We start from the raw sequence: 62,448 nt of genomic DNA, 5'->3' as shown, positions 1-62,448 counted from the left end.
CTGTTGTGCTCTAGACTTCATTATGGGGATGGGAACCAAGGCTTGTTATATACACTACCCACTACTCTCAAAATATTATTCAAAAATTTAAGCCATGTTTACATATAAGGGAAATATGTGGCATAATCAAGATGCTGGACCTCACCCCCATTCCACCCTATATTATTAATTCTGTAACAGCCCTTAGCGGTGTACTTACACTGTCTCTCTGTTGGTGCTGATACGAAGCAAGGAAGTCTAAGTTTTGGATCGGATGGATTACTAGCCATGTCATCTAGGCAGGTGATGGTAAAAAAGTACTGCCTAATGTTAAACACTTTTGCGAAATAAGATTTAAAATGCGTGGGATTCATTCATTCATTCATTCATTCATTCATAACGTTCGTAAAACTAGGTAGTGTTAGCGATGAGATACGAAATGTGTTTACATTACATTTCAATATCATCATCCTTGTATTTGGCCGAGTTATTCTTCAATCTACTGACCCCCAATAATGGAACAATTTCTGGTTTGTTCATCAACCAGCATTTTGACAGCCGCCAGACTTTCATCATGTTCAAACTGGCTACAACGAAGAAAGGCGTTTAACTTGTGCAATAGATAATGAATGCCAACCATACGCTTGTGAATTCAAGTAGCATTTTCATCTTCCTTGCATTTTATTTCCACTTATTTTCGTGCTTATATCCAATTAAGGTTCAAGCACGTTGTCTTGGCTGTCTGTCCAGGACAGTGGGTTAGTTGCTATTTGGTTAGTGATTAATGAGAAAGAACAAGATGTAGTAGTCTTACACCTACCCATTGAGCCCATGAGCTCGCTCTGAGTTGGAGCCGGTACCGGGCTGCGAACCCTGTACCTACCAGCCTGTAGTCCGATGGCTTAACCACAACGCCACAGAGGCCGGTTCTTCCTTGGAGAGAAACTTGAATGCGGCTAACATTAACGGTTCTAGGAGGGTAGGTAACTGCTATGCAATAAGAAGAATCGTGTTATTGCTAAGACAGATTTTAAGAATAAGCTTTTAGAAAAACTCAAACATATGAACTACGAACGTTTTACTGCTCCTCGCATGACTTCTTATATCATTATTATTTTCATTGTATATACTTGTATTTTTAACTATACTGTCTCATAATTTTATAATGAATGGATTATGTGTTACGCAAGTATTTTTCGCAAACAATATAATTAAAAATGATGCTGAAACAGATAACTTATTGTGTTTTATGAATTATACATACATGGTACATCATGTACATGCATATAAGATATTGTACATCGATAATGACAATTAAGGATACAAAAGCAATCCGCTATGTTAATATCACATATGTTTGGCATTACAGTTAATATTACATCTAATTTGACATTATCGTGAGTGGACCCAAGAGGCTTTTCCCACGTGGTCAGTGAATCGTCAGAACTCGACACAGTCCTACTTCAACGGGTTATAGGTTCACGAGTGACACGAAATTGATTCTTCGAGTCGTAAATTACCCCCCGAACTTATTACAGCTGGCATTTGAAAGACGTATCGTCATTGTCTTAGATACGTCTGAGGGTATACATATCTACAAATAGGACTATTTATTGTCTTATCAACTGTTGAACGCTGCCAGAATTACAGATATTACTCCCATTTCCGGTGTTAATATTTTCAATAAAACTGATTGGTGTGGTCAATTATGGTCGTTGATTCGATATCACCCGTGAAATAACACTTTCACAATCAAACCACCCGTTCGCGGAGAGATAACGGCGCACGTGGTGCACTATATTGCTCAAACATGTCGTGATGTGTCTGTCTGATGACGCCAGAGGGTGGTTTAATAGCAAGATCAGGTGCGATCTATTTGTTTTGATTTTGAAACCGTTATAATGAGAGCTTTTTATTGTGCATAAATTTCGAATGTCGTATATTCCCAACTACAAATAACATTTTGTGTATTATAGGATTTTAAAAAATTAATATTAAATGAAGTGAAAATGTATTATTGAAGGCTGCTTTGTTGCGAACACAAGTTGTTAAAAGTGTTATAATTTATAAATGCGCACCACTGCACGAGAAAGAACTATTCAAGAACGGTTGGGGCATAGCCTACATTGCTTGGCAACAATCCCATCTCCAATATATATATATTTAATTGTTGTCGTTGTTCTTCTTCTTGTCTTAATAAACTTTTCAATCGGCCTTAAACCATTGTTAATTAATGTGTACCACACTTCATCAAATATTAACCGAGACAAACTAAGAGTCTCAAATTTCTCTCATTTGCTATGCACTCACACTGGGACACGTGCCCAGCAGCTAGCGGTGATAGATCTACCATTTGATAGCTTAACCACTGTTCAATGGAGAATTTCTTTCAACAAACACATAGTTTTCATCAGTCATTCATCAAAAACAAAACACATGTTCATTCGTTAGTACCTTGACTACTAAGATAATTGAAATGGGTATCGGGAAACAAATTAAGGTCCCAATATCTCTCAGAGTGTTCGAAGACTACAGTAAAGGTCCACTTAAGTCAATATTCCAGTAACAAGAACATAATGGACGGTTTGTGGTGTTTGAACAGAACACAGCTCTTGTAAAACAGCTGCAACACGCCTAGAGATTGCACTCGATGTTGAAACAAATGAAACTGTCAACATTGGCATCGTTAACACTAAAAAAACTGCGTTGTTTTGTTGTGGGCGTTTTCAGGGGTGATGGTGTCTGTTTCATTATATTCTGACTAAATATTTAAGGATTGTCTGTTATTTGTTTATGTTAATCGGGGTATGAACAAAAACAGAATCATCCGTAAACTGTGTGAATCGGCGAAGCCGTTCCCACATACGTTTGAGGATGATTTTTGTTTTCATACCAGATGAACGTAAAAAGAAATTACAGACAATACTTATTATTAAATCTGAAACACACTTACTAATAATAACATTAAAATTTTATATTTTATTTTGAATTATTTGTTTTGGTTTGGTTTAAGGCCACTGCAGACCTTTTCTCGTTGCATTGACACTGTCTGCCACAGCACCACTAATTCATCTTCTTCTTCTGTAGGCCACATGCTGCTGGAGGCTGCCATTTTGTGTCATGTGATCAATATCTATCCGTTCATTGGTAGTTTAAATTATTGTGTCAACGTTTTGTTGCATTGAAGGCGCATACGTTTGCGACGGCGTGCAATTAGATGCATGAATGAATGAATGAATGAAATGAATGAATGAATGTTTAACGACACCCCAGCACGAAAAATACATCGGCTATTGGGTGTCAAACTATGGTAATTCAAACAAATAAAGTGATGATCAACATCAATATAAGAATTCAAGATTTAAATAAAAACAGTGTAAAGAACTGTGCAAAAATACAAATATCACAGATAGATACTGACTTTTACTCAAAATTTAAATTTTGTGCTGTATTGGCCATTCTCAAAGAGAATGTTACACCCCTGCACCACGGTGAAGTTACAGCATACGATGCAATTACATGCAATAAAATCAAACATGTTTGATCGGAGCAATTTCAGTTGCATGCAACAAAAATTGCACCTTGTGTCGCAAAGGTCTGCGGTGGCCTTAAAACAATAACGCTCAGTAAGACAAATTACCATTATAAAATGACGTCATCAGGTATAACGTTCCCTGACAACGTCATGTTTATATTCATCGAATTAACAAACTCCCGTTGCTACGGCTGGGCCAATGAGATGACGTTATATTGTAATGAATGTAGCGGAAATTTAATTATTTATTTGTCTACTTCTTTCCGCCAATTTCATATCTAAGTCCTTAAAATGGCAGTCAGTTGTCTATGTTACTTGTTTGTCAACTTAAAATTCCGCAGATGTTTGCTATAGTCTGTTTGCGTCAAAGGGGAACAGATGAATTGTTATACAATTCCATAATGAATCAAATTAAAACTTATAGAAAACAGATTACGTTTTAAATCTATACCAACTCGCATAACAAATCGCAGTTTAAATATTTTTGAAACGTTTTTTAACCAATTTACATTAAAAGGTTAAATCTCCCTTTTTGATACAGCGATTAAGGCAACTGATAAAGCCTGATAAAGCACATGCAACTCTATCTTTTGTATCTGTATATTGCATTACTGATTACTAGTAGTAACAATTTTACCTACCTTCGCGGTTTCAGCACTTTGTCTTCAACCCAGAGCCGGTTTAAGGATCCGCGGGGCCTGTAGCACAAATAACAGCGGGGCCCACTTCCCAGGATATATATTTTTCAACCCCCTCTGGGAGAAGGGAAAAATGACCAGGGGGGAATAAATGTATACACTACCGCGGGGCCTCCTGAATCGCGTGGACCGTAGCACGTGTTACATGTGCTACTTGGATAAGCCGGCTCTGCTTCAACCCTATATTAAGGTAAGGTACAGTAAGGGCAAGGCGAGGCGAGGCGAGGCGAGGCGAGGCGAGGCGAGGCAAACCAAAGCAAGGCACGGAAAGGCAAAGGCAAGGTAAAGTAAGGCAAGGCAAAGCAAAGTAAAATAAAGCAAGGCAAAGGCAAGGCAAAGGCAAGGGAAGGTAAATGCATGGAAAGGCAAGGCAAAGGCAAGGTAAAGTAAGACAAAGGCAAGGTAAAGCAAGGCAAGGCAAAGCAAAGTAAAATAAGGCAAGGCAAAGCAATGCAAAGGCAAGGCAAAGGAAAGGCAAGGCAAAGGCAAGGGAAGGTAAATGCATGGAAAGGCAAGGCAAAGGCAAGGTAAAGTAAAGCAAGGTAAAGTAAGACAAAGGCAAGGTAAAGTAAGACAAAGCAAAGTAAAGTAAAATAAAATAAGGCAAGGCAAAGCAATGCAAAGGCAAGGCAAAGGAAAGGCAAGGCAAAGGCAAGGGAAGGTAAATGCATGGAGAGGCAAGGCAAAGACAAATGCAAAGCAAAACAAGGGCAAAGCAAAGGCGAAAGCAGCAAGGTAAACGCAATCGCAAGGCAGGGCAAAGGCAAAGACAACTCGGGGCAAGACAAGGCAAAGGCAGCTCGCGCAACGCAAGGAAAGGCAACACTAGGTAAGGGCAGGGCAAGGCACTGGCAATGGAATGGCAAGGCATAGGCAAGGGCAGGGCAAGGCATAGGCAATGGCGGGGCAGAGCAGGGAAGGGAAGGGAAGGGCAGGGCAATGTAAAACAATATATTATTATGAATGAGTAAGTACATGTGTATTGACATTTTGAGTACAGATTTTGACAGAAGACGTTAGCTGGTTGTCGACGCAGTGAGTTATGCAGGTCAGATTTTAGAGTGGTTCTACATAACTTATGGCTTATTGTTATAAAAACTGCTCTACAGCCCGGGAGATATGCTCTCTCACGTTCACTTACACTGAATACACCTGGCTGTGTGAAATATGTATGTGCTTCAGGCGGGCTGCCGTTTCAAGTGTTAGGTAATGACTGGCTTGAGAGTATGTATTAATTATAATATAGTGTGTCCTCTGACAACAATATTACAGGATTGCGAGGTTCGAGTACCATAAATGCAGGTAGAGCTTTCTTCTAAGTAGACCGAATAAAGCTATATTTCAGATTTTATATTTATATATATTTGTATTATTTGTTTATTTTATAACATTTTTGAACATAGGACATACATACAAAATAGATAAATAATTACAAAAGAAATATTCCTTAGCACAGTCAGAGATATTTGGTCTACTAGTATCCTCGAACATGCGTGTTACTGACCCCACTACAGCCACCACTGCCACTTCCACCACAAACACCACAAGCACAATTATTATAACCACAATGACAACTACTACAACCAGAACCACAACAACAAGTCATTACCAAAACAATGAGAACCACAAGCATCATCACTTGCAACACCATCACATCCATCAACAGGACTACTTAATGCAGAGCTATCTGCTTTCAGCAATCTAATTAAAATTACCTCCACTATTACATGTGGATCTAAAGACAGCCAGTTGGAGCTCATGTCCACCAATCAAAACCTTACTTGCAGAATCCTGCCAGTGATTTAAAACTAACAACACTGCGTAGTCCCCAATGTCCAGGTAACATTTCGTCTGTAAATAATAATTTAAATATTGACCAATCACACTTCGCCTTTTATAACGTTATTTGGGAGTATACAAATTCTAAAAATATCGGGCGAGTCTATTTTAGTGGCCGCAGTACAGCGAACCATACCAATACGTACGGGGTGGGTTATCAGTCTTCAATTTTACATTAAAAATTATTTATTTATTTATAAAATAAAACAAAACTAAATCAGTCTTCAGTTTTACATTACAAATTATTTATTTTATAAAATAAAACATGTTTTAAGGCATTCGTAATTCACCACACGAAACATGTCGTATACCCTCAGGATAATTCGGAATGTTTTCAAATTATTTTTAAATCACTGGCAGGATTCTGCAAGTAAGGTTTTGATTGGTGGACATGAGCTCCAACTGGCTGTCTTTATATCCACATGTAATAGTGGAGCTAATTTTAATTAGATTGCTGCTTTCACATACTGCAGACTGTTAAAGGTAACAAATGTAGGAGTTTGGAAAAGTGTGGTCTGAAATCTGATGATGATGGTGATGATGATGGTGGTGCTGATGATGATAATGGTGGTGGTGGTGGTGATGATGATGATGATGATGATGATGATGGTGGTGGTGGTGATGATGATGATAATGATGATGATGATGATGACAATGATGATGATCATGATGATCATGATGATCTGTTCTGCGTAAGTGTAAATAAAATAGTGTGTCGCTTTTCACTAGAAGTAGCCTCTTTGTGTCTTTTAGTCACTCGTTGAAATAAAAAATTTAATCGAAAAAAACACCATGAAAATTAATGGTCTATTTATTATATACATCTTTCCTAATTTTTGACAATATCTTTCGCTTTTTTAAAATGTATTTCGCTGATCCTATCGAAAACACGTAATGCCATGATATATTTCTTCCGGTTGAACTTTTGTTGAAAATTTACTTGACCATGGTATTTTTAAAAGAAATACGAATAAAAAGTATCTTTCTTTAATTAATAATTACTTAATAATACTGCTGTGCAAACATACCTGACAAAATTATCCTCCCAAAAAATCCACAAAAACAAAACAAATCGAACAGCAAGTTTAAAAACTTACACTCAACGACAGGACATTCTGTCATCGTTATTTAGCTTCGTATTCAATCAGTTTTAGATATATTTTTTTCGTAATTGAATTTCATATCCATTTTTTTACGGAATTTTTTTTTTAATTACATGGGGGGTGGGGGGGGGGGGGTGTTTCAAATCCAACCAGATGCATTGGTAATCATTCAACTTAAATTCGTAATAATCTACAAGGAAGATAAATGATTCATTAATGTGTTTACAAAAATATAAATATGATTTCTATATTTTCACTGTAGCTAAAATACAGTGAAAATAAAAAATTTCACCGAATATCACTTTTATGGTTTCTGTATATCTATACATTTCATTGCTATGTATATAATATATAACAATACTTACGGATTACTTTTTGACCTACCCATGTCATATGATAGGGATGTAATAAAACACTCCAGCTAATTGCAATTTTCACTTAATAATCATGTCGTTAGACGTATTAATAACTTACTGGTCATGCAGGTCCATTTTGACACTTTTATAGACCCGTATGATGGCGTTCAAATTAAAATATTAGGTAATAACTGTCACTGAACTACGAACAGTTGACGTAACATTGTAAAGAAATTTGTGCTGTATTCTGAAGGACGAGCGTTAACAGTCGCTCGCTTGACTGGTTTTTGAACCTTCCATTGAAAAAATGGGATATGATAGATGATATGTATAGTTAAAGTTAGTTTTGTTCAACGACACCACTAGAGTACATCGGCTTTTGGATATCATACATTAGTCTTAGAGAGGAAACTCGCTATATATTTTTTTCAATTAGTAGCAAGAGATCTTTTATACGAACCATCCCACAGACAGGATACTAGTAGTAGATACCAATGCATTAGATATAGCAGTCGAGGTACATTGGCTGGAACGAGAAACGGCCCAATGGGATCGATTCTAGACAGACCCGCATCAAGCAAACACTTTACCACTGGGCCATTTACCGACCCTCGCTGTACAGGTAGCGCGTTTTCTATATAGGTATTATTAGAATTATTGGTACCCAATTTGAACTATACCACGCATGTTGATAGAGTAGAGCAAGCTTGGGAGTGGGGTGCAGGTTATGTAAGCTTGGGAGTGGGGTGCAGGTAGTGTAAGCTTGGGAGTGGGGTGCAGGTTGTGTAAGCTTGGGAGTGGGGTGCAGGTTGTGTAAGCTTGGGAGTGGGTGCAGGCTGTGTAAGCTTGGGAGTGGGTGCAGGTAGTGTAAGCTTGGGAGTGGGGTGCAGGTTGTGTAAGCTTGGGAGTGGGGTGCAGGTAGTGTAAGCTTGGGAGTGGGGTGCAGGTAGTGTAAGCTTGGGAGTGGGTGCAGGTAGTGTAAGCTTGGGAGTGGGGTGCAGGTAGTGTAAGCTTGGGAGTGGGGTGCAGGTTGTGTAAGCTTGGGAGTGGGTGCAGGTAGTGTAAGCTTGGGAGTGGGGTGCAGGTAGTGTAAGCTTGGGAGTGGGGTGCAGGTTATGTAAGCTTGGGAGTGGGTGCAGGCTGTGTAAGCTTGGGAGTGGGTGCAGGTAGTGTAAGCTTGGGAGTGGGGTGCAGGTTGTGTAAGCTTGGGAGTGGGGTGCAGGTAGTGTAAGCTTGGGAGTGGGGTGCAGGTAGTGTAAGCTTGGGAGTGGGTGCAGGTAGTGTAAGCTTGGGAGTGGGGTGCAGGTTGTGTAAGCTTGGGAGTGGAGTGCAGGTTGTGTAAGCTTGGGAGTGGGGTGCAGGTTATGTAAGCTTGGGAGTGGGTGCAGGTAGTGTAAGCTTGGGAGTGGGTGCAGGTAGTGTAAGCTTGGGAGTGGGGTGCAGGTTGTGTAAGCTTGGGAGTGGAGTGCAGGTTGTGTAATCTTGGGAGTGGGGTGCAGGTTGTGTAAGCTTGGGAGTGGGGTGCAGGTTGTGTAATCTTACAAATAAACATATATAAATAAATCAGTAAGTAAATAAAAATATATAAATTAATAAAACACAAAATAATGTTATTAATAATATATATCTTGAAGCGTGTAACGTAAGCCAACCTGTGATTTAGTAATCGATAGCAATTAGTATAATTGGTCGCGGAATGACAGACTACGTGAAATAACCAATATATATGACATTTTAGCCGTCCATATAACAATGTAATACATACATGTTTACCAAAAAACATACTTGGTAGCAATGGAGTAAATATGTGAATAATTGTATACTACCGACAATAATGTGGCGGGGTATGGCATATAGAAACGAGTATAATCATTAGGGTAATATAATTTTATTAAATGTTAATGGGTGATTAAACGTGAAAATTTGTCAGCAGTATCCACAATGAATTTCATGTTAAGCAGTGTGCATGGTTACCAGGTGTTGTACGTGTGTGTGTATATAAAAACCTAGCCTAACCTTAATCCTGAAGAGTTCGCTAAGCAGTATTTACATATTTATAATACGCATATGTCAATTTACATAATGTATGCATATGGTAATTTACAAACAAAAACAAAATGCATTCATACGACCTCCCGACTTTACTCCTTGTGTAAAGATACAATTTAATAAATCTGATACTAGTCTTAAGGGAAATCCGCGACATTTTTGCACAGATAGCAATCTTTTATATACACAATCACGCAGACAGGAGGCTATATGATCATAACAAATGCCATGTATTACAATGTCGTACATACATACCATGTATGTATGTATGTATGTATGTATGTAGGACTGTAATTTTGATATTCACATTCAATACTGCATAGATATTTGCCACCTTCAGTGTATATTTTAGGCCCATAGGTCAAATGTTGTTAAAATAGCAACAGATTCAAAATCGTCAGTCAAAAATGCGACGGCAAAAACTAAAGCGAAATGTTGTCTACTATTGTTTACTTGAAAATTTTGTCAATATTTTCACCGTTCATTAGGAAATCGATTTTCTTATTTCTTCTAACAAGCTTTCTTCCCATTTTTCTGTTATTTTGTCCATTAGTTCATTCTCCATGAATACTGCTGTGCCGTAAGATAGATAATTTCACTTAGCTTTTGGCGTCGCATTTTTTACTTACAATTTTGAATCTGTTGCTATTGTAACAATGCTTGACCTATGGGCCTACAATTTTCACTGAATGTCGCAAATATCATTATAGTAATGAATGTGAAATAATAAAATATCATTATAGTAATGAATGTGAAATATTAAAATTAGTCCCCATACTTTTTAGACAATTCCATATTTAGTAGGGTTATATATTTTTCTTTTTAAACTTTCGTAATTTTTACCTTTTCTGACATTTTTTGAGAATACGGATTTGACATTTTAGGAACTTTTTAAATATTTGATTTTACATATATTTTACATTCCTTTTATTAATTCAATGAGAAATAAAACTTTATGAATAATATAGAATACATTCACTCAATGCAGTGAGGTTACAATCCCACAGCTTAGTGATGGAATTACGAGTAAAACAGGTTATTAAAAATACATTGCAGTTATGGGTTACAATTTAACGAACTATGGTGTCCATAACATCGGAACAATAGCATTAATGGAGGAACATGGCTGGTTAATGATGTAATAAAATATGATTCCATTAGAAACACCAGCATGGCATTTTAAATTATGGATTTAAAAGAAAACAGACATTAAAAGATACATACATTCTCATATCAAATATTTAAAATAACAATTCCGAGACATACGCTTCTATTTTTTGTTTTAAAGTATTTTATTGTACCCAGAGATTCTAGACAGAGTCGGGGTTGATTAGCCCAGAGCTCACTGATTTATAATTATTACAATTATTAATATATATAATGTATCTCTCTCTCTCTCTCTCTCTCTCTCTCTCTCTCTCTCTCTCTCTCTCTCTCTCTCTCTCTCTCTCTCTTTAACAAGCATATTAATAGTAAAATGTTTACATACATATAATTATATATAATATCATGTGTACACACCCACATGATGTACATCAATAGTAAAGTATTTTACATATACATGTATATCATTATATATCATATGTATACACACTCACACGTATGTACACACACACACACAAAGAAACAAGAAGAGAAAAAGATTTAAATAAAAAATACAACTGTAGAAATGTGATGTAAATATGATATCTATTTGTAAGCCACATATAAAAAACCCACCATAGTGTAGTTATATATAAAAGAAGAGTTGTCAGTGAAATAAATTATACCACTTTATCTAATATTGTTTATTTAAACGATTCATATTTACAATTTTTAAGCAGAATACATTTTTCAATTTCTAATTTGTTTTTAAATACCCTTTGTAATGCTTTTAAGTTTAGCTTCTGTTTTTGCAGTTTTTTAGAATATATATAATATTTTATATTAATAATCAACTATTGGTTTGATTAAGAAATCCCAAAATATCTTTACTGGAAATAAATAAGTTGTTCGCCATTAGATTCGTATATCCAGTTTGCAACATCTTGTCATAGCGTTTTAACATAGACGCAATCATGAAATAAGTGTTCCAGTGTTTCTGGTAACAGGTTACAAAAAAGTGCACTTTTTGGAGACTAAGTAATGGATTTTATATAGAAAACTATTTGTTTCAAGAATTCGATGCAATACTGTGTATTGAAACCACCGTACACTTGAGCCTCTTACACATTTAAAAGGTATACTATAATGTAGTTTCCATTCTCTTGGCGAACATTTAAAACCTTTTGTCTCAAATTTTAATTGCGATTTTGGAACTATGGATGTATGACAATATTTTGTACTGTTCTTTGCAACCCTGTATGCCTTTTAAAAACGTTTTTCTCGTTTGAGGAAAGACTGGTGCAAGATTAGGCGTAAAGGTTTGAGTGTGGCAATTTTGCTCTCCATACTACGCAATAAAATATTTTACTTCATTGATTAAAGATTCATACTCTAGAAAGTTTGTCAGTATGTTACATTTTACGCTTCTATTTTTAATGCGGGTGTACTGTACGCCATGATATTGTTTTTATAAATCTTTTGAAGAAATAATAAATATCTTAAATTTATGATACATGTATATAAACTCAGTATTAATTATAATAAATTGGGGGTAGTTTTTATCGGTTCTGTTAGTAACAGTCCAATACGAAATTTACAAAATTGTAATATAAAATGGAATCCTCCTTCGCTTAAAGCATTTGAGATTAGTTTTAGTACTAACACGTGAAATGACCAAACTTCACTATAATTCTAAACTATTTGAAAGTAAACAAATTATAAACATATAGTCCGGGATCCAAGGGTTTGAAATTTTGATAGACCTGACTCCGCACAACATACTTTTGCTTTGCTATTTATTTGTTAGAACAGACCTTCGGGGTAAACAATTGGGTGGTCTGCTTTGCTGGAAACATTGCAAACAAAAAAACTTCTGGTTGCGTAAAATTTATAGGCAATGTTTTAATTGTGGCCACATAATGCAGGTACATGTATACTGATTTTGGATTAATTTTAGGATGTCATAGGCGTACGGGTTCCCATTTTTGTAGGGGGGGGGGGGGGGGGCAGGCTGGCTTTTGCCCAAATTAAGAAAATGTCCGAATGGATTATGCCCAAATGGCAATGTCATTTCACCATGGAGCTTAACTGGTTTACTATTTAGTTCCAGTATAGAGTATTACACATAATATTGACTACTAACACATTTGCCTACAAGTTGAAACCTGTGGATAATAAAGCGTGCACTTTTTGTCATAAAAGTAAAGAATCTACAATACACCTCTTTTGGGAATGTGATATTGTTGAAGAATTGTGGAATACACTTTTAAATTGGTTATTGACATCTTGTAATCGTATAATTAACCTAAAACTCTCTCTTCAACTTGTTATATTCGGGGTGATATTGTTGAAGAATTGTGGAATACACTTTTAAATTGGTTATTGACATCTTGTAATCATATAATTAACCTAAAACTCTCTCTTCAACTGTTATATTCGAGGTGGGGCGGCACGTAGCCCAGTGGTAAAGCGCTCGCTCGATGCGCAGTCGGTCTGGGATCGATACCCGTCGGTGGGCCCATTGGGTTATTTCTCGATCCAGCCAGTGCACCACGACTGGTATATCAAATGCCGTGGTATGTACTAACCTGTCTGTGGGATGGTGCATATAAAAGATCCCTTGCTGTTAATCGAAAAGAGTAGACCATGAAGTGGCGATAGCGGGTTTCATCTCTCAATATCTGTGTGGTCCTTAACCATATGTCTGACGCCATATAACAGTAAATAAAATGTGTTGAGTGCGTTGTTAAATAAAACATTTCCTTCCTTCCTTACTGTTATATTCGGAAATAAAAAGAACATTAGGACAGACACAATCTTTGACTTCTAATTACTTTTAGCAAAATATTCCAAAACATACAGCTATACATTACACTTTTTAAATGTGACATTAAACAAAGATACATTGTAGAAAAAGATAGGCACTTGAGTAACAACAGTATGAATAAATTCTTTACTAAGTGATCCATGTATCATTATCTCTTTGAAAACATAACTTGATAATTCATGTATTCGCGTATTTATTTATTTATATTTTTGTTACACTCTCCATTTGACCACCCCCAACAATTCATAAGTTAAAAATATGAAATGTTAGTAAAATAGGATTTCAGCATCTCAGAACTTTGCAAGACTGCACGGAAAATTACCGTACTAATAATTTTAAAATTATCATATATATGAAATATTAATTATTTGTAACAGTAACTACGTGTACGTGCATGTGTAAGTGAGTTAGTGAACGAGTGATTGGGTGTTTGTGTGTCAAAGTTCTTTCAGTTTTGTTTCTGTTTTATTCTCTTTAATTATTCTTTATTTGTAAACCATTTTTTATTATCATTATTTTCTTAAAATTTACTAACTTATTTTTTTATTATTTTTTTATTTATTTATTTATGTATACTTATTATCTTGATTCTCGTATTTACTCAGTCTTCTAGCCTAGCCTGGCAAAAAACATAACAGCTTTTTATTATTACATTTATAAACCACTGTGTTATTATTTATCTTGTTTTGTTTACAGAAACAAGCCATGATCTGTATAGTTTACATATATTTATATTTATATAAAGTTTAATTGAAATCTAATAATTATGTCATGTACTAGTATTATTTACGGCTCATGTTATTTCCTCACCATCAGTTGTGTGCTATGTAAATGAGGGACTGGAATAAATATTTAAAAATTAATTAATTAATTAATTAATTATTAATAATAATAATAATAATACATAATACATAAATTTATAAAAATAAACAAATAAAATTAATTAATTAAAAAAATAAAGTTAGCTTTAATGTTTTAATGTTATTTACTAGTTTATTATCCGCGTTAAAAAAAATCATCCATTTATGAGACCTAGTTTGTGTCTATGACTACCAGTTTTCTGTTTGTCCTATCTCTAACGTTTGCATAAATATTACATATGTAACAAAATATTACATACCGGGAAGTCTAGCAGGCCACAAAAGTCGAGCTCAGTATACTTATATTTAGACACAAGTTACCCGAAACAATGTCAAGTAAGTATATGTAGCGGTACACCTTTTGCGTCTTTTGTTTTGTTTCTTTTGTTGTTTCGGGGTGGGATCTATGAAGAATTTATTTAATCTCATAATAGTATATCTGAAAAGATACCAGTGTTGTGTCCATTGATATATTGCATTGCACACTCACTTCAGAGCATTATGTACTATTTATAATACCTCAAGGCGTTATTCATATTCAACGTGTGAGATATCGATTTAAACTTATAAAGACATCTGATTGACTGCTTCGTGATGACGACATAAACGTCAAAGTCGAACCATTCAATGAAATTAATACTACTGGTGTCTATTTATAACTTAACGTTTAAAGTGCAAACAAGTGTAGTCAACAAGCGAACGAAAAGAAGAACGTGCAAACATCGCAAAAAAAAAAAAAGTTTAAAGGTGTTTAAATTTCATTTAGGTATGCTTTCATATGTAGGAAATAGAGAATTAAACTCGTGTATCTTGTGTACAAATGTATCGCTCGTTAGGAATGAATGAATGAATGGATGAATGTTTAACGACACCCCAGCACAGAAAATACATCGGCTATTGGGTGTCGAACTATGGTAAAGGGGGCGTTAGGAATGACTGAATGAATGGATGAATGTTTAACGACACCCCAGCACAGAAAATACATCGGCTATTGGGTGTCGAACTATGGTAAAGGGGGCGTTAGGAAGGAAGGAATGAATGGATGAATGTTTAACGACACCCCAGCACAGAAAATACATCGGCTATTGGGTGTCGAACTATGGTAAAGGGGGCGTTAGGAATGACTGAATGAATGGATGAATGTTTAACGACACCCCAGCACAGAAAATACATCGGCTATTGGGTGTCGAACTATGGTAAAGGGGGCGTTAGGAAGGAAGGAATGAATGGATGAATGTTTAACGACACCCCAGCACAGAAAATACATCGGCTATTGGGTGTCGAACTATGGTAAAAGGGGCGTTAGGAAGGAAGGAATGAATGGATGAATGTTTAACGACACCCCAGCACAGAAAATACATCGGCTATTGGGTGTCGAACTATGGTAAAGGGGGCGTTAGGAATGACTGAATGAATGGATGAATGTTTAACGACACCCCAGCACAGAAAATACATCGGCTATTGGGTGTCGAACTATGGTAAAGGGGGCGTTAGGAAGGAAGGAATGAATGGATGAATGTTTAACGACACCCCAGCACAGAAAATACATCGGCTATTGGGTGTCGAACTATGGTAAAGGGGGCGTTAGGAATGACTGAATGAATGGATGAATGTTTAACGACACCCCAGCACAGAAAATACATCGGCTATTGGGTGTCGAACTATGGTAAAGGGGGCGTTAGGAAGGAAGGAATGAATGGATGAATGTTTAACGACACCCCAGCACAGAAAATACATCGGCTATTTGGTGTCGAACTATGGTAAAGGGGGCGTTAGGAATGAATGGATGAATGGATGAATGTTTAACGACACCCCAGCACAGAAAATACATCGGCTATTGGGTGTCGAACTATGGTAAATGGGGCGTTAGGAATGAATGAATGAATGGATGAATGTTTAACGACACCCCAGCACAGAAAATACATCGGCTATTGGGTGTCGAACTATGGTAAAGGGGGCGTTAGGAAGGAAGGAAATGGATGAATGTTTAACGAATACATCGGCTATTGGGTGTCGAACTATGGTAAAGGGGGCGTTAGGAAGGAAGGAATGAATGGATGAATGTTTAACGACACCCCAGCACAGAAAATACATCGGCTATTGGGTGTCGAACTATGGTAAAGGGGGCGTTTAGGAATGAATGGATGAATGTTTAACGACACCCCAGCACAGAAAATACATCGGCTATCGAAATGGTTATGACTGAATGAATGGATGAATGTTTAACGACACCCCAGCACAGAAAATACATCGGCTATTGGGTGTCGAACTATGGTAAAGGGGGCGTTAGGAATGAATGAATGGATGAATGTTTAACGACACCCCAGCACAGAAAATACATCGGCTATTTGGTGTCGAACTATGGTAAAGGGGGCGTTAGGAATGAATGAATGGATGAATGTTTAACGACACCCCAGCACAGAAAATACATCGGCTATTGGGTGTCGAACTATGGTAAAGGGGGCGTTTAGATGAATGTTTAACGACACCCCAGCACAGATTGGGTGGTAAAGGGGGCGTTAGGAAGGAAGGAATGAATGGAATGGTAAAGGGGGCGTTAGGAATGAAGGAATGAATGGATGAATGTTTAACGACACCCCAGCACAGAAAATACATCGGCTATTGGGTGTCGAACTATGGTAAAGGGGGCGTTAGGAATGAATGAATGAATGGATGAATGTTTAACGACACCCCAGCACAGAAAATACATCGGCTATTGGGTGTCGAACTATGGTAAAGGGGGCGTTAGGAAGGAAGGAATGAATGGATGAATGTTTAACGACACCCCAGCACAGAAAATACATCGGCTATTGGGTGTCGAACTATGGTAAAGGGGGCGTTAGGAAGGAAGGAAGGAAATGGTTTATTTAACGACGCACTCATCACATTTTATTTACGGTTATATGGCGTCGGACATATGGTTAAGGACCACGTAGATATTGAGGGAGGAAACCCGCTGTCGCCACTTCATGGGTTACTCTTTTTCGATTAGCAGCAAGGAATATTTTATATGCACCATCCCATAAACAGGATAGCACATACCACGGCCTTTAATGTACCAGTCGTGGTGCACTGGCTGGAGCGAGAAATAGGTATCGCTCGTCAGTTGCGTTTTGCAACAACTCGTTAAATCCTATCTAACGGCATCTTTGCAAGCCAGGGCACCATTCCGTAGAGTACACTGTATTACGAAATGCGGTATACTGAACTGAATGGAATGAATGAATGAATGAATGTTTAACGACACCCCAGCACGAAAAATACATCGGCTATTGGGTGTCGAACTGAATGGTACCTTGGCTTGCGAAGATGGTCTAATGGTCACTCGTCTATCCATGGATTATGTAGTATTCTTTATTCATAACGGAATATTTTCAATTATATTGTGTTTGTGTTGTCGGTTTCGGGGGTATAAAATTTAACATACATTTTGGCATTGTGACTTATTTCTAAGAATGTTATTGCATCAGTTCCACTGTTTTCCCATTATATACTGACAAACCAGGTTATTGATGTTTTTTTTTTTTGGGGGGGTGGGTTTGTTGTTGTTTTTTTGGGGTGGGGGTGTGAGTTGTTGTTACGTTTGTTTGGGTTTGTTTTGTTGGGGTTTTTTCGTTTCTTTTGTTTTGTTTGATATTGTATTGGTCAACAGGAAAGACTATTGCAAGACCTTTTCAAATATTTCCAAACAGATGCCACAGTACGGTATATAGCAACGTCTTGACGGACACTATAATGTACATAAATACAAATAGGGTTGTTGGGGGGTGTGGGGAGGGGGGTAGGAGATTGGACACAAAAAATAACACGGAGATATTTGTACCAATTACAGCTAAGCATTGTTAAAAGCCAGCGCTTTGAAAACAAAACCGATCGTTTGCTCAAAGATCATTATGTTGATATCAGGACTTGAAAATTTTATTCTTTCAACTCCCAATAAAAGAGTTATTAATTTCAAAAACTATTTATATAATTTCATTTGGTTAGATTATTTTTAGGGTGCTCAAATTTGTTTTATTGGTGAAATTTAATATGGATATCACTTTAAATCTCATTAATTTCGGCGTACTTCAGTTAATATAATGGTAGTCTAGGATAATTGTTTGCGATTATCCAATTCACATAATTATTGGAAGTGACAGCCTGGGTTGGCAGGATGCCAAGTTTTGTGTTTCGACTGCTTATTTCCGGATCGTGCGAACGCATTACAGCTAATTCAAGTTTTCCGAGTGTATGTTTCATTTCTTGCACATACATTTAAAGATGTATTATCAATTTTTTTTACAAATTTAATAAATTCTGAGCTTGCAATTTTATAGATGTTGTTTCAACAGCTCTATGGTACAATACAGTTTGTTTTGTTTAACGACACCATTAGAGAACATTGGTTTTTAATCATCGGCTATCGGCATGATTAACCATATCGACATAACAACAAAGAATAAAATATTGCACTGGAAGTTTGTTTTGTTTAAAGACATCATTAGAGCACATTGATTTATTAATTATCGGCTATTGGATGTGAAACTTTTGATAATTTTGACATATAAACATAGAGAGGAAACCCGCTATATTTTTCTATTAGTGGCAAGGGATATTTTATATGCACCATCCTACAGACATGATAGCATATACGACAACCTTTGATATACCAGTCGTGATGCACTCGCTGGAACGAGAAATAGCCCAGTGGTCTCACCGACGGGGATTGTTCCCAGACCGACCGCGCATCAAGCGAGGTCTTTACTACTGGGCTACGTCCCGCCATGTCATGTCATAGGGTTTTACGTGCACATTCAGAACAAGCTGTTGTAGCGCACACCTGTCGTGGGCACAAGAGCCGGCCCTGGCCGGCTCCTCCGTCCATGGCAGGAAAGGTGGGGGGAAGGGAGAGGAGGGACCGCCTGCACTGGCAGGTGCAAGGGAGCACCAGCAGCCCGATCAAATCGGTAGCAGGCGGGTGGGGGTGGTGGTGCTATGGAATTTGAATGGAGCAGTTAAATGCCAAAGAGAAAAGGGTGCGCAATTTTGATTGAGGGAATTTGGCGCAATTTTGAACGGTCGGTCGAAAGGTGAATGGCCGAGCTAATATACGTCCCGTCCACTGCTGTACACGTACATACCTAGGGACGGGACGTAGTCCACTGCTGTACATGTACATACCTAGGGGCGGGACGTAGTCCACTGCTGTACACGTACATACCTAGGGGTGGGACGTAGTCCACTGCTGTACACGTACATACCTAGGGAAGGGACGTAGTCCACTGCTGTACACGTACATACCTAGGGGCGGGACGTAGTCCACTGCTGTACACGTACTTACCTAGGGGCGGGACGTAGTCCACTGCTGTACACGTACATTCCTAGGGACGGGACGTAGTCCACTGCTGTAAACGTACATTCCTAGGGGCGGGACGTAGCCCACTGCTATACACGTACATACCTAGGGACGGGACGTAGCCCACTGCTGTACACGTACATACCTAGGGGCGGGACGTAGCCCACTGCTGTACACGTACATACCTAGGGGCGGGACGTAGTCCACTGCTGTACACGTACATTCCTAGGGGCGGGACGTAGCCCACTGCTGTACACGTACATACCTAGGGGCGGGACGTAGCCCACTGCTGTACACGTACATACCTAGGGGCGGGACGTAGCCCACTGCTATACACGTACATACCTAGGGGCGGGACGTAGCCCACTGCTGTACACGTACATACCTAGGGGCGGGACGTAGCCCACTGCTGTACATGTACATACCTAGGGGCGGGACGTAGCCCACTGCTGTACACGTACATACCTAGGGGCGGGACGTAGCCCACTGCTGTACACGTACATACCTAGGGGCGGGACGTAGCCCACTGCTGTACACGTACATACCTAGGGGCGGGACGTAGTCCACTGCTGTACACGTACATACCTAGGGGCGGGACGTAGCCCACTGCTATACACGTACATACCTAGGGGCGGGACGTAGCCCACTGCTATACACGTACATACCTAGGGGCGGGACGTAGTCCACTGCTGTACACGTACATACCTAGGGGCGGGACGTAGCCCACTGCTGTACACGTACATACCTAGGGGCGGGACGTAGTCCACTGCTGTACACGTATATACCTAGGGGCGGGACGTAGTCCAGTGGTAAAGCGCTCGCTCGATGCGCGGTCGGTCTGGGATCGACCCCCCGTCGGTGGGCCCATTGGGCCATTTCTCGTTCCAACCAGTGCACCACGACTGGTATATCAAAGGCCGTGGTATGTACTACCCTGTTTGTGGGATTGTGCGTATAAAAGATCCCTTGCTGCTAATCGAAAAGAGTAGCCCATGAAGTGGCAACAGCAGGTTTCCTCTCTCAATATCTGTGTGGTCCATAACCATATGTTTGAAGCAATATAACCGTAAATAAAATGTGTTCAGTGCGTCGTTAAATAAAACATTTCTTTCTTTTTCTTATTTATATACCTAAGTGTGTCACGTGTATGGTAAATGCACGCTATTCAAACATACGTTACTGGTATATAATATTATTTATTACACAGTAACACAGTGTAAGTAATATCTACTGCCAAAGTCGTCCGTCTGCCGTCCGTTACCTTGTCTATATGTTTGTGTGTCTGTCATGATAATGGTTGTAACATGTTTGTCCTCTGACCATACGCTCTTTATAAAATAACAGTATGGGGCCGACAGTTGTGATAATACTGTTATACCAATTTTCACCACACGACTGTCAAACGTATTCAATGCTTAAGGCACAAGTATATGGCTTCCTAATTTTAAAAGCATTTACCTTTTCATCTTCCCTGATCACCTGAGGTGCTAGCGTTGAAGGATCGAACCACCTCAGATGAATCCATTCTCTGATATGTTTTTTCCCGTCCCAACCAGTCCCTCACTACTGGTATATCAACGGTCGTGGTGCGCGCTGTCCTGTCATTGAGAAAGTGCATATAAAACATTCCTTGCCCGTAATGGAAAAATAGAATAGAATAGATGAATAACGACAGCCCAGCACGAACAATGTAATGGCAAACTAGAATAGAATAGAATAGATGGAGAACGACAGCCCAGCACGAACAATGTAATGGCAAACTAGAATAGAATAGAATAGATGGAGAACGACAGCCCAGCACGAACAATGTAATGGCAAACTAGAATAGAATAGAATAGATGAATAACGACAGCCCAGCACGAACAATGTAATGGCAAACTAGAATAGAATAGAACAGATGAATAACGACAGCCCAGCACGAACAATGTAATGGCAAACTAGACTAGAATAGAATAGATGAATAACGACAGCCCAGCACGAACAATGTAATGGCAAACTAGACTAGAATAGAATAGATGAATAACGACAGCCCAGCACGAACAATGTAATGGCAAACTAGAATAGAATAGAATAGATGAATAACGACAGCCCAGCACGAACAATGTAATGGCAAACTAAAATAGAATAGAATAGATGAATAACGACACCCCAGCACGAACAATGTAATGGCAAACTAGAATAGAATAGATGAATAACGACAACCTAGCACGAACAATGTAATGGCAAACTAGAATAGAATAGATGAATAACGACAGCCCAGCACGAACACTGTAATGGCAAACTAGAATAGAATAGAATAGATGAATAACGACAGCCCAGCACGAGCAATGTAATGGCAAACTAAAATAGAATAGAATAGATGAATAACGACAGCCCAGCACGAACAATTTAATGGCAAACTAGAATAGAATAGATGAATAACGACAGCCCAGCACGAACAATGTAATGGCAAACTAAAATAGAATAGAATAGATGAATAACGACAGCCCAGCACGAACAATGTAATGGCAAACTAGAATAGAATAGAATAGATGAATAACGACAGCCCAGCACGAACAATGTAATGGCAAACTAGAATAGAATAGAATAGATGAATAACGACAGCCCAGCACGAACAATGTAATGGCAAACTAGAATAGAATAGAATAGATGAATAACGACAGCCCAGCACGAACAATGTAATGGCAAACTAGAATAGAATAGAATAGATGAATAACGACAGCCCAGCACGAACAATGTAATGGCAAACTAGAATAGAATAGAATAGATGAATAACGACAGCCCAGCACGAACAATGTAATGGCAAACTAGAATAGAATAGATGAATAACGACAGCCCAGCACGAACAATGTAATGGTAAACTAGAATAGAATAGAATAGAATAGATGAATAACGACAGCCCAGCACGAACAATGTAATGGCAAACTAGAATAGAATAGAATAGATGAATAACGACAGCCCAGCACGAACAATGTAATGGCAAATCAGATTAGAATAGAATAGATGAATAACGATAGCCCAGCACGAGCAATGTAATGGCAAACTAGACTCGAATAGAATAGATGAATAACGACAGCCCAGCACGAACAATGTAATGGCAAACTAGAATAGAATAGAATAGATGAATAACGACAGCCCAGCACGAACAATGTAATGGCAAATCAGATTAGAATAGAATAGATGAATAACGACAGCCCAGCACGAGCAATGTAATGGCAAACTAGACTAGAATAGAATAGATGAATAACGACAGCCCAGCACGAACACTGTAATGGCAAACCAGAATAGAATAGAATAGATGAATAACGACAGCCCAGCACGAACAATGTAATGGCAAACCAGAATAGAATAGAATAGATGAATAACGACAGCCCAGCACGAACAATGTAATGGCAAACTAGAATAGAATAGAATAGATGAATAACGACAGCCCAGCACGAACAATGTAATGGCAAACTAGAATAGAATAGAATAGATGAATAACGACAGCCCAGCACGAACAATGTAATGGCAAACTAGAATAGAATAGATGAATAACGACAGCCCAGCACGAACAATGTAATGGCAAACTAGAATATAATAGAATAGAATAGATGAATAACGACAGCCCAGCACGAACAATGTAATGGCAAACTAGAATAGAATAGAATAGATGAATAACGACAGCCCAGCACGAACAATGTAATGGCAAACTGGAATAGAATAGAATAGACAAATAACGACAGCCCAGCACGAACAATGTAATGGCAAACTGGAATAGAATAGAATAGATGAATAACGACAGCCCAGCACGAACAATGTAATGGCAAACTAGAATATAATAGAATAGATGAATAACGACAGCCCAGCACGAACAATGTAATGGCAAACTAGAATAGAATAGAATAGATGAATAACGACAGCCCAGCACGAACAATGTAATGGCAAACTAGAATAGAATAGATGAATAACGACAGCCCAGCACGAACAATGTAATGGTAAACTAGAATAGAATAGAATAGATGAATAACGACAGCCCAGCACGAGCAATGTAATGGCAAACTAGACTAGAATAGAATAGATCAATAACGACAGCCCAGCACGAACAATGTAATGGCAAACTAGAATATAATAGAATAGAATAGATGAATAACGACAGCCCAGCACGAACAATGTAATGGCAAAGCAGAATAGAATAGAATAGATGAATAACGACAGCCCAGCACGAACAATGTAATGGCAAACTAGAATAGAATAGAATAGATGAATAACGACAGCCCAGCACGAACAATGTAATGGCAAACTAGAATATAATAGAATAGAACAGATGAATAACGACAGCCCAGCACGAACAATGTAATGGCAAACTAGAATATAATAGAATAGAATAGATGAATAACGACAGCCCAGCACGAACAATGTAATGGCAAACTAGAATAGAATAGAATAGATGAATAACGACAGCCCAGCACGAGCAATGTAATGGCAAACTAGAATATAATAGAATAGAATAGATGAATAACGACAGCCCAGCACGAACAATGTAATGGCAAACCAGAATAGAATAGAATAGATGAATAACGACAGCCCAGCACGAACAATGTAATGGCAAACCAGAATAGAATAGAATAGATGAATAACGACAGCCCAGCACGAACAATGTAATGGCAAACTAGAATAGAATAGAATAGATGAATAACGACAGCTCAGCACGAACAATGTAATGGCAAACTAGAATAGAATAGATGAATAACGACAGCCCAGCACGAACAATGTAATGGTAAACTAGAATAGAATAGAATAGAATAGATGAATAACGACAGCCCAGCACGAACAATGTAATGGCAAACTAGAATAGAATAGAATAGATGAATAACGACAGCCCAGCACGAACAATGTAATGGCAAATCAGATTAGAATAGAATAGATGAATAACGATAGCCCAGCACGAGCAATGTAATGGCAAACTAGACTCGAATAGAATAGATGAATAACGACAGCCCAGCACGAACAATGTAATGGCAAACTAGAATAGAATAGAATAGATGAATAACGACAGCCCAGCACGAACAATGTAATGGCAAATCAGATTAGAATAGAATAGATGAATAACGACAGCCCAGCACGAGCAATGTAATGGCAAACTAGACTAGAATAGAATAGATGAATAACGACAGCCCAGCACGAACACTGTAATGGCAAACCAGAATAGAATAGAATAGATGAATAACGACAGCCCAGCACGAACAATGTAATGGCAAACCAGAATAGAATAGAATAGATGAATAACGACAGCCCAGCACGAACAATGTAATGGCAAACTAGAATAGAATAGAATAGATGAATAACGACAGCCCAGCACGAACAATGTAATGGCAAACTAGAATAGAATAGAATAGATGAATAACGACAGCCCAGCACGAACAATGTAATGGCAAACTAGAATAGAATAGATGAATAACGACAGCCCAGCACGAACAATGTAATGGCAAACTAGAATATAATAGAATAGAATAGATGAATAACGACAGCCCAGCACGAACAATGTAATGGCAAACTAGAATAGAATAGAATAGATGAATAACGACAGCCCAGCACGAACAATGTAATGGCAAACTGGAATAGAATAGAATAGACAAATAACGACAGCCCAGCACGAACAATGTAATGGCAAACTGGAATAGAATAGAATAGATGAATAACGACAGCCCAGCACGAACAATGTAATGGCAAACTAGAATATAATAGAATAGATGAATAACGACAGCCCAGCACGAACAATGTAATGGCAAACTAGAATAGAATAGAATAGATGAATAACGACAGCCCAGCACGAACAATGTAATGGCAAACTAGAATAGAATAGATGAATAACGACAGCCCAGCACGAACAATGTAATGGTAAACTAGAATAGAATAGAATAGATGAATAACGACAGCCCAGCACGAGCAATGTAATGGCAAACTAGACTAGAATAGAATAGATCAATAACGACAGCCCAGCACGAACAATGTAATGGCAAACTAGAATATAATAGAATAGAATAGATGAATAACGACAGCCCAGCACGAACAATGTAATGGCAAAGCAGAATAGAATAGAATAGATGAATAACGACAGCCCAGCACGAACAATGTAATGGCAAACTAGAATAGAATAGAATAGATGAATAACGACAGCCCAGCACGAACAATGTAATGGCAAACTAGAATATAATAGAATAGAACAGATGAATAACGACAGCCCAGCACGAACAATGTAATGGCAAACTAGAATATAATAGAATAGAATAGATGAATAACGACAGCCCAGCACGAACAATGTAATGGCAAACTAGAATAGAATAGAATAGATGAATAACGACAGCCCAGCACGAGCAATGTAATGGCAAACTAGAATATAATAGAATAGAATAGATGAATAACGACAGCCCAGCACGAACAATGTAATGGCAAACCAGAATAGAATAGAATAGATGAATAACGACAGCCCAGCACGAACAATGTAATGGCAAACCAGAATAGAATAGAATAGATGAATAACGACAGCCCAGCACGAACAATGTAATGGCAAACTAGAATAGAATAGAATAGATGAATAACGACAGCTCAGCACGAACAATGTAATGGCAAACTAGAATAGAATAGATGAATAACGACAGCCCAGCACGAACAATGTACTGGCAAACTAGAATATAATAGAATAGAATAGATGAATAACCACAGTCCAGCACGAACAATGTAATGGCAAACTAGAATAGAATAGAATAGATGAATAACGACAGCCCAGCACGAACAATGTAATGGCAAACTGGAATAGAATGGAATAGACAAATAACGACAGCCCAGCACGAACAATGTAATGGCAAACTGGAATAGAATAGAATAGATGAATAACCACAGCCCAGCACGAACAATGTAATGGCAAACTAGAATAGAATAGAATAGATGAATAACGACAGCCCAGCACGAACAATGTAATGGCAAACTAGAATAGAATAGAATAGATGAATAACGACAGCCCAGCACGAACAATGTAATGGCAAACTAGAATAGAATAGATGAATAACGACAGCCCAGCACGAACAATGTAATGGTAAACTAGAATAGAATAGAATAGAATAGATGAATAACGACAGCCCAGCACGAACAATGTAATGGCAAACTAGAATAGAATAGAATAGATGAATAACGACAGCCCAGCACGAACAATGTAATGGCAAATCAGATTAGAATAGAATAGATGAATAACGATAGCCCAGCACGAGCAATGTAATGGCAAACTAGACTCGAATAGAATAGATGAATAACGACAGCCCAGCACGAACAATGTAATGGCAAACTAGAATAGAATAGAATAGATGAATAACGACAGCCCAGCACGAACAATGTAATGGCAAATCAGATTAGAATAGAATAGATGAATAACGACAGCCCAGCACGAGCAATGTAATGGCAAACTAGACTAGAATAGAATAGATGAATAACGACAGCCCAGCACGAACACTGTAATGGCAAACCAGAATAGAATAGAATAGATGAATAACGACAGCCCAGCACGAACAATGTAATGGCAAACCAGAATATAATAGAATAGATGAATAACGACAGCCCAGCACGAACAATGTAATGGCAAACTAGAATAGAATAGAATAGATGAATAACGACAGCCCAGCACGAACAATGTAATGGCAAACTAGAATAGAATAGAATAGATGAATAACGACAGCCCAGCACGAACAATGTAATGGCAAACTAGAATAGAATAGATGAATAACGACAGCCCAGCACGAACAATGTAATGGCAAACTAGAATAGAATAGAATAGAATAGATGAATAACGACAGCCCAGCACGAACAATGTAATGGCAAACTAGAATAGAATAGAATAGATGAATAACGACAGCCCAGCACGAACAATGTAATGGCAAACTGGAATAGAATAGAATAGACAAATAACGACAGCCCAGCACGAACAATGTAATGGCAAACTGGAATAGAATAGAATAGATGAATAACGACAGCCCAGCACGAACAATGTAATGGCAAACTAGAATATAATAGAATAGATGAATAACGACAGCCCAGCACGAACAATGTAATGGCAAACTAGAATAGAATAGAATAGATGAATAACGACAGCCCAGCACGAACAATGTAATGGCAAACTAGAATAGAATAGATGAATAACGACAGCCCAGCACGAACAATGTAATGGTAAACTAGAATAGAATAGAATAGATGAATAACGACAGCCCAGCACGAACAATGTAATGGCAAATCAGATTAGAATAGAATAGATGAATAACGACAGCCCAGCACGAGCAATGTAATGGCAAACTAGACTAGAATAGAATAGATCAATAACGACAGCCCAGCACGAACAATGTAATGGCAAACTAGAATATAATAGAATAGAATAGATGAATAACGACAGCCCAGCACGAACAATGTAATGGCAAACCAGAATAGAATAGAATAGATGAATAACGACAGCCCAGCACGAACAATGTAACGGCAAACTAGAATAGAATAGAATAGATGAATAACGACAGCCCAGCACGAACAATGTAATGGCAAACTAGAATATAATAGAATAGAATAGATGAATAACGACAGCCCAGCACGAACAATGTAATGGCAAACTAGAATAGAATAGAATAGATGAATAACGACAGCCCAGCACGAGCAATGTAATGGCAAACTAGAATATAATAGAATAGAATAGATGAATAACGACAGCCCAGCACGAACAATGTAATGGCAAACCAGAATAGAATAGAATAGATGAATAACGACAGCCCAGCACGAACAATGTAATGGCAAACCAGAATAGAATAGAATAGATGAATAACGACAGCCCAGCACGAACAATGTAATGGCAAACTAGAATAGAATAGAATAGATGAATAACGACAGCCCAGCACGAACAATGTAATGGCAAACTAGAATAGAATAGATGAATAACGACAGCCCAGCACGAACAATGTACTGGCAAACTAGAATATAATAGAATAGAATAGATGAATAACCACAGCCCAGCTCGAGCAATGTAATGGCAAACTAGAATAGAATAGAATAGATGAATAACGACAGCCCAGCACGAACAATGTAATGGCAAACTGGAATAGAATAGAATAGACAAATAACGACAGCCCAGCACGAACAATGTAATGGCAAACTGGAATAGAATAGAATAGATGAATAACCACAGCCCAGCACGAACAATGTAATGGTAAACTAGAATAGAATAGAATAGATGAATAACGACAGCCCAGCATGAACAATGTAATGGCAAACTAGAATAGAATAGATGAATAACGACAGCCCAGCACGAGCAATGTAATGGCAAACTAGACTAGAATAGAATAGATGAATAACGACAGCCCAGCACGAACAATGTAATGGCAAACTAGAATATAATAGAATAGAATAGATGAATAACGACAGCCCAGCACGAACAATGTAATGGCAAACTAGAATAGAATAGAATAGATGAATAACGACAGCCCAGCACGAGCAATGTAATGGCAAACTAGAATATAATAGAATAGAATAGATGAATAACGACAGCCCAGCACGAACAATGTAATGGCAAACTAGAATAGAATAGAATAGATGAATAACGACAGCCCAGCACGAACAATGTAATGGCAAACTAGAATAGAATAGATGAATAACGACAGCCCAGCACGAACAATGTAATGGCAAACTGGAATAGAATAGAATAGATGAATAACGACAGCCCAGCACGAACAATGTAATGGCAAACTAGAATAGAATAGAATAGATGAATAACGACAGCCCAGCACGAACAATGTAATGGCAAACTAGAATAGAATAGATGAATAACGACAGCCCAGCACGAACAATGTAATGGCAAACTGGAATAGAATAGAATAGATGAATAACGACAGCCCAGCACGAACAATGTAATGGCAAACTAGAATAGAATAGATGAATAACGACAGCCCAGCACGAACAATGTAATGGCAAACTAGAATAGAATAGAATAGAATAGATGAATAACGACAGCCCAGCACCAGCAATGTAATGGCAAACTAGAATATAATAGAATAGAATAGATGATTAACGACAGTCCAGCACGAACAATGTAATGGCAAACTAGAATAGAACAGAATAGATGAATAACGACAGCCCAGCACGAACAATGTAATGGCAAACTAGACTAGAATAGAATAGATGAATAACGACAGCCCAGCACGAACAATGTAATGGCAAACTAGACTAGAATAGAATAGATGAATAACGACAGCCCAGCACGAACAATGTAATGGCAAACTAGACTAGAATAGAATAGATGAATAACGACAGCCCAGCACGAACAATGTAATGGCAAACTAGACTAGAATAGAATAGATGAATAACGACAGCCCAGCACGAACAATGTAATGGCAAACTAGACTAGAATAGAATAGATGAATAACGACAGCCCAGCACGAACAATGTAATGGCAAACTAGAATAGAATAGAATAGATGAATAACGACAGCCCAGCACGAACAATGTAATGGCAAACTAGAATATAATAGAATAGAATAGATGAATAACGACAGCCCAGAACGAACAATGTAATGGCAAACTAGAATAGAATAGAATAGATGAATAACGATGAGCAATGTAATGGCAAACTAGAATAGAATAGAATAGATGAATAACGACAGCCCAGCACGAACAATGTAATGGCAAAATTTCAACTTATTTCCGTGCTTATATCCAATTAAGGTTCAAGCACGCTGTCCTAGGCGCACACTTCAGCTATCTGGGCTGTCGGTTCAGGACAGTGGGTTAGTTGTTAGTTTGTTAGTGGTTAGTGAGAGAGAAGAGGGTGTAGTGGACTTATACCTACCCATTGAGCCCTTAAGAACTCGCTCTGGGTTGGAGCCGGTACCGGGCTGTGAAACCTGTACCTACCAGCCTGTAGTCCGATGGCTTAACCACGACACGGTAACCTCGGTACAAAAATTACCAAATGTTTGACATCCAAAAGCCGATGATTAATAAAGCAATGTGATCTGCTGGTTTTGTTAAACAAAACAAACTTTAACTTTCAAATTCCCTGATGACATTTAGTTTACATGTATACTGGTGGTTAATAATAAATGCGACTTCAAACGAGCGAACACTCTAACACATTAATCGATCTATTTGTGGTAGTGTCGGGTTTCTTCACGTGTTCTTTTTATATCGTAATTATGGTCATCAGCATGTAACCATGGTAGTTGAACATTGTTAGGTCATGGGGTATATAACCCTAAATCAAATCCCGTGGATGACAGTAGTAACATAGTAAAAGAAAGAAAGAAATGTTTTATTTAACGACGCACTCAACACATTTTATTTACGGTTATATGGCGTCAGACATATGGTTAAGGACCACACAGATTTTGAGAGGAAACCCGCTGTCGCCACTACATGGGCTACTCTTCCGATTAGCAGTAAGGGATCTTTTATTTCCGCTTCCCACAGGCAGGATAGCACAAACCATGGCCTTTGTTGAACCAGTTATGGATCACTGGACGGTGCAAGTGGTTCACACCTACCCATTGAGCCTTGCGGAGCACTCACTCAGGGTTTGGAGTCGGTATCTGGATTAAAAATTCCATGCCTCGACTGGGATCCGAACCCAGTACCTACCAGCCTGTAGACCGATGGCCTGCAACGACGCCACCGAGGCCGGTAAATAATAACATAGTATGTGAGTAATTTCTTTTTTAAAAACCTGCTACATGCAACTTTCCTATGAAAATACTATATAGTCCGTCCCATCCTCCAACAAAATGTTTTGGGGTTGTGGTTTTTTTTGTATAATTTCAGTTTGGTTTGACGTAAGAAGAAAAGTAAAAGTGTTTTGGAAATAACAAACAATCACTGTTTGTGTGTAATTTAGAAAACAATCCACTCATAAATAAATAACTTATAGTAAATTCCATATGAAAAAAAGGCGTTCCCAGTGGGATGGACTATAGTATGCATCATAGATATAAATACTACAACCCTTAAATTAAATCAAAGAAAATGTAGGGTATATTGCTAGTTTTCGGATATAATGGAACGCAACTTTGTCTATCCTATTCCTAAGTAAGAATTGTCATTCTAATTGTACTAGACTCCCCCCCCCCCCACACACACCACATATACCACATATACACCACATACACACCAACACACACCACACACACACACCTCACACACGCCATATACACAAACACATACACACACAAACCACGCACGCACGCACACACACACACACACACTTATTTCAAGCAGAGAAGTGTCTGCTATACTGATACTACAGTACTTTACAGACTAGATGAAAAACACATCTCATCTCTAGTTAAATTTAGATACATTTGATTTGGAACTTTAACCAGCTTAGATGCTATTTGCTATACTGTTACTTATAGATATGTACAGTCAATTTTTTTTTTAATGTTTATATATTTACACATACTGTTTGACAACTGTGTAGTGAAAAATTGCATGTTTTCAGTATTAACATGCAACCCTGGGCTTAACCAGCGGTTTTAAGCAGTGTGAGGCAGAAGACGGTTATATTAACCCTCTGATACCTAGACTTGTTGCGCGTACTCACTATTCATTTTATTGAAATGTTCTTGGTTCGCAGGGCTGAAAAGGGTTAATGGCTGGTAATATTACGATGGTTCAACCCAGGCGAACAGGCGCATATGCTAATAGGTACGCACATATGCACGCGTTAATAACCCGTCTTTATTAATGCTATTGTAAGAAGAAAATTATGGTATAAACCCATTACAAGCCGTTTAGCTGTCGCAGTGCTTCAAATCAGAAAATCTCGCAACGTCGCCGAATCATCGCATTCATTTGCCGACCAAATACATCGTATCGTGTCCAATTATCCAATTAGCGTAATTAGGAAAAGTGTTAGTCTAGAGACCCGTAACCAGTCAATTAATCTCCGTTCGTTTTATCGATGACAGCCGAACGCCACCTGAACTAGAGAGCACCCGCCAATTATTAGTCTACTAATTAGGGAATGTATACGTATCCGCCGATTTGTTTCTCGTATCGGGTGAATTAACGATCGATCGCATCCCCGCGCGCTCATGTAATTTCCGTCCAGTAATTGTTTGAAATAATGGATGTCAGTTTTTAAAAATCATAACCCAATTAATCACCCGTCAGTCTGTCAGTCCTACCTGGTCATTTCGCTTTGATGAGCCGCGACCACGGTGACAGACAGTATTGGTGAGGTGAGAGGGTATATATGCACCCTTCGTTCGCCGGTTTATTGGTCTTACTCTTATCATGAGCAAACAAATCCCGGGGATATAGAGTCAAGATCGGCAGACGACTTTCGGAAATTAGTCGAACGGTAGGACCCACCGTGCATCTTCGTTCGTTGACAGGAGTTCGGGAGCCGAAGGTGTATCAACGTATAAACCGAAAATCCCGATGTGTTAACTGACGATTTATGCTTGTTCAAAAGGAAGTTTTCGGATTAATTGTTCTTCATCTGAAAGGTTACCAGACTTTGCACATTAGTTGTGGTTTTGCCGTCCTAAACGTTTTGCGAATTTTTTTTTTTTTAAAGCGACAGTTTCGAAGTTAAATCGTGTATTTTAAGTCGATGAAAAAGACCAAAATTTATTACAAGATAAAAGAAGAAAATATTGTTATCTAAGTGTTTTACCGTTTTATTATTCTGTGATATTCCTTCAGCGCAGGATTGTGGCAAATGACATATAACAAGAAAGAAAAATTAAGTAAAACTTTAATAAGATACGTGCATTGTTTCATGTTTTGAGTACTGTGAGTGTCGGGCTACATTGTTCATAGAAGTGAAATATTTCCCTGCCAGTAATTGAGTGAAGTGTGCGATTCGGTGATATTTGATAACGCAGGAAGGAAGACACTAAGATAACTGAGCGAAGGATGCAATAATGTGGTCAATTTCAATTCTGAGATCTACTTAATTTACTAAATACCTTATTTACTTTTCAAATAATTTAAATTATTTCAATAAAATTTTGGATATGACGTTCATTCAGTTCTTAATAATCTGATTTTTGGACAAGAAAACGACTGGTTTGTTTTGTTGTTTTACAAGCTGATAGTATTTTGTCGCAATGGACCTGTCGGTTTCAAAACCAGTACATCTTTGTTGCGGGAAACCAACTGCATTTAAGCATTCTATTGACAACATTCTCAAGTGTCAACAAAATGAGTGCAATTGCATCAATGAGGGAGGCGGAACCAACTTGGTGTCCGGTAACAATGGAGACAATAACCAATCGATCTGTTTAGGGGACGGCCACCAGGGGCCAAGTGATCAAGCTGCGCTTGACAATGTTTGTGTTACGGATATACCAACAGGTAATGAATACGAACTGGTTACTTTTAATTACATGTCTGTTTTAGGTACACGGAGGGGTGTATAGATTCAAGGATCGAATCCCCCCGGTGGACCCATTGTCTGATTAGTTGGGTTTTTTTCTCCCGTCCCGACATGTATATCCTTTCTCGTTCCCACCAGTAAACAACGACTGGTATACCAAAGGCCGTGTTATGTGCTGACCTGTCCGTGGGAAAATACATACTAAAGATCCCTTTCTGCTAATGGAAAACACTGACTTCATGTGACAATGGCCACATGTTTGAGTCATCTAATAGCGGTTTATCAATTAAAGGGACATTCCTGAGTTTGCTGCAATTTTTAAGATGTTATCGACTAAAAGACACTTTTTAACGATTGTAATTACATATTAAATATATTTTTCTGCATAAAATATTAGTGGCTGTATATTGAACGTGTTTCTGATCGTTCTAATATTTGCACTAGGTTAAATTTCATTTTATTTCCTAAACATTGTTTTCGTACGTTCGAAATTATTTGAACACAAAATCCAGTTTGGGCTTCTTACAAATATTAAGACGACCAGAAACACATTGAATATACAAACACCGATATTCTAAACAAGAAAATGTATGTAAGTTTAATCGTAGAAATATTTTATTAGTCAGAAACATCATACAATGCAGCAAACTCAGGAATTTCCCTTTAATCAATTAATCTCGCGTGGTGAAAACAAAACTTAACTTTCTTTAAATACAATGGCAGTCATCCTATTTTAGACCACAGTTCAACAGTTGATTAAATTATGTTCATTTTGTTTTCTTATTTTTATGAAATTTTTTTGTTTTCTTTAATGACGTCACTAAAGCACATTGATTTATTCATCATCGGCTATTGGATGTCAAACATTTGGTAATTTGACATATAGTCTTAGAGGGGAAACCACCTACCTTATTCCGTTAGTAGCAAGGGATATTTTATATGCCACAGACAGGATAGCACATACCACGGCCTTTGATATACCAGTATTGGTGTGATCTGAATGAATATTTAACGACACCACCAACAAAAAACCACATTGGATGCAGGATGTCGAGGTAAATGACGATCCAAACAACAAATATGAGTAAAACTCAGTATAAACAGCTTGATATTAGATGTTGAAAGCAGTTGAAATAAACTTGAAAACTAAATTGGTACATAGACAAGATAATTATTTTTTCTAATATATATATATATATATATATATATATATATATATATATCTATATATATATATATATATATATCTATATATATATATATATATATATATATATATATATATATATATATATATATATATATGTAATATATTGCAGTAGGCCTACTGGCCTTTGAGCATTCATATAAAATAAAATAAAATAAAATATGGTGGTATATGAACACACACACACACACACACACACACACACATGCACACACACACACACCGTTGCATTCAAAATCATATTTGTGTACATACAAAAAATAATTCGGCAAAATTTGCAAAACGGTGCCAAAAATTACAAAATGAATTCAAATGAGAATGCATACATGGATATCCCTAAAACCCGCACGTGAACCCAAATTATGTCCGTAAATTATCATAATTAAATTATTAAAATAAGTTGTAGAAGTTAAAGTTTGTTTATCGACGCCACTAGAGCACATTGATTTATTAATTACCGGCGATTGGATGTCAAACATTTGGTTAATTTGACATATTGTCTTAGAGCCGCAACATCTTTCCATTAGTAGCAAGGCTTCTTTTATATATGCTATATATAGGCTATATATACTATATACACACCGAATTCACCTTATCAGACGTGTCAAATTGTATGCAGTAATGAACAAAATAAGAATTTAAATGTGTTAAACTTGTCGAATTTAATCATATATAATAATAATATAATAATAATAATAATATATTTAACATTGTTATTAACTATTTATTTTTATATATTTAGCATCATGATTTTCCATTTTATTTTCCTATTTGACAGTACGATGTAGGGTATAATATTGACAACGCCTATACTACTTACGAATTCGGGAAGTTGACTGTCATTCCGGATGCCCTACATACCGTCTGCTTGAATTGATACCGGTATACCGGCCTCGGTGGCGTCGTGGCAGGCCATCGGTCTACAGGCTGGTAGGTACTGGGTTCGGATCCCAGTCGAGGCATGGGATTTTTAATCCAGATACCGACTCCAAATCCTGAGTGAGTGCTCCGCAAGGCTCAATGGGTAGGTGTAAACCACTTGCACCGACCAGTGATCCATAACTGCTTCAACAAAGGCCATGGTTTGTGCTATCCTGCCTGTGGGAAGCGCAAATAAAAGATCCCTTGCTGCTAATCGGAAGAGTAGCCCATGTAGTGGCGACAGCGGGTTTCCTATCAAAATCTGTGTGGTCCTTAAAGGAAACATGTCACGTAAACCATATTTGGCACCAACCATGTACAATTAATTATAAATTGAACCACCTAAAAAAAAAAATTATAAAAAATTAATTACTTAAAATATCTCCATAAAAGAACCCCAGATACGAGCTCTTAGCGGAAATTGCCGATCTTTAATGAGCAGGGCAATCACGAGGTCCGTGACGTCAGAGACGCGTCGCTTGATCTGACGCCTTACACTTAAAAGCATTAGTCCGTACCACTCATAAAGAATCTAAGACTTGCACAGCTTACCAAAACAATGAGTGTTCGTTCGCAAAACGTTTTGCCGTATCAATATGAGCTGTTAGTAAATGAAGAAAGACACACATTTACTTACAACAGTGATACTGAAGAAAAAACGGATAGCGAGTCGGAGGGTGGAGAAACTGATGGTGCCAGACCAGACCGGTCGACCAATTTACAGCCCGGAGCCCGAAAGTAACCCGGAGACAAAACCAAAACTCGGATGCTAATGCCGAGGTGTATACTGTTCATATTTAGCATAAAGATACACCTCGATATGATGTATTTAAATATGTAAAAAAATATAAATGTAGGACAAAAAAAAATTGTTTTTTTTTTTTAGAAAATATCGAATTTTTTTTATGTTCGGGCTGTACATAATGAAATCTGTATGCACAGTGTAAACAAACGCTCTAATTTACGACAAGGCGCTTCACTTTCATTAACCTGGCTTGTAAAACAACATAAATGACTTGAGAGTATAATCAACTTTTAAACTAAATATATTTCTATTTGCATCAATAGAACGAAATGGGGTTATAGTATTTTTCTCTCATAAAAAAAAGTAGCATATTATTAGGCCTATTGGTAGGGTGCGTTAGAGTAAAAACGACCACTCACGATACCCAAGTGATAATTTTCTTTTCTTTGGTACTACGTAATTGGTCAGTTTTGTAATTTTAGATGGGAAAGTCTACTTAATCAAGGGTTTTACAGCATTATTTACAGTAATGAAGCAGGGCGGCTGATAATGTCCATTAACATTGTACTATAGTCGCGACAGGTTACGCCACAATACCCTGTGATCTTAAAAAAACTGGCACGTATTTTGTGCGTATGTCTAGACCGTGGTAATCACTTACCTGGTCGATACCCTGCAATTTACACCTGCCAATCAGGAATCACATGTGCAGGCCACGGAAAGAAAGGACCAATTAACTAAAACAACACTCCGATTCTCAAGTCAGCCCGTGGATGAAACATAATAGTTATTTCGACACCGACAGTAGTGGTTTATTTTGTATTGAACTTCGTGTTGCTTTGGGGCTTCGGGCGATGAGGAACGTTTTTGTGACGTATTCCGCCCGAAGATTAAAAACATTATTTAAAATTATTATTGTTTTCTACACATTTTTTAAAAACATATTTAAATACATCGTACTGAGATGTATCCTCATGCCAAATCCCATGTTTGTATATGCCATATTTAATTACTTATTGACGTTTCCTTCTTCGGACGGCGAATACAGATTTTGTTATGTAGGCCTACAGCCCATACATGAAAAATCCTTTTTTTTTCCAAAAAAATAAGTAAATAAAAAATTCTACATTTTTGTTTTAACATATATAAATACATCATGCTGAGGTGTATCTTTGTGCCAAATATGTACAAAGTACACCTCGGCATTCGCAACAGAGTACTGTTTTTGTCTCCGGGTAACGTTCGGGCTCCGGGCTGTAAATAGGCTGACACCAAAGTACTATGCGGTGTTGGTGTCCAATCATTTCTTTTGCGATAAAATACACGCGTCTTTCTTTGGATACAATCCTTTGGAAAACCATAAAAAGACAATCCCGATCGTTTAAACTGTTTATTTTTACACCCAAAGGCCGCGCAGTACGGCACTGTTGGACTGAAAAGATCGTAAGCCCCTTACTCCATATATAAACAGTTAACAACAATGGAAGAGTACAGCGGCTCTGACGTCACTTCCCTTTTTTTCCGAACGCTCACGAAGAAATATGCATAAATCGTACTTTGATACTGATTAGCGTAATTTCTTCATTTTAAGTTAACTACACGTATTTTATTGTTATAAAGTTATTTGTATATTATTTTTATATCATTTTTCTTTTAAAATGAGCTATAATATGGTCACGTGTCATGTTTCCTTTAACCATATGTCTAACGCCATATAACCGTAAATAAAATGTGTTGAGTGCGTCGTTAAATAAAACACTTCTTTCTTTTTCTTTCTTTTTTGATACCGGTACTAGTACCGTATCTCGTTTTAAAGTCACGGACCCTAGTCATTATAGTGCGGTCATAGTCAACTGCCCTGTTACCTTTTTTTCGGAACCAAAATATGAGGGTGGATTTTAAGTCATGAATGAGACCTTGAGACAACTGTTTGCTCTCATGCGTAAGTTCCTGTTATTGTCGTTTGGGTTTCTTTTTGGGTTTTTTGTTCTCTTTTGTTTTGAGGGGGTTTGGATGGGTTGCGGGGGAGCTTTTTACGTGACTACTAGCACTAGCAGCAATAGTGGTAGTGGTAGTAGTAGTAGTAGTAGTAGCAATAGTAGTTGTAGCAATAGTAGTAGTAGCAATAGTAGTAGTAGTAGTAGCAATAGTAGTAGTAATAGTAGCAATAGTATGAGTAGTAGTAGCGGCAATAGTAGTAGTAGTAATAGTAGTAGTAGAAGTGGTGGTAGTAGTAGTAGTAGTAATAGTTGTAGTTGTTGTAGTAGTAGTAGTTGTAGTAGTAGTAGTAGTAGTAATAGTAGTAATACTAGTAGTAATAGTGGGGTGGGATGTTGCCCAGTGGTAAAGCGCTCGCTTGATGCGCGGTGGGTTTGGGATCGATCCCTGTCGGTCAGCCCATTGGGCTATTTCTCGTTCCAGCCAGTGCAGCACTACTGGTATATCAAAGGCCATGTGCTATTCTGTCTGTGGGATGCTGTATATAAAATATTTCTTACTACTAATGAAAACATGTAGCGGGTTTTCTCTCTAAGACTATATGTCAGAATTACCACATGTTTAACATCCAATAGCCGATGTTTAATAAGTCAATTGATGGGTTATTTTCCCACGTGATGCTGAAAGCATTTACTTTGTAGTAGTAGTAGTAGTAGTAGTAGTAGTAGTAGTAGTAGTAATAGTAGTAGTGGTAGTGGTAGTAGTAGTGGTGGTGGTAGTGGTAGTGGTGGTGGTAGTAGTAGTAGTAATAGTAGTAGTAATAGTAGTAGTAGTAGTAGTAGAAGTAGTAGTAGTAGCAGCAGCAGCAGCAATAGTAGCAGTAATAGTAGTTATAGTAATAATAATAGTGGTACTAGTTGTGGTAATAGTAGTAGTAGTAGTGTTAGCAGCATCAACAACAGCAGCAATGCGCAGCAACAACAGCAGCAATGCTCAGCAGCTACAGTAGTACACGTCGTACAGCCATTGTAACGATTATACGTAAGAGGCATTCCACGAAGGCTTGTACTGCGATCAGTTTTATCGCTCGTTCGTCTGGTGTCGCAGATCGGTCTTGTTATCACAGTGATTAGGCCAATAAATCACGCGGGGTCAATTCGATCTGACGGAGCCGACCATAGTGCGTTTACACTCTTAGAATGGCAGTTCTCTGAATATAAACATTTAAAAACGCACTCTCTTTTACACGGAGCGGGACGTAGCCCAGTGGTATGGCGCTCGCTTGATGCGCGGACGGTCTGGGATCGATCCATTGGGCTATTTCTCGTTCCAGCCAGTGCACCACGACTGGCATATCAAAGGCCGTGGTATGTGATATCCTGTCTGTGGGATGGTGCATATAAAAGATACCTTGCTGTTAATTGGAAAGCGTAGCCCATGAAGTGGCGACAGCGGGTTTCCTCTTTCAGTATCTGGGTGGTCCTTAACCATATGTCCGACGCCATAAAACCGTAAATAAAATGTGTTGAGTGCGTCGTTAAATAAAACATTTCCTTCTTCCTTCTGTTGTACACCTGTCACACACAACCCTTGTGGATATAGTTATTTAATGAAAAAGCGTACAATCCAGGGCCAGATCCAGAAAATATTAGGGGAATATTTGGGGGTTGACTAAAAAAAAAAGGAGGGGGGGGGGGGGGGACATGGACATGTGAAAAAAGGCAACCCAATGAAATTTTAAAAAATAATAATAAGAAGAAAGAAGGGAAAAAAAGGCATTTCAGTATATTTAGTGGGGAAGGCCACCTGGTTCACACATCACCCCACGCCCTGGATCCGCCTAATCGTCAGTTGTTTCTTAGTTTGATTTACTATTAAAAACAATTACACACGCCATGTTTTGCGGGGGACCTTTTATATTATTAATAAAGGTGCACCTGCCCCTACTTCATACATCCTTCCTAAGGTCAGGTTAAATAATTGAAATATATATATATTCGACATTGCAATGGCAATTTATGTTTAAAAAGTAGAAATCTATTTTTTATTGTTACGAAATAACTGATTCCGTTTCATGTGAAAACTGAGCACTCCTATCTTACTGCGTTGTTTAATAAATCATACAATTGTATTCTCACTTGGAAAGCGATTAAAAGATTATTTATAATTTATGACGCTTTTTGAAAACCGAGCCTTTATCAATGGATGGTTCCAACCTTTGATGGTTTGATAAAAGAGTGAGCTTTGTAATAATTAAACATTGCATAAAACATCCACATTCTTTGATGGGTGGTTGCTTGTCTGAGACCAATAGCTTGATACGCTCGAGTCCTTGGTAGTTTTCCCGCGGCAGTGATGATGAATTGGTAGGAGTAAACACGATCCAAGGACCGCAGATTTCTGTTTGATCAACTATTAATAAGAAAATTAAGATTACTGCTAGAACAGGCTCTGATATTCGTTTATCATTGTCTGGTATGCTTTGTAGTGTGAGGACAGTGGAAGGGACGCTGGTTCACGCGGTCTCTCACCTGATAGCCTAATCCAGATAGTTGCTCGTTATCGTCATCATCGTTGTCATTGTTGTCGTTATTGTTATCATTATTATCTTACCATCGTCATCATCATTATGATCACCATCATCATCATCATCATTAGCATTATCATCATCAACATCAACACCATCATCATCTTCTTCATTAGCATTATCATCATCATCATTAGCATTAGCATCATCATCATCAACACTATCATCATCACCATCACCATCATTATCATTAGCATCATCATCAGCAGCAGCAGCACCATCATCATCATCACCATCATCATCATCATTATCATTAGCATCATCAGCAGCAGCAGCAGCACCATCATCATCACCATCATCATCATTATCAGTAGCATCATCAGCATCAGCATCATCGTATTTCGCCATGATCGATACACGTCGGTAGGCGCATTGGGCTATTTCTCGTTCCAACCAGTGCACTATGACTGGTATATCAAAGGCCGTGGTATGTGCTATTCTGTCTGTTGGATGGTGCATATAAAAGATTCCTTGCTACTAATGGGACAATATAAGCGGATTTCCTCTCTGAGACTATATGTCAAAATTACCAAATGTTTGACATCCAATAGCCAATTCAATGTGCTCTAGTGGTATCGTTAAACAAAACATACTTTAACTGTTAACTATCATGTCGTCATTGTTATCACTATTATCACTAACATCAGCAGCATCACCATTATCATATTTCGCCATATATTATATCGGATGATTTATATAAAAAAGGGGCCCACTTTCTGAAAAGTATACCTAGAACACTGAGCCAGTTAATTATGTTAAATATTGACGGTAAATGTTTAAATTTGATACATTGCTTACTTTTGAAACGGTCGCTCATACCAAATGAAATGCCAGAAATATACCAATGAGAAACTACTAAACATTTACTGTACGTACTGGAGACGATGCTGGTCTAACGGCCACCTGTATATAACAGACACATGTTCTTAACGGCAACCATAAATCCCGCCCAATGCGTTTCATTCTTTATTTTACCTCTAGATAACAGCCACTTATTTAGTGCGGCCAGCGGCCACTATTTGTTGACCAAAATGTATGGTTGAACCTTGTATAATGACCACAGAATACAATGACCACTATTTCGAGAGTGAATGTTAAAAAGTTTTGTTTTGTTTTGTTTAACGACACCACTAGAGGACATTGATTTATTAATCATTGGTTATTAGATGTCAAACATTTGGTAATTTTGACTTATAGCCTTAGATAGGAAACCCGCTACATTTTCCCATTAGTAACAAGGGATCTCTTATACGCACCATCCCACATTCAGGATAGTACATACCACGGTCCTATAGTGCAATAAAGTTTGTTTCGTTTAACGACACCACTAGAGAACATTGATTTTAATCATCAGCTATTAGATGTGAAACATTTGGTAGTTTTGACATTTTAACTTGGAGAGGAAACCCGCTACATTTCTATATGTAGCAAGGGATCTTTTATATGTATCATCTCACAGACAGGCTAGCACATACAACGGCCTTTGATATACCAGTCGTGGTGCTCTGGCTAGAGCGAGAAATAACCCAATGGGCCCACCGACGATGATAGATCCTAGACCGACTGCGCATGGGGTGAGCGTTTTACCACTGGGCTACGTCCCGCCCCTTTTCGAGGGTTATTTGTTTTTACTTGTTCAAGAGTTATTCCTCCCCTTTTTAGTCGAATAGTATTTTCTGACATTACATTAGGTATCGTGCATAGTTTTAAATGCTGATAAGCTATTATCAAAATGGAAATTTTACTATTGATCAACAGCATAATAAGTTGATAGGAGTACTTTTGCAATGTTCTCTGTTGCATATGTTTCCAGCTATTCAACTTCTAAAAGTAGCAACTTTTTTATGAATCGACTTGGTAGTACATGTATATGAATGAGTGATTTTTATATTTTATATTTATTTCTAGATTTGCGTGTTTCCCGGGTTTCGCACGTTCACGGGGCGCCTCTAGATGATATTTTACGGTGTGGCCCACGAGCCTCCAGCCCGAACAGTGATTTTGTGACGTCAGGTTCAGAACAGGACTGTGGGCCCGATGTGGGGGACAGGAAAAGATGTCTGGACATGGGTAACTTGAATCTTTAATGAAATTTATTCTATCGCCTACGAATATATTTGAGAGGTTGGAAACGTCTATAGGAATAAACCTGGGATGCATGTATCGTCTTTGTAGCAACTATATGTTACACGTAGCTCCAAACGTATACTATTTTATTTATGGTGTTTTCATGTAAGTCTATACAATATTTATGTGTGTATGTGGTATGTTATGTTCTAAAATGTTTCACGAATTAAAATTGAACGAGAAATAAGTTGTTTTAATGTTTTAATTGCACATTTCTCACTTTATAGAACATGATGTCCCCAATGTCTACACATGAACGTTCATGATAATTTACGAAACGAACGTTGAACTAATTTACTGTTGATTCTAACTTAAAGAACACGACGTCGCCAATTACTTGAATGAACGTTCATTTCATTTCATTTCATTTCAACTTATTTTTGTACTTATATCCAATTACGTTTCAAGCACACTGTCCTGGGCACACATCTCAGCTATATTGGCTGTCTGTCCAGGACAGTGGGTTAGTTGTTAGTTGGTTAATGGTTAGTGAGAGAGAAGAGGGTGTAGTGGCCTTACACCTATCCTCTGAGCACTTAAGAACTCGCTCTGGGTGGGAGCCGGTACTGGGCTGCGAACCCTGTACCAACTAGCCTGTAGTCCGATGGCTTAACCACTGCGCCACCGAGGCCGTTGAACATTGATGATACTATTGATTCCACTTCACGGTACTAGTATATGACGACCCCATGGTCTACAGTTGAACGTTGATGATATTTTACTATTCATTCCACTTCACAGTACTAGTATATGACGACCCCAGGGTCTACAAATGAACGTTGATGATATTTTACTATTGATTCTACTTCACAGTACTAGTATATTGATTCCACTTCACAGTACTAGTATCTGACGACCCCAGGGTCTACAAATGAACGTTGATCATATTTTACTATTGATTACATCTTACAGTACTAGTACATGACGACCCCAGGGTCTACAAATGAACGCTGATGATATTTTACTATTGATTCCACTTCACAGTACTAGTATATGACGACCCCAGGGTCTACACATGAACGTGATGATATTTTACTATTGATTCCATCATACAGTACTAGTATATGATGACCCCAGGGTCTACAAATGAACGATGGTGATATTTTACTATTGATTCCATCTTACAGTACTAGTATATGACGACCCCAGGGTCTACAAATGAACGTTGATGATATTTTACTATTGATTCCACTTCACAGTACTAGTATATGACGACCCCAGGGTCTACAAGTGAACGTTGATGATATTTTACTATTGATTCCATCTTACAGTACTAGTATATGACGACCCCAGGGTCTACAAATGAACGTGATGATATTTTACTATTGATTCCATCTTACAGTACTAGTATATGACGACCCCAGGGTCTACAAATGAACGTGATGATATTTTACTATTGATTCCATCTTATAGTACTAGTATATCACGAATCCAGGGTCTACAAATGAACGTGATGATATTTTACTATTGATTCCATCTTACAGTAGAAGTATATGACGACCCCAGGGTCTACAAATGAACGTGATGATATTTTAATATTGATTCCATCTTACAGTACTAGTATATGACGACCCCAGGGTCTACAAGTGAACGTTGATGATATTTTACTATTGATTCTACTTCACAGTACTAGTATATGACGACCCCAGGGTCTACAAATGAACGTTGATGATATTTTACTATTGATTCCATCTTACAGTACTAGTATATCACGACCCCAGGGTCTACAAATGAACGTGATGATATTTTACTATTGATTCCATCTTACAGTACTAGTATATGACGACCCCAGGGTCTACAAGTGAACGTTGATGATATTTTAATATTGATTCCATCTTACAGTACTAGTATATGACGACCCCAGGGTCTGCAAATGAACGTTGATAATATTTTAGTATTGATTCCTCCTTGCAGTACCCGTATATGACGACTCCAGGGTCTACAAATGAACGCTGACGACCCCAGGGTCTGATGAACGTTATACTTTACTATTGATTCCACCTTACAGTAATAGTATATGATGACCCCAGGGTCTACAAATGAACGTTGATGATATTTTACTATTGATTCCACTTCACAGTATTAGTATATGACGACCCCAGGGTCTACAAATGAACGTTGATGATATTTTACTATTGATTCTATTTCACAGTACTAGTATATGACGACCCCAGGGTCTACAAATGAACGTTGATGATATTTTACTATTGATTCTACCTCACTGTACTAGTATATGACGACTCCAGGGTCTACAAATGAACGTTGATGATATTTTACTATTGATTCCATCTTACAGTACTAGTATATGACGACCCCAGGGTCTACAAATGAACGTTGATGATATTTTACTATTGATTCCACTTCACAGTACTAGTATATGACGACCCCAGGGTCTACAAATGAACGTTGATGATATTTTACTATTGATTCCATCTTACAGTACTAGTATATGACGACCCCAGGGTCTACAAATGAACGTTGATGATATTTTACTATTGATTCCATCTTACAGTACTAGTATATGACGACCCCAGGGTCTGCAAATGAACGTTGATGATATTTTAGTATTGATTCCACCTTGCAGTACCCGTATATGACGACTCCAGGGTCTACAAATGAACGCTGATGATATTTTACTATTGATTCCACCTTACAGTACTAGTATATGACGACCCCAGGGTCTACAAATGAACGTTGATGATATTTTACTATTGATTCCACTTCACAGTACTAGTATATGACGACCCCAGGGTCTACAAATGAACGTTGATGATATTTTACTATTGCTTCTACCTCACTGTACTAGTATATGACAACTCCAGGTCTACAAATGAACGTTGATGATATTTTACTATTGATTCCATCTTACAGTACTAGTATATGACGACCCCAGGGTCTACAGATGAACGTTGATGATATTTTACTATTGATTCTACTTCACAGTACTAGTATATGACGACCCCAGGGTCTACAAATGAACGTTGATGATATTTTACTATTGATTCTACTTCACAGTACTAGTATATGACGACCCCAGGGTCTACAAATGAACGTTGATGATATTTTACTATTGATTCCATCTTACAGTACTAGTATATGACGACCCCAGGGTCTACAAATGAACGTTGATGATATTTTACTATTGATTCTACTTCACGGTACTAGTATATGACGACCCCAGGGTCTACAAATGAACGTTGATGATATTTTACTATTTATTCCATCTTACAGTACTAGTATATGACGACCCCAGGGTCTACAAATGAACGTTGATGATATTTTACTATTGATTCCACATCACAGTAGTAGTATATGACGACCCCAGGGTCTACACATGAACTTGATGATATTTTACTATTGATTCCATCTTACAGTACTAGTATATGACGACCCCAGGGTCTACAAATGAACGTTGGTGATATTTTATTATTGATTCCACTTTACAGTACTAGTATATGACGACCCCAGGATCTACAAATGAACGATGGTGATATTTTACTATTGATTCCATCTTACAGTACTAGTATATGACGACCCCAGGGTCTACAAATGAACGTTGATGATATTTTACTATTGATTCCATCTTACAGTACTAGTATATGACGACCCCAGGGTCTACAAATGAACGTTGATGATATTTTACTATTGATTCCATCTTACAGTACTAGTATATGACGACCCCAGGGTCTGCAAATGAACGTTGATGATATTTTAGTATTGATTCCATCTTACAGTACTAGTATATGACGACTCCAGGGTCTACAAATGAACGTGATGATATTTTACTATTGATTCCACCTTACAGTACTAGTATATGACGAACCCAGGGTCTACAAATGAACGTGATGATATTTTAATATTGATTCCATCTTACAGTACTAGTATATGACGACCCCAGGGTCTACAAATGAATGTTGATGATATTTTACTATTGATTCCAGGGTCTTCACAGTACTAGTATATGACGACCCCAGGGTCTACAAATGAACGTGATGATATTTTAATATTGATTCCATCTTACAGTACTAGTATATGACGACTCCAGGGTCTACAAATGAATGTTGATGATATTTTACTATTGATTCCATCTTACAGTACTAGTATATGACGACCCCAGGGTCTACAAATGAACGTTGATGATATTTTACTATTGATTCTACTTCACGGTACTAGTATATGACGACCCCAGGGTCTACAAATGAACGTTGAAGATATTTTACTATTTATTCCATCTTACAGTACTAGTATATGACGACCCCAGGGTCTACAAATGAACGTTGATGATATTTTACTATTGATTCTACTTCACAGTACTAGTATATGACGACCCCATGGTCTACAAATGAAGTTTGGTGATATTTTACTATTGATTCCACCTTACAGAACTAGACGTGCCCACAAAGAAGCGACGATTCCGCACCACCTTCTCCTCAGACCAGCTGAAGGCCTTGGAGAAGGTGTTCCAGATTACACACTACCCGGATGTTAACACACGTGACGAGTTATCCCAGAAGACAGGACTGTCAGAAGAACGAGTTCAGGTGACAGGCATACATTACCGGTTACGGTTTTTACGCGATGTAGTCATCGTCTATGTTTGGACGAAAAGAGCCACTTAGTTGTTGTTGTTTTTTGGGGTGGGTTTTTTTTTTTTTTTTTTGCTAAAGGCATATGACGTTTCTCGTACGAGAGTGGCCGACTGCATGGCAATCGAAGAAATCGTGATGTTTGTCTTCTCACAATCGGCTATATATTGTCGTACAAAGCACTCGTAACGTGTGGTGCCGTCTTAAGTCTAGGTTTATACCTTCCAACCAGTGCATCACAATTGGACAAAGGCCGTCGTATGTGCTTTCCTGTTGGTGGGAAAGTGCATATAAAAGATACCTTGCTGCTAATGGAAACATTTAGTAGCGGGTTTCCTCTGATGACTACGTGTCACAGTTATCAAATGTTTGACATCCAATAGCCAATGATTAATTAATCAATGTGCTTTAGTGGTGTCGTTAAACAAAACCAACTTTTTACCGACCTAATTTAAATAGATGGCCAACACGTTTAAATGTACGACGAGTTTAAATAGATGGCCAACACGTTTAAATGTACGACGGGTTTAAATAGATGGCCAACACGTTTAAATGTACGACGGGTTTAAATGTTACGTGACGTAGCCCAAATGGTAAAACGTTCGCTTGATACGGGGTTGGTCTAGGGTCAATCCCCGTCAGGGAGCCCATTTGGGCTATTTCTCGTTCCAGCCAGTGCTCCACGACTGGTATATCAAAGGCTGTGGTCTATGGGATGGTACATATAAAAGATCCCTTGCAACTAATGGAAACATGTTGCGGGTTTCCTTTCTAAGACTATGTAAAAATCACCAAATGTTTGACATCCAATAGCCGATGATTAATAAATCAATGGGCACTAGCTTTAAACCGTAAACGTAAATATACGGTGTTTTGAGAAATTGGTTTATTTGTACATGTAATAGTGTATAACTTATATGGACAATATTAGATGAAGTTTCAGTTCGTTTCAAAATCGTTTAAACTGAAATCCCTGTTTTATCAGATCTGGTTCCAAAATCGGCGAGCTAAGTGGCGGAAGCACGAAAAGTTGGGAAATTTTGGCGGTCTACAAGATCTGAAGGAAGTTGACTTCGTGCCTGCTCCGAAAACTGTTATGAGATTGGATTCTGAATGTGTAAGTACCCTCACAGTTATTCGCTGTGTTAGAGCTACAACATGTTATCATTCTGAATGTGTAAGTACCCTCACAGTTATTCGCTGTGTTAGAGCTACAACATGTTATCATTCTGAATGTGTAAGTACCCTCACAGTTATTCGCTGTGTTAGAGCTACAACATGTTATCATTCTGAATGTGTAAGTACCCTCACAGTTATTCGCTGTGTTAGAGCTACAACATGTTATCATTCTGAATGTGTAAGTACCCTCACAGTTATTCGCTGTGTTAGAGCTACAACATGTTATCATTCTGAATGTGTAACTACCCTCACAGTTAATCGCTGTGTTAGAGGTACAACATGTTATCATTCTGAATGTGTAAGTATCCTCACAGTTATTCGCTGTACAACATGTTATGATTGTTTTTGGTTTGGATTTGTGTTTTTGGTTGGTTTTAGGTTTGGTTTGTTTGTTGTTGTTGTTACATGTTGTTGTTGTTTTGGGGAGGGTTTGTAGCTTTTATTAAATAGTAATTTAGGGATGTTAGAGAAATGACTCCGGAACAGTGGCGTACCTAGGGTATGGCAGGTATGGCACGTGTCCTGGGCGCCACCTGAAGGGAGGGGGTGCACTGAGCAGTTTCTATTAAAGTCAAACAAGCTGATAATATGGTAAAGTTATCTAAAAGATGGGTGTCAGATGTTTGGACAGAGACGCAATTTCAGTGCTTGCTATAGGCGCTATTTTCCGTAGATACGCCACTGCTCCGAAGGGCGAAGGAAGTGAGGGGGGGGGGGGGGGGGGGCGGCAGGCGAGATGCGATTAAAATGGAATAGTGTTGAATAACTTGTGCCTAATCCTTTTGTATATTATAAGCAATAAAATATGTTTCAATCAATCAACAGAAAGAAAACTTGTTGCAGACTTACAAAGCATTCGATCGTCCATAAGCGAAAGCAACAGCCCCTCCCCCTTCTCTCCCACCCACTAGAAAAAGCTGAAATTATTCAGACAAAATGAGCTTACTTGAAACCTTTTCACCATGTATTTCCATCAATCTACCCACATTGTTAGTGGTAATCCATGTAAAATGCGATTCTTTTACAACACTATATAGCCGTTTGGTAGTAGTAATTAATGCAAATATAAATACATTTTGTTATCCATATTCGGGCATTTTTGTTTAATTTGGGCACAAATCAACCTGTCCCTCCCCCCCCCCCACCCCCTACCCCTTACAAAAGTAGGAGCTCGTACGCCTATTCGTTCGTTCGTTCTGTTTTTTTTATTTTAGTAATTTGTTTATTACAGAAAATCGCTAGGAAGCGGGATAAATCAGATGGACTGCAGCAACAATTAGCAGACGACCAAACGCCACGAACTGTCAGTGGCGTTCCTCCGCCATATGCATTTTACTCGCCATTGTTTGGTCTGCAGCCATTTTTATATTATTCGGCATGCCCAATAGGAAATACGTCAGACCTGAAACGACCCGACAGTCTGACGGCACTGAGATTGAAAGCACGTGAGCACGAGGCTGCCCTTGAAATGCAGTACATGTACAAATAGACTGGATCTTCATTTCTTACACGTGATTGAACCTTAAAGTCGCAGACACCAGTTAGAACCCATGAAATTAGACACTAATACTGGTTAATCTACAAACACGTAACACATTAGGAATAAATTACAAAAGAGTGAAATAACAGTCTGTGATGCTAAAACGGGGAAATACCCTCGAACAATAGATCAGAGCTCGTCTCCTTAACTGGTACTTTTCAGAGGAACGTGTGATTTTTTAAATTATGAAATTGATTTTCGTGGCATTACAAACACCACGCCTGATGATGAAAAACGCTTTGGATGTACACAAATGATACTCTAAACCATAAAAGTTAGGTAATGTTTAATTCCAGCTATCAAAAATGGTTCTAATAGTAGAAATTGTTGCCATATGCCATAGTGTTTAAAAACTAGGGTCTTTTACTTTAATTGAATACAGGCACGTTATTGTGGTATCCTATGGTATGCTATTTCTTACACACCCGTGTAAGAGTTGACCTGTTGTAGATAAATATCGTGTCCAACATATGTCGGAGAAGATAACTTTTGAGACTTGGGATTGGCTGCTCCATGGTGATGATCCGGTCACCAGAGCCCTATCATCCAATCAAAAAGGACGTTTGAAATTTATTGTTCTGTGACGGTTGAGTTGATCTGAAACTGATTATTGAGTAACCAGAGGCAGATTTGGGGGGGAGCCCAGGGGCCTGGCCTCCCCTAAATTTTGCGATAGTAAAATTTTTATTATATATTAATTTTCATTTTTTTACGATCCCCCTCCAAACCTCCCCCAAAGTTCCCTTGGCATTCCATCTCATGTCACCGGGGCCCCCCTAAATGGATTTTCTGGATCCGCCACTAATAACGTATACGTTGACTGTTGACTGCCGCGAGAATGCCGTAAATACGCTTTAGATGGGTTTTAAGGATATGTAAAAAATAGAATACTACTTTCATGTCCTTTAGTATATTTCGCTTGTTAGATACGTTTTAAAACAGCTCGCAAGATAAATGGTATCTAACTGCCACTAATGTAGTGTTTTATATATACACATGTATATATATATATATATAATAAACACGATACCGGGTTCTGTAATGCATAGGCTAAATAATTAAACTTAAGGCTGGTAGTTACTGGGTTCGCAACCTGGTACCGCTTCCCATCCAGGGTGAGTTTTATCGGTTTAGCGGGTACGTTTATGGCCATTATACCAACGTTTTTGTCACTAACCATCAACAACTAACCTTCAACCCATTGTCCTCGACAGACAGGCAACCTAGCTGAATATAAACATGAACATCCAATTAAAAATGAAAATAAAACGTAACACGATAACAAGACATGATATTAGTAACATATAGAAAGAGTTGTAGTAATAGAGATTAGTACTACCTGATATAGACTTGGACTTTTGTCTCAGAATCGACATTCCAGGTTTTTTTTTTTATATAATAGTGATTAATTAACTAGAAGTGTGCATCCTTACTTAGAAAATGAAATGTTTAAAGTGAGGTGCAATGGACTCCAGTATCGATCGCTCTCAATAGACTTAGGCTAATCAAAGTAAATAAAGGGTCTTTTTTTGTTTAATGAAACCACTAGAGCACATTGATTTATTAATCATCAGCTATTGGATGTCAAACATTTGATAATTCTAACATATGATCTTAGAGAGAAAACCCACTATATATTTCCATTAATAGCTAGGGATCTTTTATATGCACCATTTCACAGACAGGATAGCACATACCACGGCCTTTGATATATCAGTTGTGCGCTGTCTGGAAGGAGATATAGCCAAATAGGTTCACCAAAGGGGATCGATCCTAAACCGACCGCGTATCAGGCTGGCGTTTAATCGCTGAGCTACGTCCCTTCCTGTTGTTTAAAGTGAGGTGCGATGGACTACAGGATCGATCGCTTTCAACAGACTTAGGCTTTTCATTGTTCTAACCAATACCCAAAGTGCTCTCTCTCTCTCTCTCTCTCTCTCTCTCTCTCTCTCTCTCTCTCTCTCTCTCTCTCTCTCTCTGTCTGTCTCTCACTGTCTCTCTCGCTCTCTGTGTGTCTCTGTCTCTCACTGTCTCTCTCGCTCTCTGTGTCTCTCTGTCTCTCTCTGTCTGTCTCTCCATCTCTCTCTCTCTCTCTCTCTCTCTCTCTCTCTCTCTCTCTCTCTCTGACTCTCTGTCTGTCTCTGTCTCTCTGTCTGTCTCTCCATCTCTCTTACTCTCTCTCTCTTTCTCTCACTGTATGTCTGTCTGTCTCTCACTGTCTCTCTCGATCTCTGTCTGTCTCTCCATCTCTCTCTCTCTCTCTCTCTCTCTCTCTCTCTCTCTCTCTCTCTCTCTCTCTCTGTCTGTCTGTTACTCTCTCTCTCTCTCTGTGTGTCTCTGTCTCTCCATCTCTCTCTCTTCTCTCTCTCTCTCTCTCTCTCTCTCTCTCTCTCTCTCTCTCTCTCTCTCTCTCTCTCTCTCTCTCTCTCTCTGTCTTTTTCTACCGGCCTTGGTGGCGTAGTGGTTAGGCCATCGGTCTACAGGCTGGTAGGTACTGGGTTCGGATCCCAGTCGCATGGGATTTTTAATCCAGATATCGACTCCAAACCCTGAGTGAGTGCTCTGCAAGGCTCAATGGGTAGGTGTAAACCACTTGCACCGACCAGTGATCCATAACTGGTTCAACAAAGGCCATGGTTTGTGCTATCCTGCCTGTGGGAAGCGCAAATAAAAGATCCCTTGCTGCTAATCGGAAAGAGTAGCCCATGTAGTGGCGACAGCGGGTTTCCTCTAAAAAATCTGTGTGGTCCTTAACCATATGTCTGACGCCATATAACGGTAAATAAAATGTGTTGAGTGCGTCGTTAAATAAAACATAATCTCTCTCTCTCTCTCTCTCTCTCTCTCTCTCTCTCTCTCTCTCTCTCTCTCTCTCTCTCTCTCTCTCTCTCTCTCTGTCTTTTTCTCTGCCTATCTCTGTGTCTCCGTCCGTCTTTTTTTACTTACACGCGTGTAACTACATGTATTTATAATGCTTAAACATCTGCGTTTGTTCATATAGCGAGACTGTTATAAGACCCCAAGGATCCACACTAAAATTATACAATTTATACCAGCATTTCTATATACAGAGTCTACCTCAACTGGATACGGGGGATTTATGTTACAAGAACGTAATAAAGATCCGACTTACGTGTATTAGTGTTGTGTGTGCTAATGTCCAGCGATTGTCTGTATGGTGTACATGTTTGAGTATCTCACCACTATTATTTTTACATAGCCGGGAATACAAGTAACTTACAAAAACAGAACACTTCTTAACTTTTTATCCTGGAAGAATAGAATGCTCCATGTCCATGTGACGTCACTGACTCAATGTACTAACAGCAAATAAAATCAAAAAACGGGATCTCTTTTCGATGGAACTATATATTCTTAGCTGCAATAGTGGTGTGATTCCTAGACTCGTATTGTTTCCAGTATTAAGATGTATGGTGTAAATAAATGTGTATTATCACGCACTTTCGTGCTACGTGTGTATCTATATTTATATATATTAAAATTTTAAATGTATGCAGTGTATATTATTCGACTTTTACCCCTCCCCCCCCCCCCCCCCCCCCCCCCCCCACCAATGAAAGAACTGAAGAACACTTTGAAACTGTATGAACCGCAGAACTGCTTTACACACTATATGAACGGTGTAGCACGGTGGTTTGTTTATACGTGTGTTGTGGTTGTTTATAGATTTTATATCATTTTAGTTGTCATCTGATGTTTAATGTTTGTATAAAAGTATTTAATTTTAAATCATGTATTTTTATTTGACCTAATCTATCTTTTAATCTTATTAGGATGTTAATGTAATTTCCCTGAATCTGCCTGTTAATTTGAAGTTACAAATAACTAACTGGCAACCGTTCTACAAACTGCTTCTCAAATGGCAATTTTATGGAATGGAGTCTACATTTTGGTTTTGGCTGAAAAACAACCATCTGAAACGATCTATTTTGTTTTGTAGGCATTGCCGAAGATGGTGTACAATTGAGATTTATGCATTAAATCAAATCAAATCAAATCAAATCAAAATCAAATCAAATCAAATCAAATCAAATCAAATCAAATCAAATCAAATCAAATCAAATCAAATCAAATCAAATCAAATCAAATCAAATCAAAATAAATACCCATTCAGGGTATGGATACCTGATTTTTTCTAGAGAGGGAGATTGGTGTCAAATGGAAACTGGGCTGTGACTGCTCACACTGCGTATACTTTGAACAGGTTACTCCCAAGTTTCATACAAATGAAGCTCGTAATAAAATGAACTGAACTTGAAATCAGATATGTGTTATTAAGCTAACCTGACTGATTTGAAACCAAGCGAATTAATTGCACTGGTGTGCCTGGAATTAGTCTGATTACGGCCGTGTCAATTAGTGGCCATCCTTTTAGCGTCAGTTCGTATACATCATATCCTCTTTCCACCGTGCTGCGTGTGTGTCTGTCAGTGGGTGTAGCTCGGCGAATATAACAAGGCGCTAATGGAATTAATAACTGACCTCGGTGGTGTCGTGGTTAAGCCATCGGACGTAAGGCTGGTAGGTACAGGGTTACAGGTAGAGCGAGTTTTAACGATTCAGGCCACTACACCCTCTGCTCTCTCGCTAACCACTAACAACTGACAGCTACTCACTGTCGTTGACAGACAGCCCAGATAGCCGAGTTGTACGCCCAGGACAGCGTGCTTGAATCTTAATTGAATATAAGCACGACAATAAGTTAAAGAAGAGGAAGACGGAATTAATATAAATTAGGCGAAGCGTCTTCCCCAGAGAAGGTGAAGTTAAAACCGAAACTGATGTATTTATTCGTGGTAGAGTTTTCACTTGAAGTGCAGTAGATCCAAAAGTTTGTTTTGTTAACGACGCCACTAGAGCACATTGATTTATTAATCATCGGCTATTGGATGTCGAACATTTGGTAAAGGAGCGTTCTCGTTATGCGACTAATTCGCACTAACTTGTCTCGTACGATCAAATCGTACTGAAAACACCTAAATCGGAACGACTTTAATCTTACAACGTTCTGATTTTTGTTTGGCCGATAAATCGCATGCAAGTCGGTGCCACTAATCGCACTATGAGAACGCCGTTTAATTCTGACATAGTCTTAGAGCGGTAACCCGCTACATTTGTCCATTAGTAGGAAGCGATCTTTTATATATATATACAACATCCCACAGACAGGATAGCACCTACCACAGTTTTTTTTATATATCAGTCGTGGTGCACGGTTATGATAGTTATTCATGAGTGCATGTCAACACCACTGTACTTATTCTAATGAGCTGTGTTCGATGCTAGTTTTGATTTAGTAAACTAGTCTTGGAGTGGCAGTCCTCTTTTAGTGGCGGTGCAAGACTTTTAGACCAATACCAGGGGTAGGCGGGGGCAGGCGCCTATATTACTTTTAGACCAATACCAGGGGTAGGCGGAGGGCAAGCGCTTATATTACTTTTAGACCAATACCAGGGGTAGGCGGGGGCAGGCGCCTATATTACTTTTAGACCAATACCAGGGGTAGGCGAAGGGCAGGTGCCTGCATTACTTTTAGACCAATACCAGGGGTAGGCGGGGGGCAGGCACCTATATTACTTTCAGACCAATACCAGGGGTAGGCGGGGGGCAGGCGCCTATACTACTTTTAGACCAATACCAGGGGTAGGCGAAGGGCAGGCGCCTATATTACTTTTAGACGAATACCAGGGGTAGGCGGGGAGCAGGCGCCTATATTACTTTTAGACCAATACCAGGGGTAGGCGGGGGGGAGGGCGCCTATATTACGTTTAGACCAATACCAGGGGTAGACGGGGGGCAGGCGCCTATACTACTTTTAGACCAATACCAGGGGTAGGCGGGGGTCAGGTGCCTATACTACTTTTAGACCAATACCAGGTTAGGCGAGGGCAGGCGCCTATACTACGTTTAGACCAATACCAGGGGTAGGCGGGGGTCAGGTGCCTATACTACTTTTAGACCAATACAAGGGGTAGGCGGGGGTCAGGTGCCTATACTACTTTTAGACCAATACCAGGTTAGGCGAGGGCAGGCGCCTATACTACGTTTAGACCAATACCAGGGGTAGGCGAGGGCAGGCGCCTATACTACGTTTAGACCAATACCAGGGGTAGGCGAGGGCAGGCGCCTATACTACGTTTAGACCAATACCAGGGGTAGGCGGAGGGCAGGCGCCTATACTACTTTTAGACCAATACCAGGGGTAGGCGGGGGTCAGGTGCCTATACTACTTTTAGACCAATACCAGGTTAGGCGGGGGTCAGGTGCCTATACTACGTTTAGACCAATACCAGGGGTAGGCGAGGGCAGGCGCCTATACTACGTTTAGACCAATACCAGGGGTAGGCGAGGGCAGGCGCCTATACTACGTTTAGACCAATACCAGGGGTAGGCGGAGGGCAGGCGCCTATACTACTTTTAGACCAATACCAGGGGTAGGCGGGGGTCAGGCGCCTATTCTACTTTTAGACCAATACCAGGGGTAGGCGGGGGTCAGGCGCCTATACTACTTTTAGACCAATACCAGGGGTAGGCGGAGGGCAGGCGCCTATACTACTTTTAGACCAATACCAGGGGTAGGCGGAGGGCAGGCGCCTATACTACTTTTAGACCAATACCAGGGGTAGGCGGAGGGCAGGCGCCTATACTACTTTTAGACCAATACCAGGGGTAGGCGGAGGGCAGGCGCCTATACTACTTTTAGACCAATACCAGGGGTAGGCGGGGGTCAGGCGCCTATACTACTTTTAGACCAATACCAGGGGTAGGCGGAGGGCAGGCGCCTATACTACTTTTAGACCAATACCAGGGGTAGGCGGAGGGCAGGCGCCTATACTACTTTTAGACCAATACCAGGGGTAGGCGGGGGTCAGGCGCCTATACTACTTTTAGACCAATACCAGGGGTAGGCGGGGGTCAGGCGCCTATACTACTTTTAGACCAATACCAGGGGTAGGCGGAGGGCAGGCGCCTATACTACTTTTAGACCAATACCAGGGGTAGGCGGGGGGCAGGCGCCTATACTACTTTTAGACCAATACCAGGGGTAGGCGGGGGTCAGGCGCCTATACTACTTTTAGACCAATACCCCTGCTCCATGTACAACTTTTGATCATTACTCCCCCCCCCCCCCCCCCCCCCCCCCCCACACATGTGTTCAGGTGTAAATTAATCTTCGACGCTGAAAAGTACATCGGACACAATTAGAAGCATGGACTGCATCCATCTGACACAATAAAATAATACATTTTGACGTATGCACCCCTCCCCATGTAATGCCCGACCCCCCCCCCCCCCCCCTTCTGGGCAAATGTACTTTATAGATGGTCCCTTGTTGCAAGGCAAAATATATTAAAGATTGTTTTTAAAGAGTTAATAACAAATAGTTTTCGACCATGCAGCCTGTCACAATACAGCAAATACTAGTATGTCATAAAGTGGTTACACCCCCTGTACCACCAGGATCTGCTTGTGTAACATACTGACATGTCTCTGCATAATAGAAAAGCCTTGAAACATTTCAACACCATTTCTTGCAGCGACATAAATGTAATTTTTGACATGCATTAATGGCCTACAGTAGAATTGTCCACACTGACTTCTACCTCTCCTTGGGGGGCAGGATCTAACTCAGTAAGTACAGCGTTCACCTGAGATGCTCGAGTCGAAGGATTGAATCCATTAGGTGAACCCAAGCTCTGATTGTTTTTTCCTACCTCAGTCAGTGCCTCTTAGATTTTTGACATCCACTAGCCAGTCATTGAAGAAAACAAACTTTCTAGCTCTATGTTACTCCAACGCAGAACCAAGAAAACTGTCCATTGTGTGTATTTGGATTTTAGAATGTCCTTCACTGACAGCATCATCTACTTAAAGCAAAATGTGTCTGTACTTGACAAGAAATGTAATAAAGCCTGGAACTGTCTTCCTTCAAGACAGTAAAAAAGTAAAGTTTGTTTTATTTAACGACGCCGCTAGAGCACATTGATTTTTTTTATCTTATCATCGGCTATTGGACGTCAAACATATGGTCATTCTGACACTGTTTTTAGGGGAAACCCGCTGTCGCCACATAGGCTACTCTTTTTACGACAGGCAGCAAGGGATCTTTTATTTGCGCTTCCCACAGGCAGGATAGCACAAACCATGGCCTTTGTTGAACCAGTTATGGATCACTGGTCGGTGCAAGTGGTTTACACCTACCCATTGAGCCTTGCGGAGCACTCACTCAGGGTTTGGAGTCGGTATCTCGATTAAAAATCCCATGCCTCGACTGGGATCTGAACCCAGTACCTACCAGCCTGTAGACCGATGGCCTGCCACGACGCCACCGAGGCCGGTCCTTCAAGACAGATGCTGTTGTTCTTTGGATTTATTATAAACTAGAAGTCATTTGAAGAAAAGATTATTCATCTCGAAACGATCTAAGAAACAAGCCATTCCTTCATAAATAAACCATACTTGTCATTGCCTATCTTAATAAGTCTGTTCATCATATCATTGAAAGCTTGGACTTCAATGCCTCATCTATTTGCTGCTTTCTTTAAATATATTTTCCATATGTCCCAATCTGATATTTCTCAGAAATGTCTTCTGTGTGTATTTGGTCTATTCATGGTGTCTGAGATATTTCAACTTTTGACCAATCTTCATAGATGACTCCAGCTCTGCTACCACCTTTCATAGAAGCATTATTCTCCTCATGTTCCTGGTCAATAGCAACAGCAAAGAATGGTTATCATGTTGTTTTTTATTGTGAAGCACCCTGCCAAAATCCAGAATATACATGAACATTTTATTCATTAAATGTCGCCAAATCTTGTAAATGTACTGAAAGTCATCTAGTTTGTGTTGTTTCAAGAAACCAGTAATGATAAAATATTTGTATGCAAAATGAAGTTTGCTTTTCAAATGCTTAAAGAAAGAGCAGTATTTTTATTTCCAACTGCAGAACTGAAAAACAAAATTGGAACAGGGGTCATGATTCAGCTTTGACTGGTGAAGTATAAATCATACATGTCTTCTACTGTAGGAAGGTGGGGATGCGTCACATTAGTGACTTTTGGGAAAGGAGTCTGTCGATCCTGAAGAGGCAACTCCAGCCTATACATACTAGGACATCCACTAATTCACTACCATCAAGGATATAGATCTGCTACCACTTTGAATGCTGCCATCTTCATATGAAGGCATCTGAGAAACACAATTAAGTGATATTCACTATGACTTAATAGACATATACATTCAATACGTTTGTCATTGGCATACAAAGGGTGGTCCAGGATAATTATGAATATTTGGTTGGGATTCAGAATGCGAACTTCCATTTTTACTACACTCATTGAGTGATGAATAGGCAGCGTTACAAAAACAGGAATACAAGAGAAATGATAGGCACGTTCCTCTCAGGGGTGGTACTTCCTGACTGATGGTTAGCGTGGAATATAGCCACGAAATAATATCATCTTCGTCAAAACCATACCATTCAAAAATTATTCCTGGTACATTGACTCATGTTGACCTACGAGGTTCATGCCTGCAATATGTGCATTGGGCATATGTACGAACTAGTGTAATATGAATCATGTGATGTTCGCAACATAATTAAATATGTAAGTCACTTTCCCCAAAGAGATAAGGTGGATATAACCCTTGTCTTCTTCTTCTTCTGTGTTCAAACACTGTTGGTTACGGCTCTTAATTTAGATCAGGTTTTTGTATGTTCCCGATGAATTGTGTGGTGTTGATCAGTTCACATTTGGTTCCCCATAGATTGTTTCTAAAGTGCATCGGTATTGACCAAGAGGTGTTCTCCAATAAATAGTGTTTGGTGGCATTAATTCTGATACTAGTCTAGTATAAACTATGTTAGCTATTTAAAGAAAAAACAACATGAAATTGTCATTATGCAGTAAACTACAAGATGTGTAACGGACTTATTTATGTAAATATGTGTTATTAAGTGTGTATATAGCAATAAATACTCGTATTTTCAATTCTGACACCTACACTGGCTTTCATGGCAGCAAAAATTACCATTTTGAAAATGGCTGCCACAACAATCACCGAATAAATCTCTAATGTTGCTATTTCAAAAATATTTCCTAAAATGCAAAATGGCATGTTTCTATCATCAAAGACACACGTTTGTCCTTGATGTTGATGAATTAGATGATGATGTTAATATTGAGTGAAACCTTTTAGTTCAAATGCACACATAATATTTAAGGGCAGGTAATATAGTATGCTCACTATAATACAAAATGTATATTCTCTTAATTTACCTAGAAAATAGAGATAATTCAGGCATATATAAATTGTATACCGGGTAATATAAACTAAATCCGCATAGGTTTTTAGAAGGAAAAATAGATACTTTTTAAAACTGTATTTAATTTTTAAAAAATGGCTATTAACATGTTTTGTGACTCTGTATACCATATTCATACATAATATTGACTTATCTTTACAATACTCACCAAAAACTATCCATTGATATACTACACGTCCATGTTCTAAAGAAAAAACCCCACCTTTCACATTGATGCTATAAGTCATTATCTTGTCTTTCCCGCAATATATATTTCTTAAATTGGTAATTCTGAATCGGGTGAGCATACTCTACAATTCACATTTGGTTCCAAGGATGGAACTTTCACAACCATTAAATCCCTAATTAGCACTAATTAGAGTCTTTCTTAAGTAGCCTTTCCCACTAAATATTTTTTCATGAGTAGTGGATTTGGGCTCAGTGAGATGTCCTCTACCAAATAGCAAAGGAATTTCGAATGGAACTTTCACAACAATTAAATCCCTAATTAGCTCTAATTAGCATTTGACCTCTTCTTAAGTGCACTTTCCCGCAATATTTTTTTATCCCTAATTAGCACTAATTAGAGTCTTTCTTAAGTAGCCTTTCCCGCAAAATATTTTTTCTTAAGTTGTGGATTTGGGCTCAGTGAGATGTCCTCTAATAAGTAGCAAAGGAATTTTGGATGGAACTTTCACAACAATTAAATCCCATTTTGGGGGTAATTTCAGTAGCGCCACCTATTTACTCCCGAACTATATTTACTTAAGAATTGGGTTTCTGTAGTCATTTGGGGTCCCTCTACACCTCAACCACCTCAAACCTTTTGGAACTCTCGCAACAATTAAATCTCACTTGGCTTCCGGTCTAACTTTTGTAAAAAAAAAAAAAAGTATTCAAAAATTTAGTAACATGAATAAGGGAAGATTATAGCTGGAGAACTCATTTGTGTCAACGGATTTCATGAGTTATGTCCCTTATATATGTGTAACATAAATATTAACTTCAACCGAGGGCATTCGAAACAGAACCTCAATATTAGCTCATATGTTGGAACACTGGATTCTCGTATTGAGTCCGTGGTTCGAATCCCCTTAGTGACTACTAAAGAGTGAATGTCGTACAGGAACAAAGTGAAATATGGCCTACTTAAGGAAGGGGCCGACTCATTAGATATTTAAATATCTGGGCCCGGTAACACCAAGCACCCGTACGCCACACATTATGTATAGTGTATGTCTG

The 62,448-nt window shown here is 38.7% G+C and overlaps 2 protein-coding genes across 2 annotated transcripts; one reads left to right on the top strand and one right to left on the bottom strand.

Moving 5' to 3' along the window:
* Positions 1–8,235: 8,235 nt before the first annotated feature.
* Positions 8,236–21,192, bottom strand: LOC121381790 (extensin-like). The gene is made up of 2 exons (XM_041511145.1): positions 21,147–21,192; positions 8,236–9,047 (listed from the first exon to the last, which is right to left on the bottom strand). Exons 1-2 carry the CDS (start codon positions 21,190–21,192, stop codon positions 8,236–8,238), a joined length of 858 nt encoding a protein of 285 aa, XP_041367079.1.
* Positions 21,193–33,777: 12,585 nt separating this feature from the next.
* Positions 33,778–51,873, top strand: LOC121381789 (paired mesoderm homeobox protein 2-like). Its single transcript, XM_041511144.1, has 5 exons — positions 33,778–34,024; positions 43,353–43,514; positions 47,955–48,112; positions 49,143–49,274; positions 50,568–51,873. Exons 1-5 carry the CDS (start codon positions 33,778–33,780, stop codon positions 50,823–50,825), a joined length of 957 nt encoding a protein of 318 aa, XP_041367078.1. The 3' UTR covers positions 50,826–51,873.
* Positions 51,874–62,448: the final 10,575 nt, after the last annotated feature.

The sequence above is a fragment of the Gigantopelta aegis genome, chromosome 9, assembly GCF_016097555.1.
Source record: "Gigantopelta aegis isolate Gae_Host chromosome 9, Gae_host_genome, whole genome shotgun sequence".
Lineage (NCBI taxonomy): Eukaryota > Metazoa > Mollusca > Gastropoda > Neomphalida > Peltospiridae > Gigantopelta > Gigantopelta aegis.
The sequence above is the reverse complement of the archived record's forward strand: the minus strand, read 5'-3'. Positions and strand labels throughout refer to the sequence as shown.

Coding starts and splice junctions, on each gene's coding strand:
- LOC121381789 (XM_041511144.1), top strand. CDS start 33,778: ATGGACCTGTCGGTTTCAAAACCAGTACATCTTTGTTGCGGGAAACCA. Junction 43,515..47,954: donor GAAAAGATGTCTGGACATGG/GTAACTTGAATC, acceptor TCCACCTTACAG/AACTAGACGTGCCCACAAAG. Junction 48,113..49,142: donor TGTCAGAAGAACGAGTTCAG/GTGACAGGCATA, acceptor CTGTTTTATCAG/ATCTGGTTCCAAAATCGGCG.
- LOC121381790 (XM_041511145.1), bottom strand. CDS start 21,192: ATGGATTCATCTGAGGTGGTTCGATCCTTCAACGCTAGCACCTCAG. Junction 9,048..21,146: donor CTTCAACGCTAGCACCTCAG/GTGATCAGGGAA, acceptor TTTATTTGTAAG/ATTACACAACCTGCACCCCA.